Source organism: Zootoca vivipara, chromosome 3 (genome assembly GCF_963506605.1).
Source record: "Zootoca vivipara chromosome 3, rZooViv1.1, whole genome shotgun sequence".
Classification (NCBI taxonomy): Eukaryota; Metazoa; Chordata; class Lepidosauria; order Squamata; family Lacertidae; genus Zootoca; species Zootoca vivipara.
In genome coordinates this window covers 71,544,815-71,605,762 of record NC_083278.1, presented here as the reverse complement: position 1 = coordinate 71,605,762, position 60,948 = coordinate 71,544,815, and the positions used below count along the sequence as shown (strand labels likewise).

The 60,948-nt window shown below is 42.7% G+C and overlaps 1 protein-coding gene across 2 annotated transcripts; it reads left to right on the top strand.

The window, feature by feature from the left end:
* The first annotated feature begins 607 nt into the window (after nt 1-607).
* Nucleotides 608-46,675, top strand: THBS2 (thrombospondin 2). 2 transcript variants are annotated; one of them, XM_035108527.2, is made up of 22 exons: nt 610-837; nt 3,313-3,387; nt 4,827-5,383; nt 9,437-9,521; nt 13,811-14,004; nt 16,055-16,198; nt 17,970-18,066; nt 20,256-20,426; nt 20,905-21,081; nt 22,796-22,969; nt 23,877-24,004; nt 24,144-24,296; nt 26,314-26,532; nt 27,957-28,064; nt 28,557-28,716; nt 32,736-32,854; nt 35,206-35,440; nt 38,774-39,001; nt 40,513-40,784; nt 41,850-41,947; nt 43,513-43,652; nt 44,625-46,675. In XM_035108527.2, the coding sequence occupies exons 1-22, from the start codon at nt 831-833 to the stop codon at nt 44,630-44,632; spliced, it is 3,549 nt and encodes a 1,182-aa protein (XP_034964418.1). In that variant the 5' UTR covers nt 610-830; the 3' UTR covers nt 44,633-46,675. The 2 variants fall into 2 exon arrangements, with proteins under 2 accessions (XP_060128816.1, XP_034964418.1); XM_060272833.1 differs by lacking the exon at nt 3,313-3,387 and having other exon boundaries at nt 608-837.
* Nucleotides 46,676-60,948: the final 14,273 nt, after the last annotated feature.

Genomic DNA, 60,948 nt, shown 5'->3' with positions numbered 1-60,948 from the left:
GGCACTTCTTCAGCTTTGGGTGAAGAGTGGCTGGGGAAACCCAGCCAAATGAGCGGGGTATAAATAATAAAATTATTATTATTACTTTGTAACTCTCTGTTCCTCAGCATTCTTTTTTTTTTTTTTTTTTTTTGCTTCTTCTCCAAGCGGCCATCCAGAATCTGGACCCGTTTGTGCCACCAAGAAATCCAGCTGGATCATCAGATCCCTGGGTGAAAACAGAAACAAAAAAACCCCAAACACCCAAATTCCTCCCAAGTGATTAGGAATGGGAGGTGTGACCCTGCCTCTTCCTCTCGCTCCTCCCCTTCCCCAGACGAAGAGCTGCCAATTTTTTTTTTATTGGGGGGGGGGTGATTCTTGTGGTTCAGGCATAGCTGCCAAGTTATCCCTTTTTTTAAGGGATTTTCCCTTATGCTGAATAGGCTTCCTCGCGAGAAAAGGGAAAACTTGGCAGCTATGGGTTCAGGATGTGGCTGGATGTGGGATCGCTTTCCAGGTAGGCGAGCGAGCAAATTGTCCGCTCGGAATGGGGAATTATGTCATTGCCGCGGAGGGACGCCTTCCAAGAGCGTTTCCTCCGCTGGCTGATTGACAGGCCTCGCATGCGAAAGGAGCCTATATAAAGCAGGCGAGCCGAGCGCCGCTTTGAAAAGAAGCCCGGCTAAGAGGCGAAGCGGGTTTTTTGCGCGCCCCTCCCCGGCCGAGGACTTGCCCTTGCAGGGAGCTGAGTTGGCTTCGCGCTCTCGCCACGGGACTTTGGAAACCCGCCGCCTGCTTGGAGTTGCATTGGGAAGCGGCAGCTCTCAAGAGCATCGCGGGGGACTTGCATGCCAGGTAACGACACTGGGAGCAGCGGGGACAGGTTGGAGCCGGATTGTGGGTGGATGGGTGGGGGTCAACGCAGGGACGCCCTCGAGAGACCCGGGCAGCACCACCTCTAAGGAGTTAAAGGAGACTTGCTCCCTAGGGTCGTCTTAATAAAAAAAGAAAATGGGCTGGTGCCAAATCAAGGGGGAGAGATCGCAGGACCCAAGTCCCGTTGACTTCAAAGGAGATTAAGTGCAAGCATCCTATGTGTGCAGTTTTCCAACCTAGAAGGGTGCCTAGGACTGGAGCCTAAGGCTGCAATCCTAACTCCGCTTACCTGGGAGTAAGGGTCATTGAATTCAGTGGGTGGTATGCAACTAAGTTTTACTCAGAGTAGGCTCATTGAATCGAATGGACCTAACTCAAGCATGTTCGTTAATTTCAGTGGGTCTGTTCTGAGTAAATCGTAGGGGAATGTCATCCAACAGAATGGGACGATTAAGATCGCACTGGCCCCAATTCTTGCCTTTTTCAACCCCTTTGCTGGTCAACAATCTTGGGCAGTTTCTCCGATTTTTTTTCATTCTTTCCCTAATTCTTCCTTGTAAAGAAAGCTTCTTCTTCTTCTTTTTTTTGCTGGGCTCAAAAAGGGAGTAGATCTTTTGGATGAAGAAAGGGCACAATCCACCACTGGGAAGTTTTCCTGTGCAAGCCCTGCTGTCAGGAATGGCAGCTAGGAACACACACACAAAGTAAAAGCTCACAGCAGTTTGACAGGTCTGATCAATATCTAGTGCATTGTATGGTACAACCCTAGATATCTCTCTTTAGAAGGAAGTCCCACTGAGCTCAGTGAGACTTACTGCCATGTAAATAAGACTTGCAGCTGGAAAGAGGAATCATACTTCCCAAAAAATGGGCTCAAGGCTAAGATGCAGCAACTCCTTTGGGGCACTGTCATGAGGAAGTTCTCATGTACAAATCCCTGTGAGAGTGATGGGAACCGCATGAGAACTCTCATTCATTTCACTGGAGTTCAAGCAGGACAGCAGACCTTCCTAAGGGGAACCTGGCCTTTGTCTATAGCATCATTGTAGACTTTCTGTGTCTAGGGATGGCACTGATTTTCTTATGATAACTAAGGACATGGGTTGATAAGGTGACTTCAAAGTACGGTGCGATCCTTGTAGCCCGTAGCGCGTACAATCCAACCATAATTAAGCAGAGGAATTAATTATGTGCACAGCCCCACTTCTGGAAATATTCACCTTGCACAAAAAATATCCAGTTTTGGGTGTCTTCTTTGGGAAAGTGCAGCAAATAATGATGCAAGCTGTGAATGGGGGAGATTTACCCAGAAACAAATGCCACTTAGTTCAATGGGACACCTAGTGAATATACTCCGGATTGCAGCTGTAGACCTATAACTTTGGCTGGGTCATGAGTTTAAATTTGCATCCATTCAAGAAGTTTGGATGTATAGACATCATCAAGAAATGTATCGGGCAGAGGGCTAGGTCTACTCTCCTGAGTCCATTCAGACACAAGACAGATGTGTAGCCCATTCTTGTGCTTGTTGACTTCCCTAAGATTTGGGCTGCAGTTCTAACAGTGTCTACTCAGAAGCAAATGCTGCCGAATACAATGAGGTTTACTCCCAGGTAACTGGAGTTTGGAGTGCAGATTGGATTGGATATGTAGCACCACTTCATCCTGATGTAATACAATTGGTATAGAGAAGCAGGCTGTCTCTGCCTTTCCAGCAGTAAAAGAGTATGTATGTGTGAATGAGTGTGACTGAGACAGGGAGAGACTGGAATTTGCTATTGTAGCTTAATATATAAGTTAAATTACATGTGAAATGCTGCTGGAAATACCATTATCTTTCAAGAATGTAGCTCTACGGCTTGCCAAAAGTGGATTTAAGAGATGCAATAACTAGTAGACTATCTGAGAGCCCAGACGTCTCATGGAAAACTTTTGAAGACAATTCTGGTTGTATCATATATATTTCCTTGAATTTATTAGGAAGGATATTAAACACTTGAGCCTCCCCCCTCCCCCTGCACAGTGCATTTAAAGTGTGTGCTTTCACTAATGTTCTCATAATCAAGCCAGGATCAAGCACCTGGGTTCTCACACATATAGAGGCATTGTCAGAAGTAATAAATGTCCTGTTTGCAGTGCAGTATATACCAGGATTCATTAAAAATGCCCGATTGATGGGTTTGATTTTTAATCTTTGTCTACCACACAACAGTGAAAGTTTTCTGAGTGGTTTGCAAGTAAACAACACAACAGCGAAGCATAAATATAGAATGGCAATTAATTGATGAAGAACAATTTAGAAATAGGTGACATAAATAAACAATGAAATAGCATCTGACAGAACCAACATTTGCTTTCAAAGTAGTTGTTTCTGTTGTAAGCTTGTGGGAGACATGGGAAAATTTAAAAACAGACAAAAGTATCAACAATGTGCACATCTTGCTTTGTTCATAGGCATTATGCAGGACAGGAGCTGGCTGTTGTGGCTGACGATCTTGCTAGCTTTTTGGATTTCCTCAGAGGCTCAAGGTAGGTCTTTAAATATCGTAGCATTGAGGCCAAGTATTTCCAGAGTGGACAAAAGCTCTGGCAACCATAGCCTGATGCTTAAAAAGAGCTTGGCTTCTGCTCGCTCACTTGGCTTGGTCTTGAGAATAATTGCTCAATTATTTCTTTCCATCGCATGCCTGAAATATGAAACTAGCCTGCATAGATAGTATACCTTACTATAAATGCATCAAGGAAAGTGGAGGGATATGTATGTAGATCAAATTGAGGGTTGGCATCAATTGGTAAAAATAATTTGTGGTGTAAAGACCTCCTCCCCCCTTTAGAGCACCAACTACTTAGTTGGCTAAAATGTATTTATATTTTGGCTCTCCTTGTTGGAAATTAGGATTCAGCTAGCAAGCTGAAAAATGACAAAAAATGCTTTGTTTGTTTGTTTGTTTGTTGCATTGATATCCTACTATTCCCTAAGAAAATTCAGAGTAGCTTATATATGGCATCCCTAAGGCATCCAGGTTGTCACTTTGGATATTTGCAGACAGTTTGATCTGAAATTTTGTTGGACTGGATCCAGAGAAGACTTCTACATAGCCAGTGCGGTTTCCTGGCTCCCTTCCAACTACAGTGGGGTTTTCTGCACCCCCCCTTGCCCACTATTTTGTATCACATCTGCCCCCCCCCAAAAAAAATCAATCCTGAGAGTTGAGGCACATGATGGGGTCTGGGAGTCTGCAGCAATACAGATAAATTAGGAGAATTTTGGGGGGCAGTCATGTACAAGTGGAAATATATTTCAACTTGAGTAAGACATATCTGGATCTAAGCCATTCCGTTTCATGAAGGATATTTTCCACACATTTTCCAAGAAGCAGTACCAAGTAGATGGAGTCATTGAATTTGGTGTTTTGTGCCAAATGAACAGCCATTATTCACATCCCATTAGAAAGAAGTAATAGGCAAAGACACATAAGAGCCACCATTTTCAGATTGCCATAATCCCAATTGGATGGGGGCTTCAATGGTAGGACTCGTAACATTGCCTATATGTGGTCCCAGGTTCAATCTCAGATAGCAGGGCTAGGAGAGAATCTTCTACAAGTCCCTTAAGAGGACGGTCAGGCTAGGTGGACTGCCAAGTTTGACTGATCACTCATCTGCATGGACTGCTACTACTGTTTCTCTATAATGTTTGATGGTTCCCTGAGCATGCACCCACCCTAAGCGTCAGATCATTTTCTTCATCATTTAAGTCAGTGTGGCTCATTGGAAGTGTCTTGGATTTTGATCAGGGAGACTTAAGTGTCCATTTCCATTTAGCTGGCTGGCCTTGAACAAATTAACTTAAGTTTATTCCATCTGTGAAAATCTGTGACCTGCGTCATAAAGTGAGGGTTAATGAGATAACCCCATGCCTTACATTTCTTTGTTAATCATGTTCCTTCATGTTGTTGCCTTTGCAGATGACGGCCAAGAGGACGAGCCCACTTTTGACTTGCTGCAAATAAGCAACATAAACAGGAAGACAATTGGAGCAAAAGTATTTCGGGGCAACAATTCCAGTCTCCCAGCATACCGCTTCATCCGGTTTGATCACATACCTCCGGTAAACTCGGAGAAATTAAAGCAGATTATTAAACTGATACAGCGAAACGAGGGCTTCCTTCTTGTAGCCACTTTCAGGCAGGACAGGCTGTCCAGGGGCACCCTCTTGGCACTGGACGGCCCTGGCACCGGTCAACGCCAGTTTGAGATTGTTTCCAATGGCCGAGAAAATTCACTCGAACTTTCCTATTGGGTAGATGGCTTCCGGAAGAAGTATCTTTTGGAAGACGTGGACCTAGCCGATTCACTATGGAAGAACATCACCGTACAAGTAGCCGGGGAAAACTACAGTCTCTATGTTGGTTGCGACCTCATTGACAGTGTGAGCCTGGAGGAGCCTTTCTATGAAAACCTGAAAGCAGAGAAAAGTAGAATGTATGTGACAAAAGGATCTGCCAGAGAAACTCACTTTCGGGTAGGTAACCTACAACACCTGTGAGGTCAATGATGTGCAGTTCAATCCCTATGCATATCTACCCAGAGGTTGTACAGTGGTACCTTGGATTACAGACACTTCAGGTTACAGACACTTCAGGTTACAGACTAACCCAGAAATAGTACCTTGGGTTAAGAACTTTGCTTCAGGATGAGAACAGAAATTGTGCAGCAGTGGCACGGAGGTGGTGGGAGGCCCCATTAGCTAAAGTGGTACCTCAGGTTAAGAACAGTTTCAGGTTAAGAACGGACCTCCAGAACGAATTAAGTTCTTAACCTGAGGTACCAGTGTAATGAATTCAATGAGGTTTCCTCCAAGGTTGGTGTGAACAAGACTGCAGCCTTATAATGAGATCCTGACAGAGGGCTGCATACCTAGTAGCCCCACTGAGACCTTTGTCTTGGACTGTGCAATGAGAAGGGTGGCAAATTTGCGCAGCAGAGGGAGAAATCCGTGGGCACGGGAGGAATGTGGTGAAACGGTGGCTGCTCTGCCTCAGACAGCAGAATGTCTTGTGCTGGCCCCGGATCCTGTTTATGTGGATGAAAGTCCCCATGAACTTAGTGGGTCTTAGTTTGCCTTATGTATGCTTAACAATGTAAACTCTTAGACCAGAATTAGAGGGGATTCAATTGGCACTTTTGGAGAACCAGCTTCTCCCTTGACTTTGGTGCAATGACAGTGCTGATCTCTTTCTGACAGCTCTTCACACATACTTAATCTAATTGTATATGGATGCAGGAATATTTGCCCCAAGTGAGGAAGGGCTATCTCTGTTTGATTCATCTTTGCTCTGTGCCAAGGTCACAGGAGTGAAAATGGAGATGTTTTCCATAAAGGTGGGTGAGCACTATGCAACAAGTCTCTTCAGCTGTTTGTCCAGAAGCCACTCCAAGATGGGAGAAGGAGCTGTCTAAAACCCTGACACTTTTTGGCCCACTTGCTATATCCAAACCTCTGAATGTCCACCAAAAGTTGTAGATTGGCAGCATGGAGGCCATATGGGCTTCAGTCCTCTACACAGTTACCAGGGAGTAAGCTCCATTAAAGTCAGTGAGGTTTGCTCCTGGGGAGAAATTGCACTGACAGCGTCTGTTAAGATTTGCGGCTGTAACATCTACACCTCACTGGCTGTCATGTCTGGGGTAGGATGGGGGAATGACTTAATAAGATCAGCCACACAGTTTGTTAGCTACACTTATGAGGAGAGGAGGGAAACACAGGGGCTGCTGTTTTTGGCAGGAATCCATTGTTCTGCACTGCATCTTCTTCTGGCCTCAATGGCAAATGTCATGGTCAGGTAAAAATGAACCCCATACCATTCCTGAAGAAATCCTCCAAGGGTGCTCGATCTCTTGACTATTAGAATACTACCTTTGCTTTTCCTTCAACTGGATGATTCCTCACAGGATGAGCCAAAAGCTCCACTTTCTGATGGCTAAAGAATTAACTTAACCACATAGTAGAGGCTGGTGTTTGTTGGGATGGCAAGGTGACCAACACTAGGTGGAGCCAAGGACAGACGGAGCCAACAAATTCTGGTTGTGTTCCTCTCCTTTGCTTTTCCCTGATCAAGTTTTCCAAGGCCAACACTGAGGGACAGTGGGAGGAGGCTGACAGGCAGTGCCATCCTATGGCCTGGCTGCAAGGAAGGAAGCAGGCAGGCAGGCAGGTGGGGGCTGGCTGAAGGCAGACTGAAGTTGGTGGGGCAGTGGCTCCTTTGTCCTAACATGCCAACCTCCACTGCTCACCTGAATTAAGCAGAGTTCAGCTGGATGGTTTGGAGTGCTTTTACTGAAAGCTCTGTGGTGGCTCATTGGCTGCTGAACATACTGGGAATTGGTTTGCATGTGACACTAAGCCAATCCATGTGGGTTCCCGCAGCTAAAGTCATGGCTGTTGCACTCCTCCAGTTCTGCTGCTGCCGTGTTACTCAGGACTAAGCCAAAGTTTGGCATAACATTGCATCCAAATCTGGGCTCATGGTTTGTCTCACTTCAGGCAAATCATGAGTTGTAAACAAGGTTTGTTCTTCGTTTATTGCCTTTGGTTTGACTGGAGCAAAGGTGTCATCTTCTTAAGAGGATTGAGGAGGCCCGTGCCTGATGTTTTGCAATTTTTTATGTGTTGTAAGCTGCCCAGAGTGGCTGGGGAAACTCACAATTAGAACTTCTGGCAATGCATTAGCAAGAGAGCTGCTGGAATATTTTCTCCTATGCTGAGAAATTACTGTCCTGAACCTATTAGCTACAAACAATAGTATTTGCTCTAGCAATTCGGATATGTGGTCACTGTACCCCTATGCAGGGATGGAGGACCTATTCGGATTGTCCGTGCTTGAAGACTGGTGGAATCTGATGGAATCCTGAATGCTCTGGGGGATTGTGTCCAGCATAGCTTTTCTGGGTGGTGGAGCTTTTGAAGCCCTTGTAAACCTACCTTGAAAAGTTGCAAAGCACTTTGAGGGCAAAGCCACACATATTTGGTCTGACCTTGACACCACTGTTAATGCAATCTGGTGGAGGCATCTAAAGCACTGTCTTGGCTGGTTTGGGATCGGGTTCAGTTATTGAGACAGGGGAACATGGATAAGGCATTTGAGTGTTTGGCCAGTACATTCCCTTCCCAAAAGACCCTCCTTGGACCCTAAAGACACAACTGTCACCTAGTAGCAACTATCCCGGTTTTGGACAAGTTGCTGGAGAGGGTGGAGGCAGGTGTGCTTGGAGGAATGTGCTTGACCCAATTCCATTATGCTTCAGGCTTTGTTTTAGCAGTGTAGCTTTTGGCCACCTTGACTGACAAGGGGAGTACAACCCTATTGATGCTCCTCAAATCTCACAATGGCTTGTGACCATAGTATCCTCCTGAACTGACTCTGTGAGTTGGGAGGGTTTTTCAGTGGTTTCTCTGGTTTCAGATATTCCTATTAGCATTAGGGATCTATATGAAACTTTTCAAAGCAGTCATTAGAAGATTTGAGGGAAAGTGTCACCACTATGCAGATGACAGATTTCTCCTTGACAATGGCTTCAGATGAAGCTGTGAAGATGCTTGACCAATGTCTGAAGACAGCATGAGGTTGAATGAGGGCCAACAAACTAAAGCTGAATTCTGACAAGACAGAAAGCTCCCAGGTTCAGGAGTTAGGGAAATGGCCTGTTCTGTAGGGGGTTGCATTCACTCTGAAGGACCAGGTGCAAAGTCTGAGGGAACTTTGGGATTCAACTCTGACACTTGAGTTCCAGGTGATCACAGTGACAAGGAGTGCTTTCCCCCCCAGCTATGACTACTTCACCAGCTATGGCTGTTCCTGGACAGGGATTTCCTGGCCACAGGGACCCATGCTCTAGTAACCTCCTTTTTGGATTCCTGTAATCCACTGTATGTGGGGCTGCCCTTGAAGATGTTCCGAATACTGAAACTAGTGCAAAACTCTGCAGCCAGATTCTTGAGGTGTCTGTGTGAGTTCATGATACAGTTGTTCTTAAACACTTGCATTGGTTGCTAATTAGACACTGAGCCAAATTCATGTAAAAATCTCTAACTGACTTTGGACCCATCTACCTGAAAAATGCAAGGTTTAAGGTTGTCTGTGGCAGCCCTGTTATTAGACTTATATTTAAGGGAGCTTCATAGTTTGCAAGAGGGTCTCTTCAGTAAAGGCACCCTGACTTTGGACACCCCCCCCCAGCAACATGTGGCTGGCACCATAGTTTTCATTGCCAGCTAGAATCCTTTTTCTTCTGCCAGGCCTGTGGGTAATGTGATATCTGACCTGTTTTGATGACAGTATTTGATTGGTTGTTGTGCAGGGCTTTTTTTGGCTTCATTTCTCTGTTTAATTATGTGGTGATCAGCCCTGGGGTCTGTTGAAGAAGGGTGGAATATATGGTATTTAAATGACTAAAATAAATGAACAATTTATGCAGGATTAAGTTCAGTCAAGATTGAAGAAGTTCTGAAGGAGGAGGGAAGCAGACTAATGACCTTGATACAATCATTTTTTGTGCATGTGTGTCTTCTTTGCAGGGTCTCCTCCAAAATATTCATCTAGTTTTTGGAACATCAATAGAGGATGTCTTGCGCAGCAAAGGATGCCAGAGGAGCCAGTCAGGTAAGAAGAAGAAAAAGTCCCATTCTTATTGCTCACTGTAATTTGAGGGAGGGGCCACACATACCACCAGTTTTTATTGGCTCCTTCCAATAATAGGCGGAATGGAGAAACCAATTAAAATCTCTATCCGATGAGCTTCACCAACTGGGGGGGGGGACGACGACGACAACCAATCACATCTACAGATGACCTCCGTCATGGAGCTTAGGATGGGTTTAGGCCAGGCACCCCCAAACTCGGTCCTCCAGATGTTTGGGACTACAATTCCCATCATCCCTGACCGCTGGTCCTGTTAGCTAGGGATGATGGGAGTTGTAGTCCCAAAACATCTGGAGGGCCGAGTTTGGGGATGTCTGGTTTAGGCGGTCCCTAAGGTACCCTGAACCTGAATTGTTCAGGGCTTTGTATCTCCTTTGTACTATAAAGAATGATATTGCCAGGTGACTCTTTTGTATGAATGCTGATCTTTAAAGAAGCATCCTTTATCCTTGACACCCACATACAGTACAAAAGAGGATTTTAGGTCGAAACACGTCCCCAGATATGTTATTTATTACTTATTTTAAAAGGCCAAAGCTTCCCCCCCCTTTTTGCCTCTCTCTTAAGACACAAAGCCTGAGACAAGTGAATGCCAACATTGGTGATCAAATGTGAAGTATTTGGGAAGCTGCATTGAAAGGCTGTGTTCTACTTTTCAAGATGAATAAATAAAATTGCACATTAGTAGTAACATTTCCACTTGGAACCATTTTGACTTACAGAGTAAATTGTGTTTAACCAGGGGAAAATAATCAGAAAGTGGAAAGATATAAGACTCCCATCATAGGCTGGTCCCAGATGTTGCCTTTCACTTCCACAGGCTGTCTACCCTTAGTGTTTCTGCCATAGTTTGTGCCAACAAAGCTACTGCACTGACTTTAGTACAGTAATCTTAAAAACTCTCGGTTCAAAATCTGAAATTAATGATCTCAAAAGTGTCGCATGTGAGACTTACATAAATTTTCATGTGTCTACATGGCAAGAATACATCTTTTCATTGAGACGAGATGACACTCAAACAAGTAGCATTTCATGATAAATTGCTTTATTGTGCTGTGTTGCATTTTTAGGGTTTCCGGTCTACAGCCAAGATATTTAAAGTTCTTAGCTCTGGAAACAATTCATTATAAACTTTTGGAAAATGTTTACTTAACTGTTGTCACCATGTTTAGATTGATTAGCTCCATTAGCAGCAATTAATCATTTCCCTGCCCAAAGCTTTTTGCTGATTCTTTAGCTGTATTTCTATGTCTTTGTTTATTTTCAGATCTAATATGCAGTTCTGCTCTTAGAATGCTTTATAATATTATTTGCTGTCCTGGAATCATTCCTGATTTACATTAATACATCTCTGTCAGATCATGACCTTCTTCGATTATTTTTGTTACTGTGCCATTGATAGTACAAGCAAAGGAAAAGAGTGACAGATTAATGAGCAAGTTTTAAGGGCCACCCTCGAGTGGGTTCCTCCCCTTGTTGTAATACTGAAATATAGAATGACTTTGGCATGGTTTTCATGATATGGTAAGCCAAACTATGGCTTCTTGAGGCCACATGGATGTGTAGACTCCTCAAGACGAGCTCTCAGCTGCTTTGCTCCTTCCTGGCCATTTTGTTCCTCATCCCACACTGTGATGAACTAAGCCGTTCTATGGCATCCTGTGTTGTCTGAATGAGGACTTGTGGTTAAGCTCTCTCCTCACTAAGCCCAAGGTACCGTCAAGGTTTATTCTTAGCTGCAGCTCATGGGTCGCAAGGAGAGATCTAAACTATGAGCCTGGGTTTGCCCAACATGCTAAGCCAAACCTCCTTTTAGCTCAGCAAAGTGCAGGAGTAAAGAAGACCAGGGAGCAGCAATGTAGCTGTGAGCTCTTCTCTGGGAGACCACATGTTTGTGTGGTCCCGGTAATCCCTACTGCGAATGAGGCCTTTATAATACAATGGCGTTTGGTAAAAAAGTTTATGTTCTGTTCACCACCACTAAATATATGGCTGCTTTAGTGTTTCTTGAGGATACCTAAGGAACATCAGTTTTAGTGAAAATATGTGTGGTATGATGTGCAAATCAAGCCTGCATGCTTACTCAGAAGTGGGTCCCAGTCGGTGGAAGCCAATGTAGTCTCTCCTTCTGTCGGTGCAAAGATTTCTCCTTGAAAAATGGAATGTTTCCTGCCTTTCTTTCCCTTATTTTCCCCTAAATCTGTTCTAGGGGTTTCCCCTCTGGAGAAGATTTGGGGGAAGCACTGGGGGGAGGAGAATGCGGAAAGTCCTGTTGCACAAATGGAGATCCTTGCACTGCTGGGACACAGCAGTTAAATACCGCACACTAATTCCAGTAGGACGTCTTCCCTGGTACATATGCATAGTATCTACCTGATATCATAGAATGGGGATAGCCATGCTTGCCTGTGGCCTATGAAGTGTTCAATGCCCTCAACCTGTTGGGTGGTAGGAGCGCAGCTTGCTCCAATAGCATAGCAGGGGTGGATTGCCAGATGTGGTTGGATTCCAGCTCCCATAATCTCTGATCATTGGCCATGTTGCCTGGAGCTGATGGGAGTTGGAGTCCCCAGCAACATCTGGAAGTCCAGCAACATCTAGAGGTCTACAAGTTCCCGATCCCTGATTATAGGAATACAGCCTTTCTTTCTGCTTGCGATTTAGTATATAGTATGCTGTACCTGATGGTGCGCACTCCATTTACAGCCAAATTGTGCCAATTTTTTTGTAGGGTATCACTACTCGTGAGGGGGTTAGTTTGTGCAGCAAAATAAACTTTCAGCCCCCCAACTGCTCTCTGAATAATGCAGTGGCTCCCAAGCATGTGGGAAGTGACCACCTCAACAATAAAAGATGAGATCCTATAAGTCATACTGAAAGTTGCCCAAAATCATAATGAGGTATCGGAGTATCCTCTTGCATATCCACAATGAGATGCATGTCATCTGAATTTGCACTATTTTTAAAAATGTGGCTGAGACTCCAAGGGGATGACAGTAACACAGCTCCGTGCGTGCAAAGGAGATGCTTGCTACTCTTTCCCCATTCAGTGATCTGGTTTTGGCCAAGAAACATAACAACTAGGGGAGGAAGTGTCCCTGAGTTTATAGTCTGGTTTTGTTGTCGGTACATGCTCTTTTGGCATAAGCACTGTGCCAGCAGCAAGTATGCTTTGATTGACGTATATTGCTGCCTTGCAAAAGCTTCTGCTACAAATGCATCTGCTTAGAAAAAACTATGCTGCTTGTGCTTCTTCATTCCCTTCAGACACACATTTAAAATAAATTGTGCTGGGTAGGGCTGTGCTGAACCTTTACTTCCTTAATTTTGGGAGCCAGAAAGTAGTGCTTGCTTGGAGAGAATAACATTCCCTGAAAAAAGAACCTTGCAAGTAAAAGCCTATGCACATTTACTCAGAACTAAGTTGCATTTTGTTTAATAGGCCTTACTCCCAACTAAAGGTGCATAGGGTTGCAGTCTTAATTCGTCCCTTCTCATGGCTTCTTGCCACTGCTTATATCTATAGCTATTGCTTTCAATTAATCAAGCCAAAATGTTCATTTTATCAGCACTGTGTTTTTATAATTCTTTGGGATTAAAAGGTCAACAAGCATTCAACCTATTCTTGCCCCACTGCCAGAGTGATCATGAAACCTTGGGAACATGTGATACTTCTTCTCCTCCTCCTCCTCCTCCTCCTCCTCCTCCTCCTCCTCCTCCTCCTCCTCCTCCTCCTCCTCCTCCTTCTTCTTCTTCTTCTTCTTCTTCTTCATATTTGTATATCACCCTTTATCCGTAGTTCTCAGAGTGGTTCACAACATAAAATTACAATATAAAAACCACAAAATACATAATAAAAATAAGAACAAAAGCAAACCAATAAACCCCCTTCCGACAACAGATTAAAAAAGGTATTGGATGTCAATCAGCCATACTTATGCTTTTAAGTGGATAGTTTTTAACATTGCATATGTTCAGTTGCCCTGTCCTGTGTTCCTAAAAGACTTTTCCATTGCCTCTAAACCTGCAGACCTCTTTGAGAGCTGGAATCTAAACTGTGAAAAGGAATGACTATAATTGGAAGGGGCCGACATCCAACCCTTGAGTATAATTTGGCATCAAACTTGCTCCAAGGGAGATACAGTTACAATCCACCTTTAGTACCAATGTATAATTTGAGCCAAAAGTTGTAATCAGGGGAAAGCTGTTGCATATACATAATGGGTTTTATTTTACTTCCTCCCTTCCAGCTGAAGTGAACACGATTAACGAGAGCACCGAGATCCTTCACCTTCCTTCTGTCATGACAGAGTATGTTGGTGAAAACACAGAGAAAAAGGCAGAATTCTGTGATCGCTCTTGTGAAGAGCTAGGGTCTATGTTTACGGAACTCACTGGACTGCGTATTGTTGTCAACAGCTTAACAGAAAAGTTAGACAAAGTGGTAGGTATCACCTGTGTGTTCTGCTCTAGGTGTCTGGTCATTCATTTGCAGCGATTGCGCCTCAAGATTAGCAACAACAAATGAACCGTCAATAAACCAATAACTACAATAAACCCTTTGTTTGGGTATCTACCAGACATGGATAAAGAGAACACTTATACATGTTGGAAACATGCCAAAGTATTGTATGAAAATTGTCTGATAATAGTGGGGTGGTGTATTAGTTCTGATGTCACCTCAGGGGCGCCCCATGTTATAGAAGCACACACTAGGTAGAAAATTCTGAGTGCTGTGAAGGGGTGGAGTGGCTTCTGTTCTAGGTTCCAGCCACCCAGCCATGTCCTTCTGAAAGATGTTCCATTCCATTCTCTCTCCCTCAGCTTTCCATTCTCCCCCTACCCAACAATCAGTTAGCAATCTTCAGTCAGTTAGCCTGCTGTGGCTTTGGGTGTGCTGCCCAACACACGAGTTGAAAGACATTGCAAGTTGTTATATGTGTGTACCAATGTACACGGGTAGATCTCAGCCATGCAAGGAGGGACCTGCTCACGAGAAGGAGCTGTACCAGGTTGCATCTGTAGGTAGGGAGAATGTCTGTCTTCTGTTGAACAAGCAGACATCCGTGGAGCATGGCAATGATGGGCTAGACTGCTGGGCTCCGCAACCCGCTTCCATATGTTTTTTCAGCACATGGAATGATTCGCGTGAACCACATTAAGGACAGCTTTGATGCTGCTAAGACAATACTGTGTCATGGGAGACAGCTGGGTGATTCCCGCCCCCCAGTTGCCAGAGAAAGGATGAATATACAGTCTCCAGGGTTGGAGGGGGGGGGAGAGAAGGTGACAATTGAGAGGACTAGATTTGCCTCCGTGCTCAAATGGGTGTGGTTAGGTTAGTGCCAGGTGATTTGGCACCATCCAAATACGTGTGTGACACTGGCAAAACTGCCCTCTCCACCACATGCAGGGTACTGTTGCACTTGCTGGTGCAAATATTGCATTCCAGCAACTGCATTTAGGAGTCTGATTACTGGGATGCAGGGACTTGTCGGTAGGTAGCAGTGCCTTCTGGGACAACATCACAGGAGCAGATGAGGGAAGGATAAGTGACCCACCTACCCAGTCCCATGCTTACCCATCTCCTGGAAAACTATAAACCCTGGAAAGGCTCTTGGTGGCTAATCCTTAAAGTATTTGTGTGCTGCACAAACTACCACTGCCAGGGGTGGCATGTCCCATTTTGCTGCTTGAGGTGACATGGAAAGTGCCTGCTGCACTGCCCCACTGCCACTGGCAGAGAAGCGGCACCAACATCACCGTTGATATCCAGCGAGATCTAATGAAATTTCACTGAAAATCACCAAATCTCTCGTGCTCTGTGAGATCTCGCAAGATTTTGCCGAGATCTCACAGCAAATCAGCATTGATGCTGCATGCCGCTTCTCTGCCAGTGGTGAAAGCGGTAGGGCAGGTGGGGTGCCTTCAGGGGCTCCCACCTCCTGAGGTGGCTGCTTCACCCCACCTCATGAAGTCATCAGGCCAGCCCTGATCATTGCACGGGGTTAATGTATATGCAGGCGCCTTGATAAATCATATAGAAAATACACGAATGCGCCTTGTTTGTCATTGCCTGGCTTTTGTTCCATTGTCTGCTTCAGTCTGTGTTATGAATCAACTTCACATACATTTTAAATAGACCTGAAGTAGTCTAGCACATGTCTCAAGAGTGAAATCATCTTCCATTTTTAAGGAAGATGAGTGATACTGGAAGAAAATCTCTTCAGTAGAATTTATGGAGATCTGTGTAAGCGCTGCAAGCCCAGATTGTAACATTAGCTGGGACGTTAGCGCCCAGAGGAATAGTGCGCTCACTGAATTGTTTGCTTCTTTTCTGGCTCAGTTTAGCTGGGTGAAAGGAGGAATCTGTTCTGAGCAGCCTAGCTTTCTATGCTGAGGGTTAGTGAGCGTTTCACCCTTCTCTGACTATGGCGCATTGCAAAAAGGCCAACTCATTGATTGCTACTGATGCTACCTGTTTCATTGTACAGTCTGAGGTGAATGAGAAAATTGTGTCGGAACTGCTTGGCCCCAACAAAACACTCAAGAACCAGTCGGCTTGTTGGCAAGATGGCCGTGAGTTTATGAATAATTCGCATTGGGTTGTGGACAGCTGCACAAAATGTCACTGCCAGGTAAGGCATCAATGAATCATTTACTCTTCCCCACCCAATCACACGGAGTTTCTTTTCCGCTCTGCATCTGTCAGGGGAGCACCAGGGGTCATCAGAGAGCCCGGAAGGGTGGTGCCAGGGCTCCTTGAACTGCAGGAGCTCCAGGATGCTGACGACTCACAGCATCACTTGGAAGTTGGTGCGGAGCCAGGAAAGGAGGCGCAGGAGCTTGGGGATGCTGAGGGTGCAATGAGCCAGCAGGGAAGGTCTGGAGGGTCGGACCAGAGCGCTGAGGAAGGGGAGGCACCAGGGGCTAAAGCACCTGCTCAGCAGTTGAGCAGTTCAGGAGGGGAGGGGGCTGCGCCTGCCCATCTCCTCAGCAATTCAGGGGGGGGGCGCAAAGCGTAGAGAGGAGAGGAGGAGACTGAGGGTGCCAAGGTTGTTATGCTGGAGGCGGAGCCGACAAGCGGCACTTCCGGATTCTGACTCGGACTGAACGGTCATGGACATTAGTGTTCTGTCTTGTACATATGTATATAATAAAACTCTGTAAAAACCAGTTACGGAGATCGGAGCGCGTTACTCGTGAGAAAGCAACACAGCGCCATTACAGCATCCAATCAGGAGTACATTGGTACCTTGGTTCCCGAAATCAATCCATTCTGGAAGTCCGTTTGACTTCCAAAATGTTTGCAAACTAAGGTGCAGCTTCTGATTGCCCCCGGAAACAATGCCGACAGCTGAAATGGACATTCGGCTTCCAAAAAACATTAGCAAACTGGAACACTTACTTCCGGGTTTGCGACATTTGGGAGCCGATTTGTTCAGGAGCCAAGCCATTCGGGAACCAAGGTACCACTGTAATGGGCTATTTTAATAGGCATCTATCTCTTTCTGTTGGGCTTTGCACTGCCCTGTAATTTCAAATTATTGTTATTATTTATTTGGCAGGTTGCCTTTGATAAACAGTTTTGAGGGATGACCACATATTCTTGGGATTGAATCAATACATCAGTGGAGCAGACTGCCACTCCTGTAAAGGGATTTTCCCTTCCTCTCCCATAACCCCCCAGAGCAGATTTTAGAGGAATCTAAGGTGCTGCAGAGTGGCAAAGAAGGGCAATTCCCATTGTGTGGATGGAAATCTGCTCACCTCACCCCATGTTGAATTCCTTGGCCTTTAGTAGCCAGGGCCCTCCTCTCTCGCTCATGCTGCACCACTAACTAAATCTGGCATCATCAACCCTAATGGGGATGCAACTGTACAGTTTGGCCGACCTGCTGTCACTGATACAAAACTACAAGCTTTATTATTGATCGACTAGAGCAGGCATTCCCGAACTTCGGCCCTCCAGATGTTTTGGCCTACAACTCCCATGATCCCTAGCTTACAGGACCAATGGTCAGGGATGATGGGAATTGTAGTCCAAAACATCTGGAGGGCCGAAGTTTGGGGATGCCTGGACTAGAGGATGTTATAACCCATTCTTCTGTGTGGCATCTCATATTGTCAGTTGCATAAGTCTCTGATGGAAAATAGCATGGTGACATTTGCACTTTTGGATGTGCATTTTTTGCAATGGGGCAAACTTAGGTACTCAAGCATAATTCTTGCATTGAACATTTTGCATTGCAGAGGGTTGGCCTGGAGGAGCCTTGGGTCCCTTCCAACTCTGCAATTCTATGATCATATTACTTTCTCCTTCATTTGAAGAATGTTCTGCCAAATGATAGGGTATTTAGATTGACTGATAATGGTTCCATGTGTTTTTCCCCCCCTTTGCATATACAGAACTCTAAAACGATATGCAATAAAATCACATGCCCAGCTGTTCACTGTGTCAGTCCCACTTTTATTGATGGCGAGTGCTGCCCTATTTGCTCTCACTGTAAGTATGGCATGCAAGGATTGCTTATTGTTAAAAGCTTGTGTAGTAGAGAAGTCTCAGTTGAAGACCTGAGAATCAATAGGAGTATAGCATCTAGATCAAGGGAAGTAATAGTACCCAGTTCTGGGCACCACAGTTCAAGAAGGATACTGACAAGCTGGAACGTGTCCAGAAGAGGGCAACGAAAATGGTCAAAGGCCTGGAAACGATGCCTTATTAGGGAGCTGGGTATGTTTAGCCTGGAGAAGAGAAGGTTAAGGGGTGATATGATAGCCATGCTCAAATATATAAAAGGATGTCATATAGAGGAGGGAGAAAGGTTGTTTTCTGCTGCTCCAGAGAAGCGGACATGGAGCAATGGATTCAAACTTCAAGAAAGAAGATTCCACCTAAACATTAGGAAGAACTTCCTGACAGTAAGAGCTGTTTGGCAGTGGAATTTGCTGCCAAGGAGTGTGGTGGAGTCTCCTTCTTTGGAGGTCTTTAAGCAGAGGTTTGACAGGCATATGTCAAGAATGCTTTGATGGTTTTTCCTGCTCAGCAGGGGGTAGGACTGGATGGCCCTTGTGGTCTCTTCCAACTCTACGATTCTATGATTCTATGATTCTACCTCTTGCTGGGTCTTCAAAGAGCAAGGCTGCAGATGGTTCCTGCTAGACTTCCTATGTCAGTGTTGCACACTTAACTAGCTATACATTATGTGCTGTTACTGCTTGGGTGATCCCTGGATTTCTTGCCACCTGCATAATTTTCTTCATTTGATGAAAGTACTGCAGGGAATAACATATGACAGAAGGAGGAGCAGGAGAGAGGTGCAAGGTTTCTGACTTCTGGGATCATTGCCATTTTGCTAAGGCATGGATGGGGAACCTGCGACCCTCTAGTTATTGCTGCACTATAACTCCCATCAGCCTCAGCCAGCCTCAGTTTTTACAAGGGGAAGAGGTTGCTGGTTTACTCCTGTGTGAAGCTCACGCTCCATGTGAACAAACCAGTGAGAAGCCTTGAGAAACTTTCTTTCTCTCAGACAGGAGAGAGATTTTCATGTTGGGAGCAAATTTTCAAATGGGACACTTAAAGAAAAAAGATTTTATTGAAGTAAATCAAACAAAAATAACAGAAGTACAAAAAAAGCAACACAGTATATCTGGGAGAGACTTAAATTGGTACAGTACTTAAGACCATTAGGAAAGCTAAATTTCACATTGTACTGTGCAGAGGGAGTCCTTTGTTTCTGCGTTAGTTGTACAGTGGTACCTCGGTTTATGAACACAATTGGTTCCGGAAGTCTGTTCATAAACTGAAGCGTTCATAAACTGAAGCGAACTTTCCCATTGAAAGTAATGGAAAGTGGATTAATCCGTTCCAGACGGGTCCACGGAGTACTCAGCCTGAAGCGTACTTAACCCAAAGCATTGGTGTAATTGGTTCCGGAAGTCTGTTCATAAACTGAAGCGAACTTTCCCATTGAAAGTAATGGAAAGTGGATTAATCCGTTCCAGATGGGTCCGCGGCGTTCGTAAACCGACAATTCATAAACCGAGGTGTTCATAAACCGAGGTTCCACTGTATCTAAGATAAAATCCCACCAAACCACATAGAATTTTTGCAGGGTCCACCAAGCCTTTGGCAACATGTAATTTATGAGTTATTTTTCCCGGTTAATACTAAAATCTACATATTAATATACCAAAGTGAATGTCACAAGTCCTGTAAGGTTTTCCATTTGGGGGCAACTGAAGTTTTGGTAGCCACGTTAAGAGGTCCTGAGAGTTGAAACCTTTCAAATTGTTTGCCCCACAGATTTAGTAAACAAAGTGTCAGCGAGGCTGGAATGTGATGTTTGAGTATTTTGGTCCTTTCTTGATTTGAATACCTGTGAGCAGTCCCAACACAGAACGCAATTAGAGCACATAGCTTTAGAGACCAAATGGACAATGTGCTTTGATAGTGATGTGTAAGACAAACAATGCCAACAATTATAATGTGTAGCTGTTGGGTTGCGCAGTGCTTCAGTTTGTATATGGGCTTAAGCTTTGAAGAGCTAACCCAACAAATGCACTGGCTCACCTGTTTGCTTGTTTTGGCTTATGTTTTTTTGGCTCCCTAATATACCTGCAAATTCCAGCAGGCTTTTTACCTGTGAACCAGACAATTCAGGGTACCTCTATGATTCTTCTGATTTGCAGCTGACGACAGTGAAGAAGGCTGGTCACCCTGGTCTGAGTGGACAGAATGCTCTGTCACTTGTGGATCTGGAACCCAGCAGCGAGGAAGGTCATGCGATGTCACCAGCAATACTTGCCGAGGGCCCTCCATTCAAACAAGAACCTGTTCCCTCGGGAAATGCGACAATCGCAGTGAGTGCTTGTAATGTCAAGCTTTTATCTTTGTAACTTCTCCTTTGCTTCTCAAACAAACAAATGCAACTAACCTGGAAACAATCTTGTACGCAAAAGAAAGCATGAAAGAGCTCATGTGACTTTTTAAAAGATTCATCAGATGTTAAGATGTGACCTGAACTACTCCCCTTACCCACAAGGCAAAGAGGTAGATAATAGATAATTGACAGGTGTGGACAACTGCTCTTTGTTGTCCACACAGGACTATCCAGCTAAGGTTAGTACATGGGGGCAGCAAACATATGGCCCCTTTGACACTGATAGACATGGCTGAAAGTTGGTGTGGACTGTCAGATAATCACAGCTGCTTTTGGTATTTGTACTGCAGACACAGGTTTCCTTACACTGCTAGGCATTAAAGGGGGATTTCCATTAGAGCCTTTGAGAATTTTGGGACAGGGCCTTGAACTGTGATTCTTTTTCTCTCCTTGATCAGTACGGCAAGATGGCGGCTGGAGCCACTGGTCCCCTTGGTCTTCCTGTTCTGTGACCTGTGGGGTAGGCAACATAACTCGCATACGTCTCTGCAATTCCCCCATCCCACAGATGGGTGGGAAAGGCTGCAAAGGAAGCGGAAGGGAAACGAAAGAATGTGAAGGAGTCCCATGTCCGAGTAAGTGTTTTGGTTTGAATTTTCATCCTCTGATAAGGCTGCAGTCTAGATGTCAAGATTACTCAAGCTGAAAGAACCTCTCCTATACATTTGGGATCAGCAACTGGGGCTCTGTAAGACTGAATCCACATCCATCTGGCCCTTCAGATAAAGTGATAAAAAGTATGCATGGCATAAAGGAATCTATGGCAGTAGAACTTTCCAGTACACTATTTTAGAGGGTCTGCCTTGAACGGGTAACCTTTTGCTCACTTTTCAAAGTACCCCTTCTGGAAAGCTGGTTGCTGTGCAAGGCAATAAATAGATTATGTGACAGGTGATTTGGTGGCATCACTCATCTGACCTCTGGTCTACCAGGAGGTAGAGGGGGAAAGCATGAGTTGGCATGGTGGAAATGCACCAGTGTGGACACCAGATCAACTCACTCTACTTACTGCCTCCCACTCCTGGAGAGGCAGCGATGCAGAAGTCACATGATTGATGGTGTCCCACCATGTGGTCCACCGTTGAATAGATTCATAGCATTCTACTAGACTTAGGCTGCAATTCCGTGCACATTAACAAGACAGTAAGTCCCTTTGAAATCAACGGAACTCCACTATTTGCTCAGAGGTTTCCTAGCTCAGCAAATAGAAGGGTTTATATTGGATAGTGTAGGTGTTCTATAATGAAAGCCTGACATTATTCTCATTATTTGAGTTTAACAACATCTACATGAAAAGCATGTTCTAGCAGGAGAGTGAAGTCTACAGTTCCTTAGTTAACCAGTAATGAAATTCAAGTAGAACCTCAGTCTCTGTCTTGAAATTTGCCTCTTCCTATTATCTTTACTTCAATGAATATGGGCTGGAACTGCTATAGCCTGAGCATGTGCAATGTTTTCAAAAACTGATATCTACCTTTCAACTACTAGTTGCTTCTATTTGTTGATTATTCTTCCTGATTTGTTTGCCTAAAGTTTGCAGGGAGGTTAGACAATGTCAGCTTTATAGTGAGCATTCATTCTGATTAGGGGGCTATATAACATCTTCCAGATATTTCCTCCATCAATTTCTCTCTGCAAAATGTATTGGGTTTTTTTTTTTGGTGTGTGTGTGGGGGGGGGGTTGGGGTTGCATGTGAGGGTAAAGCAGATTTGTTGTGCAAGAGCATCAACTCTACTTTGATTGTGCAACCTGAATTTGCCAAGGTGCATCTTAATCCCACTTGCAAAATCACATTCAGAGTCTTTTCTATGAAAACGGCATAATTCAGATTTGTTGCTTGTATTTGTATATATGCATGGGCAAAGTCATGTGGAGAGAAAGCTGGGATAGATTACTATGTGAGCAAAAATATGCATTCTTGCACTGCATTTTCCTTCTGGACTGCCAGTTGTCTTATTGGATTCAGGGGTCTGAAGTGGCTGCCGTCTACAACCCTTTTGTTCTATTTACCCCATTGAACTGAATGGGGTACTTCTGAGTAGGAGGATTGTGGATTATGGCCAAAATAGAGTTTGCAATTTGAGCAGATTTGCAATTTGAGCAGATTCTTTTCAGGTTCCTTGACTAGACCAGAAATAAAATTTGTATTCATTGTACTGGTGAAGTGGCCAGGTGAAATAACCTCTTGACATCACTGAATGACACCACTCTGTGTGGTCAGTGTTTTGCTTTCTTGACTGTACTGTGTCTGCCCATGCTAATTTTTCCTGTTGTCTGTCCTACTCCAGTCAATGGTCGATGGAGCCCTTGGTCTCCTTGGTCTGCGTGCACTGTTACCTGTGGCGGAGGGATTCGTGAAAGATCTCGACTCTGCAACAGCCCAGAGCCTCAGTATGGCGGAAAGGCATGCATGGGAGATGTCATACAGCATGATATGTGCAACAAACAGGATTGTCCAATAGGTAAGTGTGGCATTGATGGATAGTTAGCTGTGTTCTAAACAAAGATACCCAGGTATACTTCATGCCTCATATGGGATCTGGTACTCCAAACCATTCTGCTAGAGCAGATTTTTGGAGCAGCAACTGCACAGTGGCAGAACATAGGATTTGTATGCAGCAGACTTTGGGCTGGGTTCAACTAATGGGTCCTGCTTGTAGAAGCCCACACAAGGACTTTTGCCAGCACAATGGGGCTTCCCCCCCCCTCCACTCCCAGCGATTGGCTTGGGATGTGTGTGTTAGAAGACCGCCAAGAACAGTGCATGGGGGAAGGAGAAGAGAGATTGCTCCTTTAGCACAAGCACTTATACTTGCCTGACAGAACAATTTCCTTAATGCTATATTGAATTCCTTCTCTAAGATTCAGTCACTCCAGTTAAAAGGGTCTTGACTGAGAGTGCCAAGAAAGGCACCTGCCTGAAACTGGAGAGTGGCTTCCAGTCTGGAGTAGACATATTGAGTTAGGCAGTTTCAGACATACTCCATCCTTACTGCTGTGCCTTCATATACAACTTGTCCTTGTGGCATCCTCTATCTGGGACTGATATAAAATATATTTGTAGTAAATTTTAATACAGTTGCCTCAAAGTGGGTGAGGAGATTTCATAAAGAAATGATGTACAGTGGTACCTCAACTTACGAAGACGAAATCTTCGGTTGTCGAAGTGCCCGTTCTGTGCATGCGCCGACCGCGTGCGTGTGGTGAAAAAACTTCCAGGGTTGTCGACTTCAGAAGTCGAAACCTTCGGAAGTTGAATCGTTCGGATGTCGAGGTACCATTGTAAAGCTGTTTTTCATCCTCTGTATTCAGATAAGGAGATTGACTTAGTACTGACACAATTAATGCTCTTTCCCCTTGCTTTGGCAGATGGATGTTTGTCAAACCCTTGCTTTCCTGGAGCTGAATGCAACAGCTTCCCGGATGGTTCTTGGTCCTGTGGTGCATGTCCTGCTGGTTACCTTGGAAACGGAACAGTCTGTGAAGACCTTGATGAGGTAGACACAGTTTTGGTTCATATAGAAATGCCATTTTGACCCCACCCAATGGAAACACTTAGCCAACTTTGTTGGAGGTTCCTCAGTGATATAACTCAATACTTCTCTCTGGTTGTGTGTGTGTCTTTCTTTTTTGCAGTGTGCAGTAGTGCCAGACGTTTGCTTTAAGTTAATTCAGAACCACCGTTGTGTAAACACCAATCCTGGATTCCATTGCTTGCCATGCCCTCCTCGCTACAAAGGAAGTCAGCCTTATGGGGTGGGCCTAGAGGCTGCCAAGAAAGAAAAACAAGTAAGTGCTGTTGAAAGAAGGCCAGCGGCCAGTAACGGGATGGAAAATGTGATCCATCTGCTATAAAAGTATGGCGCAAAGAGGGTGATGATGTATCAGTCCTAAAGACTTCATTGTCTTGCAGCATCTCGAAATGAGCAAGAGTGCAGCTTGCATGTTTATAATGCACCCCTTAGATTGGAAACCTGACATTCAAAACTTTTTAAGAAATTGATCTCAAAAGTCATTTCTTTATGTTTTTTAAAAAAAGATTAGGGCCAATTTAAAAGGGCCAAGAAGGTGTAACAGTGCATAAGAGGAGAGGCATTGATTCTACTTAGCGCAGGATGTAATGATGGCTGCTAACTTGGATGACTTTAAAATGGGATTAGAGGAATCTATGGAAAGGCTACTAGTTGTGATAGCTATACATTATCCCCAGTAAGAAAGGCAATATGCCTCTCTGACTGAACACAAATGGGGAGAGTGCTCTGGTGCTCATGTTCTGCTTCTGGGCTTCCAATGCACCTCTTGTGAGAACAAAATATTGGAGCAGATGGGTCTTTGGTCTGATCCAGAAATCGTGTTCTTATGTTAGTCCTTCAGCCACAGGTTCTTCACTAACATATTCTTAATGCATTGCACTTGAGAACCAGCACATTAATATAAGGGATTGTTTGACACACCCTGTAGGAAACAGGTCACTTTGGGGAGATCTTTATTCAGTGAACGTGAAAAAATGCAACTAAATTAGATTTGATAAAAAGACATTCCCCACCCTCATTTTAAAATAGTTTCATTGGGTTTTACTCAGTCTCTTCATAGTTCTCCGTGTTCTGGCTGACACGGTTTGTGAAGTCTAAATGTGAAACATCCGTTAATGTTAAACTACTCTAGCAAAGCTGTCAATCAAAACAATAGCAATACAGAAGTACCAGTCAGGACTTGTGGAAAAGAAATCACAGTCCATTACGCTGTCTCTCTATGCAGAAACAAAAGCAAAAACCCAAAGGCAGCTAAATAGCTAGTTTGGTGATACATCCTGAAGCTGCTGCAAAGGAAATGGGTGGGGTTGATTTACGTTAGTTAATGACATCCAGAATCAGCAGATGTAAGAGAAATTTGTGAAGTAATGTAAAATTCTGCTTAAGGCGACGCTTTAGTTAAATAAAGCATTATTCATAATTACCGCATTGACAAACGTGTGCAGCTAATTAGCCCAGTCAGTAAGGAAATGTTCCTTGAGGCTCTGCCCAGGATTTTAATAAAAGGTTGTTAAATCTGGGCCCAGCTAAAGGATGTGTGGCTCAAAGCTCAACAATATTATCGGAAACTAAAACTGCTGTTTATCTACATTAATCAGATGTTTTGTGTCATTTGAGGGTAGTGCTTGACTATCGGTACTGAAAACTGTTTAAAATGAGGCATTTGAAAAACAGACATTTTTGGCTAACTTAGTTGAATTCAAATTTGGCTTTGAGTGGTTTTTCCAGCACTATGTAGAACTGAGTAGGTCTTGCCATCCAAAGCATTTCTTCTCTTGTGTTGTTATCACAATTCTCACCCACAGATACTGTTGTGGTCAGAGCCATTCCAGGCAGGTTTTCCTGGTCCCAGCCACCACGTATTGTCCTGTTCCTAAAGTCACCTGTACTGCAGAAAGCGTTCTGCAAATTCTTTTCAAGTATTGGAACTTGCTATGATGAGGATGACATCAAAGCAAATATATAATAAACAAGCGCATGTCCCTGTAGCTCAGACTGAGAGGGCATCGCTCCTTCCGGCGCAAGAGTTAAGGAGAGCACCGCGACGCAGGTCAAGGGGGAGGCGTTTTGGGGTGCCCCGACTACTTTGCTGGCGTAAGAACAGACGTACGCCATTGCCAGATTCTGATTCGGAATGTGAGGTCATATTTTAAGCTGTCTCTGCACTGTAAATACTTTGCATAATAAAAGTCTTTAAAGACCAACTGGACTCAAGCGGAGTTACTCTAGAGTAGCCACGACAACCCTCTGACAATTATGCTTTGCTTTTTCAGGTATGTGAACCTGCCAATCCTTGCAAAGACAAGACACACAACTGTCACAGGTCAGCAGAGTGCATCTACCTTGGGCATTTCAGTGACCCCATGTACAAGTGTGAATGTAGGACAGGCTATGCTGGTGATGGATTCATTTGCGGCGAAGATTCTGACCTGGATGGATGGCCCAATCATAACTTGGTCTGTGCTGCCAACTCAACTTATCACTGCATAAAAGTAAGTAAGAAGCAATGGAAACAACATAAATGTCTCAATGAAGGGCAGTTAATGAAGGGCTAGTCTAGTGATAGCCTCCAGTGACCATCACTTCCTGGACCATTTGTTAGGCCACTGTTGATGATATAAAGACTGTTGAAATAAATATTTCCAAGACTGGTAGGTCTCTCAATTTAGAGAATCTGCCCATTTTGAGCTTCTAGTCTACAAAAATTATATACCTCTTAATAACCACCAAAAAGATATGACTGGATAGACATGTCAGAGTCGGAGACATTCCATTGAAATGGCTGAATGCACAATTCTTCTTCTTCTTCTTCTTCTTCTTCTTCTTCTTCTTCTTCTTCTTCTTCTTCTTCTTCTTCTTCTTCCTCTTCCTCTTCCTCCTCTTCTTCTTCTTCTTCTTCTTCTTCTTCTTCTTCTTCTTCTTCTTCTTCCTCTTCATTTAATTAAATTTATATACTGCCCCATACCCGGAGGCCTCAGGGCGACTCATTGCTTCATGCAAGGGCAGTGGTTCTGTCACCTTGGTACACCATCCTTTCATCACAAAATATGGGTTAGACAGGTTACTGATAACATACCCTCTCAACAAGTTAACCAAATAAACTAGTGAACAGCAGAAGAATAAGTGCTGAAGACAACCTTTATCAAACCGAGTCAAAAACAATGAAGCAGTATGAAGTATATCACACCCCAACACAGCAAGTGAATTGAAACAAACCAGAATTTTGTGCCTTACTGCGAGAAATGCTTGTAACTTGAAGCTGAATGTGACTTTATAAGACTGTGGGATGGAGCTAGTAATGGATCTCTCTTTTCCTGCTTTTCCACGAACAGAGAGGGAGTATTAAATGTTCCTTGAGCATACAATTGAGATGTCAAATTCTTTCAGCCCTGGCTAATGTCTGCTCATTTGTTAATGTGACCAACTCAGCATATATGGTTCATTCTTTCTTTCTTTTTGGTTCCTGTCACCAGGATGTACTTCATTTGATTCAAGAAGAATCAAGAGCTGCTTTCATTAAAAGACAAAAACCAAAACTCAAACATGCGGAATTCATTTAGGGGAGGTTCTTCCGCAAAAGCCAAACCCATTATTTTTGTAGTACATATGTTGATTTAATAAAGGTTAAATGCTTTCCTTTAAAGCAATCTAGCAAAAATATAAGGTGGTAACCATCATCGGATATCATTCCACTTTAGCAATATAATCCAACACAAACCAAAGGCTGCCTAAAAGTGTGTGAAAATTAATTGAATACATATGCATGTTGACTTTAGGAAAGACTTCAAAATTCCCATTTTGAATTCGCTCAGTGCTGTATCTGGAGGGGCATACAAACATTTAGTCAGAGTTTGGCATTATTATCAACTTGTGAAATTAGAAGTGTGTGCCAATCTGGGGTTGTCTGTTTTCACAGGATAACTGTCCTCTTCTGCCTAATTCTGGACAAGAAGACTTCGATAAGGATGGAAAGGGAGATGCTTGTGATGAGGATGATGACAACGACGGTGTTGAGGATGATAAAGTAAGCTTGTTTTCATTAGCATCTTCTCCTTTCAGAAGAAATCAATATGGACACCATTAAGAAGTTGTTGGTATATTTGCTGCATTCTCATTTCTCTACGTCTGTTGTCAGATATCAGAATTTAAACTGTACCATTTGGGATACCACTATTACTTACAGATGTCACTGATCATTACATGCTCCATATTACAGACCAACAGAATGGCACATTCTATGGAAGTTTTACAGCTGTTTTGTTGGCTCGTAGTATTCATATGGGGAAAGGTTGAAAGACACTGACTCTAGCAGAGTGTGTGAGAGAGTGATAGTCTTACATATGCCTCATTTGATGCTAATTTACTATTATTAGCAGTATTTACAGGAAACCTTTGGGAACCCCAATAGGTATATGCTGTTTGATTTACAGAAAGGGAAAAGGTTGATTGGAAATGTAATGGCCTTTGAGCTATGCTTACACATCTTCTCTTCAATCCTTTTTCTCCTTTTTTTTAGGACAACTGCCCCCTTATTTTTAATCCTCGTCAATTTGATTATGACAAGGATGAAGTTGGGGACCGCTGCGATAATTGCCCCTACGTGCACAATCCTGCTCAGATTGACACTGATAATAATGGAGAGGGCGATTCATGTGCGGTGGATATTGATGGCGATGGTAAATTCTTATTCATTCTCATATATTTAGTTTCTGTTCAGCATGGGAGAAACAGGCTCAAAATAAGCTATTGCTCTCGCCCTTGTGAACAACTCTATCAAATCAATCCACACATTGAAGGCAAAGGATAGGGTTGCCACATTTTCAAGAGCAAAAAAGAGGACGCTATGACGACTCTCATTTAAAATACCCCTCCTATATATAGGCTGGAGAAGCTGTGATATATTGCTGGGGGGGGGGGGCGGAGAAGAGAAGAGGAAAGCAAGCATTTTCAACCACCAGTCATGTCTTTGTCTCATCCAGAAAGTATTGCCAGAGACATTTTGGCAAATTAAAAAAATCCACCCAGACAGAAATTTTACCCCTGAAAGAAGTCGTGTCCTGGGAAAAAAGGACACATCATAACCATAGCAGAAGTTAGATACATTTATATGTCATTGATTTCCATATGATACAACCAACCCAGGTATGTCATTTATGTCCACTGTTTCCAAACTCTCATTATGCAATCTTAAGAGTTGCTGTCACAATAATAAGTGAATGCTTGGGAAGTGGAACAGACAACACATCTAATGACATTGGCTTCCATGGGCAGAAGGAGGGGGCAATTTTTGCCAACTTCACTTCCCCCCTTACTATTTTTTTGTGGGGGTGGGGCACATAATCCTCTTCCCACTTCAGTCCATGGGAGACTCCACTAAATCAAAGAGCCTTTTATGAATGGAAGGACTCCTTTCATGAAGAGAAGGGCACCATTAGATGACAACGTATTGTATACTTTTTCAAGTATAATGCGCTTTTTCAGGATGCAGGTGATAAAGGGCATTTATGGGCTCCTTGGGCCACATTGATATCAACCCTGATCCAGCTCTAGCCACATGCAAACAAGCGGTTAATGTGTGACTAATGACACAAGAATGTGAATTCGGATTTGGACTTGCATCCTCATTTAGTGCTGATTTGGATGCATGGCTGGGTAGGCAACTGTTTCTGAGGGCCAGGTTCCCTTAGGGGTAATCTAATATCAGGTGTCTTATGCCAGTGGCCAGTGTCACTAGAGCCAAAAAGGGGAGAGAACATGCCTTTCCCTCTCTCTTTCTGCCACCTGCTCTCTTTTCTGACACTTGTTCTCTTTCTGTAATCCTCCTTACTCAGTGGGTTGTTGGGGACAGATCATTCTCATAAGAGGTCTGAACTGATTGCTTGCAGAAGGCTGCTTGCAAATGCCACTCCCGAGGCATTTGATTTATGCTCATAGTTTTTAGTCCAGAAGTGCTACATGCACATAAACCTCGTGAGACTAAATCAATAGCTTGCAACTGAAAAACGATGGCCTGAAAAAGATGGCCTGTTCATTTCCGGATCCTTGCAAAGAGCACTGACAAGTGCCACCCATTGCTATGTCTGAATATTTCACCACATGTATGAAAGTCTCCTAAGACACGATTGCCAATTTTATACACTTTGAAGATGCAAGAAGTTCAGTGGGAGATTTAAGCTTGTGCTTAAATAATGTTCATAACAAGAAATGGGATATAAAAGTGGGGCTATGCCCTTCTTTTTGTGTCACTTATTTGTATTAAACCAGGTTATCTAGAGACTATTTCTTTCTATTCCAACAGATTTTATATTGCTTTTTTATACTACATATATTCTACACATATCTATATAATTATGTATATATAAACACACACACACACACACACACACACACACACACACACAAACACACAGAGAGAGAGAAAAGGTAAAGTGGAACTCCAAAATGCAAAACATCATTAAAATGATAACATCTTATTGGCAAATAGTCCTTAGAATATACTAAACTCAAACCCATTTAACCATAAAACCAGCCAGCTGATCATATAACCTCAAAGGAAAAATGTGAAAGGAACATTTTACATAATCATATAAAAGCATGCAGATTAATTTGTTTATTTAAGAAATTTTTATAAACTTCTTAATCAAAATAAATCTTAGTGGTGTACCTTAAACACATGGTTTGGTGGGGTTTACTGGGCAAATAATTTCATGGTCAAGGCTTTGCCATGTGCTCAAACCAATTCTGGAACAGAATGGACTATTTGCACAGTCTCTCTGACAAGTCTTTAATGATCTTATAGTGGGAGAGGTACTCTTTAAGAACCCACGTCCCATTTTTAAGAATATAACATTCACTTGATATAATAATTTCAGAAGTAATGAAAATTATGGGCCAGCAATACCCATATTCTTTCTAATTATTTATGCTGTCAAATATGCTCGCATGAAGAGCTGCACTTGAAGTGCCAGCCAAATCAAATGTCTTCACCCAACGTGTTTGCCAAAACGCCTTGGGAGAAAAAAAGGGAAATTTCTTTTGGATGCTAGAATAATAAGGATCCCAAGTTACATTTTTGGCTCAGGAAGGGGGAAAAAACCAACAGTGACATTTCAGGTTATTAAACTGGCAAACCTGACCTGAACAGTAGCCCAGTACCGAAAAAACCTACCAACCCAAATATCTTTGGTGTTTTTGGAATGCCTCTAGGCTTGAGGTTTTTGGCATGACTTGGAAGCAGAAGCTTCAGTGTCCTTAGAGGGACGTTGCTGCTGCATTTCCTGGCAGATGAATCCCAGTTTTCAGCACTGGAGAAAGAAACCTGTTAAGCCTCAGATTTGATTCAATAAATGTGTAAAGTGTTGAAAGTGTTGGATGTGTGTATCAGTAGATCTCTAAAACCCTTGAAGGTTTTCCATAGTATGGAGTTTCCATTAACACTTGTGGTTATTTATTTAGACATATCTAAATATCCAAGGCAGCTTACAATCAAAATATATATCATTGCAAAAAGTAAAATAAAAATATATATAAACCAGTATTCCTGGAAAGGGTTGTCTTCTCGTCTCCTGCAAATATTGTAAGAATCAGCAAAAACTTTTATTACTAAAAAATAAATGAAATCTGAAATCTAAAACAAAACTGCATAAACCTCAAGTCAGCTCAGGGGATACATTTCATAGTAAATTTTATAATATTGATTTAGGACATTTGTTGACCGCCTAATCAACAGATTCCTCTGGACTGTTTACAGAGAGTTCAAACAATAAAAAATATACTAGGGGACTGCACAAACCACAAGTTTTTGGATCAGACCTCAATTTGCTGCTTCAGGAAACTGTCTGCCTTGGTCCAAGTTGTTTCATAAGCTGCCCCTCAGAGTATTGCTCTCTCCCAATGACTATTGTCTATATAGCTGTCCCTTTTTCATATAGGTGAATGGAATTTGCAGGCATCCTAGCTCCTTTAGGCGATATAATGCTTCCCAAATTACAGGAAAATGGGCCTAGAGTGTTTTTTTTTACTCATGGAAATATAACTTTTTTAAAACTTTGGGGTAGAATTGGATAAAATCTGAAAAGCTGGACTGCCTTATCTTGAAAGGTCTGGATGAATTGACTACCTTCAATTGAGAATGGAAGCTGATAGGTCATCAATCAATTTGTCACAAAACAGGGTGGTTTTGTTCTTACCTTCTCACCGTCACCAGAAAATGTGTCAGGCAAATCTTGTATGTGACCAAGAGTTGGGCAGAGAGGGGTCACCACAGAGTGAATTAGGGAAAGATCCATCCTAAAAGTATTTCACCAACCATGGGACCGACCAGCTAGTACAACCCTACAGACTTTATAGTACTATATTTGTAGCCTTGTAGGAAAGGGGTTACAATTTAGGGAAGGCACACAGCAAGACAAGCACACCCCATTTAACAAGCAAAGGACAAAGCAGTAGTGCTATCAGTTCAAGATATAATGTGTGCCACCTAGCATGGAGAGACCAGACTTAAATACAAAAGCTCACTGGGTGACCATGGTCCCATCATTGTCTCTTGGATGCACTTAGTTTCCAGTGAGAATAAAATGGGGGAAATTCCCATTCGTGGTTGTACTAGTTTCTTGGAAACCAGTGCGTGTTGCTTTATGCAAGTGGAATCTGAACATAACAGTTTTATTTGCGTTGCTTTTTTTCATCCTGGCAGATGTTTTCAATGAACGCGATAACTGCCCATATGTCTACAACACAGACCAGAGAGACACAGATGGAGACGGAGTTGGTGATCATTGTGATAACTGCCCGCTGGTGCACAATCCTGACCAGGTAGGTAGCACATACATGGGGGGACTGAATGGGTGTGATGGACCTCTGCTTTCACCCTTGTAGAGGTACCACTACACTATACTGTGTACTATTGACAAAGGCTGCCTTTTGCCTGCTTTGAAGGATATTTCAGCAAGGCTTGTTATTCCTTGCTCCCCTTTTCAAGATCTAAATCCATACCTGGCTGGATTTAGGGGTAAAGAAGGTTTTCGTTATTGCAGAAATACTCAGTGTTCCAATTATCTGCCTATGGGGGTAGATTGTTTCAACATGCAGGAAAGCAAAAATAAAGGAGAGCTTTTGTTCGTGAATAGTCTTCCATTCCTCTTCCTAACAGGGAGTCTTCTAGTTTGTGTGCAGGTTCATACATGCATCCAGCAATGTGCCCTGTCACACTTGTATGTGTGACATCAAAAATCCAACACCACATGTGGATATTCCACTCCCAACCTGCAATATTGTCCAATGGAGGCAGCTCACACATTCAGTTCCAAGTCATCCACCACCAGAATCCTGTGCATGTCAACTCAGAAAATCTGACTCCCAGTTTCACCCCAGGAACATCTCCTGCTATTTTCTCAATTAAAGGTAAAAAAAAAGGTAAAGGACCCCTGGATGGTTAAGTCGAGTCAAACTTGACTATGGGGTATGGTGCTCATCTTGCTTCAGGCTGAGGGAGCAGGCGTCTGTCCACAGACAGCTTTCTGGGTCATGTGGCCAGCATGACTAAACTGCTTCTGGTGCAACGGAACACTGGGACGGAAGCCAGAGCACACGGAAACACCATTTACCTTTCTGCCGCAGCAGTACCTATTTATCTACTTGCACTGGTATGCTTTCAAGCTGCTTGGTCAGCAGGAGCTGGGACAGAGCAACGGGAACTCACCCCGTTGCGCGGATTTGAACTGCCAACCTTCTAATCAGCAAGCCCAAGAGGCTCAGTGGTTTAGACCACAGCATCACCTGTTTCCCTTTCGCAATTAAGCCCCAATATATACAAGAGATCGCCCCTTTCTTATTGTCGCTAGTTTCTCGCCAGGTTGGTTCTGATGAAGAAGAAGGTGAGGAGCACATAAGATTTATGAGTGAAACAAACTGTGTGCCTGTGGGAGAGATTGTGTATATGTATGTGCTTTTATATTTGGCCCACCAGGCACTTTAAAATGGGTAACACAACTCCCAGACCACAATGGGCTTTCCAGCTCTGCATTTCAGAAATGCTACATTCTAGACTTACTTGTAATTCTATTCAGGAAGTGGGAGGGAAAACCACCCAGTTTACGTAGAATTAATATGGTTCTGTTCAGTCACAGGGCACATGTTTATATTAAAGGCAAATGTTGGTGGCAAACTGCATGGTTTGAGGTAAATTGAATGCCCAGGTTATTTTAAAAAAGAAAGAGCGCAGCTTTTCAAGTTTTCAAAGCTTTGACACAAAAGCTTTGCCTTTGATTTGGATGAATGGTCTGGAATTTCTAATTGCGCAAAGTTATTGCCGTTGGCTTCTCGGGGCATATATGTACATAAAAACCCTGAAAGCAGCTGAGGTCAATAGCAGTCACTCATAACATAAGAATGCTGCCGAGGCAAGAGAAGTTTCTCACGAGAGCAGCGCCACTTTTCTCATCTGCAAAACCTTCCAAAGGGGCCTAAGGCTAGAACTGAGATCTGTTGAGGACGTCAAAGGTCTTCCTATGTGTTGGCACCAATTTCATTCATTAAAATGCCTGCTATGCATTTTCATCTTGCACTCTTCTGAACAGATACTTTTGGGGGCAGATGCCAAATGCTTACAGTATGAAAACAGATGCAAGAGAGAGAGAGAAGACCAGGGTTCTGGAAGAATTGGGAAACTGTATGAGTTAAAGATCAGTTAGAAAACATCTCATCAAGCATACCACCACCTATCCTGATAATCCACTTCTTCAGCTTAGCCAGCCTCTGTTCTACGCAAGAAATCACTTAGAAACCATGCTTCCCAAACTTCTGATAAAAGACACATTTCCTCCTTCCATTAAAATTGGAGGGATGCTATGGGCTTGCATCTGTTTGCTTTTAGGGCTATAGCTGGGATAGAAATACAACAGATAAATAAAAGTAAGTAATTAAGTGTATTGGCTTAAGAGTCAGTAGATTTAAATGAGGAATTTGAAATAAGAACCATGATGCAGAATCTATTTTGCAACTTTGGGATATCTCAGTATGTTTATAGAATATTACTTTTCAGATTACCTTCAGTATACATTAACATTTCTGAAGGGAACCACTAACAGTGTGATCATGTGGTTCCCGCACCTTTTTTGGTTCACTGTTGCAAAAATTCAAATCTTGTTTCCTGTCAACCCCTTTAGACTGATGTGGACAATGACCTGGTTGGTGATCAGTGTGACAACAATCAAGACATCGATGAAGATGGCCACCAGAATAACAAAGACAATTGCCCGTACATTTCCAATGCCAATCAGGCTGACCATGACAAAGATGGTAAAGGGGACGCTTGTGATTCCGATGATGACAACGACGGCATCCCAGACGACCGGGACAACTGCCGACTCACATTCAACCCTGACCAGAAGGATTCCGATGGTAAGACTTTAAAGCACTTTAAAGACATATACTGTGGCATATCCTTTTGTGGACCACAGTCACCTTCCGGCATATGATGGTGTGTTCCAGGGATGGAGAACCTATTCCCCTCCAGATGCTGCTAGACTACAACTCACATCACCTCTACCATGCTGGCTGAGGTTGTTGGGAATTGGAAGCCGACAACATCTAGAGGGCCAGAAGTCCACCTTCCCTGCTGCAGTCCATGAAAGCTTATGCCATGGTAGATTTGTTAGTGCCATAGACTTAGGGGTTTCTTGAATGAAGACTAAAGGTGGACCTCTCAATGCAAGCTGAGCCCAGCAGTAGATCGTGTGGTGCCCTTGACCTCTCTCTGGCTGAATTGTTGCTGTGTACTGGGACTGAGAGCAGGACAGGGGAGGTGGTGGCGAGGTTGGCCTAGTGTAAACATGCCAGCATGACTGCCAGGTTGGCTCAACCAGTGTATTTGCACAGTGTATTTGCCTTGCTCTCTCTCCTTTTAATGGTGTACTTCTTTTAAGCGCATTGGCCTTAGCAAGTTGATTTTGTAGGTGATCAAGCAGGAGGGCCATGGGATGCTCAGAGCATCCCTTTGTAGCAGAATCTGACAATAATGAAAACCATCTGTACAGGTTGTTTATGAGACATCTTCATAAAATATTTTTTGAGAGGCTAAGAAAGAAAACTGGGATCCATAACTTCTGCAAATAATTATAGCTTGAACAGAGTACGGAAGTGAGATGATTAATAAAAGTAACATTATTATTATTATTATTATTATTATTATTATTATTATTATTTATTGTTGTTGTTATTAGCCACCCATCTAACTGAGTTGCCCCAGCCACTCTGGGCAGCTCCCAACAAAATCTTAAAAACATAATAAAACAACAACCATTGAAAACTTCCCTGAACAGGGCTGCCTTCAGATGTCTTCTAAAAGTCAAATAGTTATGCAAGAATATGTTCAGCATCACTTAGCTCATCAAAGGTACACCCAAATGCATTCTTTTGCTGAAATCTTCATGAGGGTATTCTGCCTGGAGTAATCTTACTAAATAGTTTTAAATGGCCTCGGTCCAGTATACCTGAAGGAGCGTCTCCACCCCATCGTTCTGCCCAGACACTGAGGTCCAGTACTGAGGACCTTCTGGCGGTTCCCTTGTTGCGAGAAGCCAAGTTGCAGGGAACCAGGCAGAGGGCCTTCTCGGTGGTGGCGCCCACCCTGTGGAACGCCCTCCCATCAGATGTCAAAGAGAAAAACAGCTACCAGATTTTTAGAAGACATCTGAATGCAGCCATGTTTAGGGAGGCTTTTAATGTTTAATAGATTATTTTATTTCATTTTTCTGTTGGAAGCCGCCCAGAGTGGCTGGGGAAACCCAGCCAGATGGGCAGGGTATAAAAAATAAATTATATATTATAAGCCAATCCATAAGCCAGCTGCCTCAAGGTCATCCAGTGACCTCAGAGCTGAGTGGTCAATTTGAATCTGGCTCTTCCTGTTCCTTAGCAGACAATACACAGCACTGGCTCTCAGGTTAACACCACAGCAGATCCTGCCTGCTTACGTATTCTGCCCAGTTATGCCTCTAATCACAGAGAGCAGGTGGAGCTTAGATTTCTCACCCGTTAGCTGTTTTATGACGGATACCCCACAGTGTCATTTTAATCTAGGGTCAAGAAATAAGGCAGAATTCTACTGTGTCCTGAACAACCATCTTCCAGAGAGCAGACCTCCAAGGAGCCTGTGGTCATGGCTGGTGGGGCAGATGCTTTCTAAACTTTTTGATGAAAAAACAGCCTTGTCAGCAATCGGCACCACAGGGAACTTAAGAAACATATGTGGTGAAAAATTAAAACCTCATTTGGACAAAGAAATTGCTTCTTTGATGTTGGCAAGAGAATAAAACTGGGAACACACACTTCTCCCCTTACGTGTAAAGATAAACACGTTCAGGAGCATACAGCTGGTCAGAATTTGGAGTTCAACTTGGCAACCCGCCAGCCAGTCAGTCCGTGGAATGTGAAGCCATTTTCTCACAGAGATGAACTACAAAAAGCATCTGAGATGCTTGACTCTGTATTTTTTTTTTTAAAAAAACATTTTTGGCAGTTCCATAACAAAGTCTGTCCTTGAAGATTAGAATAGAAGATTGGAGTAGAGAGACAGTGTTCTAATGAAACATGTCTGCAAAACATGTGGCATGAGTCTCTATTGATAAGAGAAATGAATGCAGACAACAATAACTGAATCTGCATAAACACAATTGGCTGAGATTCTCATCATTCCTCCCCATACCACACACACAAAAATAACCCACCAAGTTTAGCGTCCTCATGATTGGAGAGAAACACAGGAATTGTATTTCCTTATCAAAGTTTGGGGAAAATGTCGTAGAATGTGTGTGCGCCTTTAAAAAGGACTTGTGGAAAAAGAACTTGCATGTTGCCTGTGAACACAGAAAACATATTTGTGACATTTCAGTTTTGACGTTTATTTGAATGTCTATTGTTCTTCAACCCAAATAGCTCTTTAACCCAAACCAGGATAAATATTACATTCTAGGACACACAGCTTGCAAAGTATTTACCACATTGCCAACAGCAGGGCTTCCTTGTAACAGATTTGGTGGTTGCAGTCTCTGTTCACTTGAGTGGCTCTGTCTTAAATACCACATTAATCACTCAAGATTTCATTATAGCCACATTCCAAGTTTTAGGGGGGGGAGATTATTTATCCCATAGTTTATCACTGCTCTCCGTCTCCCTCCCTCTTTCACACAGTCTCTCATAAATAAAGAGTAGCCAAGAGCTGTTTTAGTATGATTTACTGTAATGCCTTCTTCACTCATTTGCTACAGATGTGACAAAAATGCATGGTCACAATCTTAAGTATTCATGACAGAACATTGCTGAAGGCATCTGATGACATGGAGATAATATGGAATTTTAAAATTCCAAAGCTCCTTTTTAATATTGTGGTTCTCCTGGCTTGTTAGGTTTTACAGTATGCCACTCGTTTGTTTTTGTCAGCAACTGATTTTCCAGATGGCCTGGGCCCATTCCCAGATTTGCATAGTCCTGCTTGCACTGCAGATCCTATCTTGCACAGAAGGTTGGAGCAGTCGCTCACCAAGGTCCCTTGCAACTCACCCCATTCCCCTGGAGAGGAAGATGGTAGCCCCTCTTCTCTTAAATTTGATTCTATTTTCTAGAGAAGGTGGCATGGCTGCTTCCTTCCTTCCTGTAGAACATGGCTTCTTCCTACAGAACGAGAGATGTGTGGATATAACATGAAAACTATTCAATGCTTTGTGTGCATTTTAGGTGATGGCCGAGGTGACATCTGCAAGGATGACTTTGACAATGACAAAGTCCCAGATATTTTTGATGTTTGTCCTGAAAATGATGCCATTAGTGAAACTGATTTCAGAAAGTTCCAGATGGTCCCACTGGATCCTAAAGGAACAACTCAGATTGACCCAAATTGGGTTATTCGACATCAGGGCAAAGAACTGGTACAGACGGCAAACTCAGATCCTGGCATAGCTGTAGGTGAGTATGATTCAAATTAATCAGTTGATTAATTGATGATATGAACAGAATTACACCAAGAGGACAAAGTTTAGTGTTTCACAAGGGCTTCCATGAACCCAGTAGATTTTTGGACTTTGTTTTCTTGAAACAGACCCCCATGGCATATTATAAACTGCTTTTGAAAAATATCTGCCTTGTGTGATGTTGGAGCTGTAGGTTAAACAGTGCAAATTCAGAACCTGACAGAATGCATGGGATTAGCCACATGGTTCTCTGAATTGTGCACAACTATTAGCTCCCTGGAAAAGACCCTGATGCTGGGAACGATTGAGGACACTAGGAGAAGGGGACGACAGAGGATGAGATGGTTGGACATTGTTGTTGAAGCTACGAACATGAGTTTGACCAAACTGCGGGAGGCAGTGGAAGACAGGAGTGCCTGGCGTGCTCTGGTCCATGGGGTCACGAAGAGTCGGACACGACTAAACGACTAAACCACAACAACAATTAGCTAGAAATTAGATGGTCCGAGCTGCTGATCAAAAGAAGCTGAAATATTTGAGGCAGTTTATATGTTCAGTTTAAGAATCTCTTTCTAAACTTCACATTCTGAAATGAATTTGGAAAAGTTGGAAGCACAGATAACCTCTGAGGAATGTTTGGCAATAATAAAAAGCTGCCTAATAACAAGTCAGCATTCATAGATGATTTACATTGGAATTATATATATATATATAGAGAGAGAGAGAGAGAGAGAGAGAGAGAGAGAGAGACCGGATGGAATGTATTTATCTTTCTGCATTGGGCTGTGGGACACAACCCATTAATATTGCTCTTGCATATGGTATACAAGCATTTCAAAAGCATTCTGTAATTGTCATTTTTTTCTTTTCAAATATTTTGAAGTTTTCTTTTTCATGGCTGTATAACTGAACTGAAAAATGTGAAGGTCCTTCCTATATCAAGGTCCATGTGTGCATCAATATACATGCCTATTTAAAAATGATTTCATTATAAAGCAAGTGTGAAGTAACAGAAAGGGTAGTAATTGGTAAAGCCTAGAGACAATATGATTAGAAAATGATTACAAAATGATTAGAAAATGATAATATGATTAGAAAAAGAAGGGATGAACCAAATCAAATTGCATCCTAATAGAAAGTTTGAAAGCATGTCAAAGTGCAAGTAGATAAATAGGTAAACGGCGTTTCCGTGCGCTGCTCTGGTTTGCCAGAAGCGGCTTTGTCATGCTGGCCACATGACCTGGAAGCTGTACGCCGGCTCCCTCGGCCAATAACGCGAGATAAGCGCGCAACCCCAGAGTCGGTCACGACTGGACCTAATGGTCAGGGGTCCCTTTACCTTTTAGAAAGTAATGGCAAATGCCTGAGACTAAATTGACAATCCAGGAAGACGGACTAAGTAGGACCATTCACTGCAAGGTCGTTGGTCGTTGTTTCTGCCCAAATTCTCAACAAGCTGCAATCCCTTTGGGAACTGAACACCTACCATTTTCTACCCTCCTCCAGGTTATGATGAGTTCAGTTCTGTTGACTTCAGTGGTACCTTCTATGTCAACACAGACCGGGATGATGACTATGCTGGGTTTGTCTTTGGCTACCAGTCCAGCAGTCGCTTCTATGTCCTGATGTGGAAACAAATTTCTCAGACATATTGGGAGGACAAGCCCACCAGAGCTTATGGTTACTCAGGGGTATCACTTAAAGTAGTGAACTCCACAACTGGCACTGGCGAACATTTGAGAAATGCCCTTTGGCATACAGGAAACACACCTGGACAGGTAAGAGATGTAGGAGTCACATTCAGCTAAGTGTTCATAGAATTGTCCCCTTCCCATATACCATCTTGACATAGCATTGGAAACCATTGTTTTGGCCCTATCTTTCATTATAATGATCAACCAATGGCCAAGTTTTTATATTATTTCTTTTTCTTTGGATACTGTCTTGGGAACTTTTGGCTGTGATTAAGCCTGCCCCACCCAAGAAGCCTCCACCTCCAGGTTTGACTTCAATAGAGACCCTGTGTCCAGTTATTCCCCCCCTTATTAGTGAATTGCTGTCCCTTGCTCTTTGCAGGAGAAAGTACAGTCCTACCTTGGATCCCAAATGCCTTGCAAGTCTAATGTTTTGGGTCCTGAACACTGCAAACCTGGAAATGTTTTTTGGAACCTGAACGTCCAATGTGGCTTCCGCTGCTTCTTATTGGCTGCAGGAGCTTCCTGCAGTCAATCGAAAGCTGTGCTTTGGTTTCCAAATGTTTTGGAAGCCGAACGGACTTCTGGAATGGATTCTGTTCGACTTCCGAGGTGTACTGTGCTTGGGAATACTTTTGCCAAATGGTTCTTTTTATAGATCCAACCCGGAGCAGCCCCGGGATCCCTTTGTATAGGTATCCCTTGTAAAGGGTGCACTGTCTTTCTATACCAGGCATCCCCAAACTCGGCCCTCCAGATGTTTTGGGACTACAATTCCCATCATCCCTGACCACTGGTCCTGTTAGCTAGGGATGATGGGAGCTGTAGTCCCAAAACATCTGGAGGGCCGAGTTTGGGGATGCCTGGTATAGAAAGACAGTGCACCCTTTACAGCTACCCAAAATATGCAAGACTCCCTCTGCTCCCTGTCTAATCACAACAGCATTTAGCTGGGAAAGCTGCAGAATGAACATCTCATTTTGACTGACCAAACTGGAGGGTGGGACATAGAAACTATGGCAGCGCATTTAAAATGTGGGTTGCGGTTTCTGTCTAAAAGGTAGAGTTAATAGGAGTTGGATGTGCCCCACTTGTTAATGGGGATCACTAACTGAGGTGTGCGTTGTTTTTTTAAAACTTCTTCCACAGGTGCGTACCTTGTGGCATGACCCCAAGAATATCGGCTGGAAAGATTACACTGCTTACAGGTGGCATTTGGTCCACAGGCCCAAGACGGGATTAATAAAGTATGACATTTCTTGTAATACACTGTATTGCTTTTCCATCTGATCATAAATGAGGTTTTATTTAGTGGTTTGTAACCAAATTCCAGTCCTGTCACTTCATTCATGGCAGACTTTCTGCATTGGAAGATTTGAGAGGGTTTCCCAGCTTTCCACCCCATCAGATGTGTTCAATTTCCTCTGAATGGCTCCTACAAACACAGCCATTATTAGATAAAAAATAATACCTCCAAAATTTTTGGACTGTTTTAGGTAGGTCGACTGGTCTAGCCCAATACAGCTGTTGTTGTTCTGGATGAATATGTAGCCAAACAGCACACCAGCCTACTTTCTGGATTTAGCTATATTGTTTGAAGATATAAGAGGAGATTTCTCAACTGGTTATAAGATATAACTTATTGGGCATATAACCGCATAAGGATACAGCAGAAACTCAACTTCTCCAGGTTATAGCTGGATCATCATTCACACACAGCCTGATGCAAGGCTTCCATCTGTTCTTGGCACCGCTGAACAGTTGCTAATCCAGAACCTTTAAACTTGTAACATTTGTTAATTCATGTAGGTTTCGCACTCTAATTGGACTCTTAAGAATAACTGAGCATTTTTCAGAAGTCTGATGCACACCAGATGCGTTCTGATGTGCATCCAATCTCCATGAGTCACACAACAGCACCCACAATACACAAGTATGGACAACCAGTTCCCAAGAAAATTTGTCATCCCTATGACCTTTTGGAGTTAGTGAAACTTAAGTTAATCGTGGCTGACTTTTAATGTGGCTTAAGCATGGTAACATTCTCTGGGTTGGTGTTAAAGTCTGTCGTAGTGTAACCATTCTCTGGCAGGAATATATATATATGTATGTATATGTGAGTTTCTCTCACATTAAATTAGCCCCTCTTTGACAGCTATATTTTCCCATGCTCTCACATCTAGAAAGCAGTGCCGCAAACAAATCCTAATAATTATGTTCTCAACAAAACCTAGGGCTTTGAAATAGAATACGTACACCACTTATTTCATTGCACAAGCCAACCATTAACTGTCTGAGGTTAGAGGGAATGTTTCTTTCTGAAAACAGGCTAATGTATTATGGAATATTTAGCAATTCCAGCTGAAATGCACAATAACATCTGCTGTCAGAGGACATACAGTGACCTAAAGACTATGGAGTTGTTTCTTCAACTTATGTGCATGACAATCTGATGATGATGATGATGATGATGATGATGATGATGATGATGATGATGATGATGATGATGGAGGCCACTGAGCAGCTTCCAACAGAATATGCATCTTACTCCTCCTCAGTGTAGATTCACCTCATTGGACTTGGCTGGCCTAAATCAGAACTGGGAAATCTTTTTCAGATGTGTCCATAAAACTACTTTTGTGAGGCGTGTTTGAGCAGGTTGTGTGAAAAAGGTAGAAGTTGTATACTCTAGAAACCTGATTGTAAATCTGATGCCACTTTGTTTTTCTTATAAGAGCTTTTACCTCAGCTAGAAAGATAGTGTATCATTTCAAGAACTGTGTCTAATCTAGACTTTGTTCCCCTTTCAAAGGGTTTTAGTGTACGAAGGGAAGCAGGTCATGGCAGACTCTGGACCAATCTATGACAAAACCTATGCTGGTGGGCGATTAGGTCTTTTTGTCTTTTCACAAGAGATGGTATACTTCTCTGACCTCAAGTATGAATGCAAAGGTAAGTTAATGCATTCATCATTGTAATGGTAATCACTACTTTAGTGTTTGCGGTGTGTGTGTGTGTGCAATTGTCTAGAGGGACCATGGACCTGATCCAGCAGGGTATTACGTTTTTATGACTCACTCAAGCTTGCAGGTCATCCGATTTTGCAGGATCAAGTGCTTGCCATGTATTTGTGAAGCAACCCTCTGAGTGCCTTAGATTCCTTTTATTAAACAATATTATATATATGTATCTACATTATGGATGAAAATGAATTCAGTGGGACAGCCTTCTTAATAGCAAACACGGGTATAGCAATTAATAGCAATTGTGTGTATCCAGCTTCAGGCTAGAGCAAGCGTAATCAGTGCATTTTCCTACTCATATTGAAATACTGCCCCTTAATGAGGCCAAACTTAGATTCACAAAATGTTTAGGGGTATGCGTACACCTGCGCCCCCACCCCCGAAAAAAAGCACTGAGCATAATTAATTGTCATAATCGGAGCCAGATTCCATGCAATCGGCAACCTGACTTGCCTGTGCCACTCCTCATATGTGAGGTTCCCCCCGCCCCCGCGAAGATGATCTATCACATAAGGCTGATCTAGGTATCCTCAACCTTTTCAGACCCAGGACCCAATTTCTGAATTATTTACCATATATTTGCATGGTGGTAGTGCTCTTGCTGTTGTTGTTTTAATTAAATTTTTATTCCATTTTCTTTTTCAATTATTACAAACATCACATACCTATCTATAATATTCATATTACATTCCCTCTTCCCACCCCTCCTGGGCTTCCCCCAACTTCCACTTCTGATTTATTTCCCCCTATTACACACTGCTGTTTCAAAAAGAATACACTGTATTCTCAAAATAAGTTTTAAATGTCCAAACACAAGTAACTCTCTCCCCCTCCCCCATGTTTACTGCAATACAATCCAAATGTGGGAATCGTACTTAGCAATTGCTTCTTTCTGTTGCAGATGTCTGAGGTAAAGCTGCTGCAAAACCAGCAAAGTACTGTAGATGCTGTTCAACTAGACACCTCTGTTCATCCTGGTACTCCAAATCCCTCACTTATTTTCCAACTCTGGCATGTTCCTCTGACCTTGTGCCTCCCTGCAGCCAGGAGAGATCCCTCCAATTCTACACCCCGGTGCCTTCTAAGAGCTTGGACTGACAGGGCCTAAATGTGACCATCAAACCCACCACGGAAGCAAAAATAGATGGACGTATAGAGTGAAAACTTGGCAGACATATTTGTTCACTCATTTGTTTAGGGTTGTTGGCTGTTGTTTTTTTAAATGACGTTTACATATAAAGTGTAATTTCTTAATGTATTTATATGGATATAGCTATGGAAGAATGTGAGGGGTGGTATTCTTACATCAAGAGGGAGGAAGTGGCTGTAAGTATGACCACTTCTTCAGGCCACATTACTTGCTCAGATCAGGGCTGGGCCTTGGTGACACAAAATCTGGGAGATATAGTTCAGCAAACCTGAGAAGGACCAAACCCTAAATATCCTACTCATTTAAGAAGCCATGGAAAACTAAGGCAATGGCCGCACAATGTGAATGTCAGCCAAAGCTTGTAGGTGCTCCTTTTTATAAAATGGGTTCAACTACTTGATGACCCCTTTTCCATATGAATTCACCCTTTGCCTCAAAGACACACTCAGCATATCATTGTATACCATGCAGTGTACTATGAAAAGTTTTATGGGAGGATGCCTGCTGCTTGGCCACTGTGTTTAGATACATTTTACCCATGAGTGCTCATTGGGAGCCATAGCGATGCATCCTAATAGTCACAGTCAGAGCAGACATTCTGCTCTAATAGATGGACACGGCTAATTCATTGTAGTGGGTCAACTCTGAGTAAAACTTAGTTGCTTATAACCCAGAGGGTGGGAAAGTAGAAAATGTGGCTGTCATATAAAGTGTATAATCAGCCCCTTGAATTTTGTCTAGGAAGGTAAGCAGTGGTGAGAACTTAAATGTGCACTAATTGACCTATGAACAGCAGCGTGCCTAAGGTGTCCCATGAAAATAGTTCCTGGCCAGGTGAAACATTTTTCCTGACGCTGTCGCAGCAAGCACTTTGAAACCCCAAACTTTGATCCGGGTTTCTGATAAGGTGGCAATGCTACCATTAACAAAATCTGGTTACATATTATGGTTCCAGTTATAAGGACGCCTGTGCTATTTATTTATTGCTATGTGCAGCTACGTTCTCCAGTAATTTATTTGAAAGCATGTCATACTGTCATAGAGCACATTAGCCATGGAAGAACTCGCAGAAGAGGTGACTACATAATGCCTTTAATGGTCCAACCAGTGAATATATAAGACACTCTATCTCAGGACACAATTGAGAAATGTGCTAAGAGGAAGGCACTCTTGGCAAATCCACACCGTGATCAACTAACTCCTGCCTGGAAACCAATGCCCCCCCCCCTTGTGGAAGGACGTGTGGATCCAGAATTGGCCTCCACAGTCACTTACGTACCCATTGTTAAAACGGTGTTTATGGAAGACAATCTTACTTGGCCAAAGAGAGATATAAGTTATATATGTAATTATATGTCACAATAATCTTAAATTGCTCTGAATTGCCAAATAATTAAGTAGCCATCGAGACCTTCTAAGTGGAACCTTGATATTTACTATTGCCCACCATTTTTGTATTTTTTTTAAAACGTATGTCTCCTGTATATAGGACTTGTAAAGAAAAGAATGCTGAAGGTATGTCAGCCTTTATCCTAACCAGATACAACTGTTATTCCATTATACAATAGTATGCACATATTTAACACTCTTTTTTGTTATTTTAAGTGGAATGAACTTTGCCCATGAGGTAAACTTGCTGGTGTGGTTTTGATTGAAGAGAGCGCATGCGCTCATAAGGGCTGTGCATGTGCAGCTGTGTAAAATAATCTAGAAACCTGCCAATCAGCTGTTGGGCTGGAGTCAGGAAGGGGCAGAATCCATTCGCTGTCACAAACAGCTGCCATGTGGGAATCCACATTAAAGCCCTGGCTGCTTGGTGAGGCTGAGGAATCGCGTGCAAGATTTTGCACCCAGCCAGGGATAGACATTTGGATATCTCAAGAAGGACTGTGGGAAAAGAATTCAGCCACATATGAGGACTTCCAGTCACACAGTTGTCAAAGCATCTTCATGGATGCAAAAGGATGCAATTCAAGCTCAGGGCTACATTAGCACCTCAGCTGCTGCTCTCACAGCCAGGCTTGTGCTTGGGATAACAATCTCCTGCCTTTGAGAATACAGTGAGCAAATGTCAGCTGTTTTCAAACAAATTTCTAAATAGATTTTGATGTTATATACCTTTATCAAGTATCCAGTGTTTCTGGCTTTATTGCACATTCTTAGTTTTGCCATATTAACAACCTTTTTAAAGGCCTCTTCATGAGATTTTTTTAAGGCTTGTTCAGAGGTGTTTTTTGTTTGTTTTGCAATTCCTATTTTTAGTATTTCTAAAAGTGTAGCCCCAAGTCCCAGAGAGAAGTGAGGGAAATTTCATTCATGTAATAATGCTTATATATCCTTCAAATAAAAAGAAGACATCAGTGATGGGACTAAGATGTTAATATTTCGATTGTACCATATTTGCCTATACTATGTAAATTATTTATGACTGTTTCCTTTTTCCTTTGTATGTGTGAGTGTGAGTGGTGTGTGTGTGTGTGTGTGTGTGTGTGTGAGAGAGAGAGAGAGAGAGAGAGAGAGAGAGAGAGAGAGAGAGGTGGTGGGGAGGGGAGAAAGAATATATGTGGATAAGCACAAGATGCCAACAAGACTTAACATTCTGTTTTGCCAAAGACTGTAAATAACTATTTATTTGTTTGCACGGATAGAATTTCACCATTTAATGTCCCTCAGTTATTCAAATCTTCATTTTTATACATTTTATTAATAGACAATAAACTGTAAAAAGGTTTTATTCAAAGTGTTCTCTTTACTTTTACATAGCTTAATATATATATATACCACAACCAACCAAACCCAAGAAACCCCTCTTTTGGAATTCATTGCTGAAACCAAACATATGATCTTAAGCAGCCCGAACTGGTAGGAATGGAATTCACTTTGATCCTATTATATCTCCAGCAAGGACTGACCAATGCCACAATTATCCTCCCGTGGAACCCCATTCATTTGGAAGCAACTGGAGACATTCGTGGTGGACAGTATTTCCTTTATTTATTTTTCAGTGCTCAGAAGATTAAGAGCTTTAGTTGTTTTTATCAGCATCTGCAAAATGGGTGGATTTCTTCTCTAGGCTCATCTTTTCTGAACAGATGCTCAGAAGCTGGCATGGGTGCCATAAAGCTGCCCTTTATGGCACAGGCATTGCTGACGCTAGCTGGGCTGTGGTAAGGTTCAGGCTGTCTGGGTGTACTGGCAGAACTAGGATAGCGCTTTTGCTGGTGTGTTCCCATACCGGTAGTCTGACCCTGGTAAGCAGCAGCGACACTGGCATCAGAATGGCAGCTACACACACACACACAGTTCTCTCCTTCTCTCTATGACTAATGTTTGTTGTTCACAATATGAAAACTGCTCTCAGTTATGCACATTTATCAGAATCCATTTAGCCAGACCTAGAATCAGAGAATTGTAGAGCTGGAAGGGGACCCTGCCATGCAGGGATAGGAAGCTGTCCCTAAATGGGGATCGAACCTGCGACCTTTTGGTTTTCAGCACCATGTTCCAACCAACCGTGCTAACCTCATGATCCACTACAGCAGGCATCCCCAAACTCAGCCCTCCAGCTGTTTGGGGACTACAACTCCCACCATCCCTAGCTAACAGGACCAGTGGTCAGGGATGATGGGAATTGTAGTCCCAAAACAACTGGAGGGCCAAGTTTGGGGATGACTGCACTACAGTATACTCCATGCACTATCGGAAACTAATCTCAGCCCGACACAGAAAAATTTTATGCTTTCGAAACGTATATTGGTTAGCCAGGAGTTGGCTGCCACCCTGCAAAAATCCACAAATCCAGATAAAGCAAAACAATTTCTCCATTAGCATAGGATAGGAAGATGCATGATTCTTGCCCCACTAAGCTGAATTGAGCTACACCAAAGACTAAAGTGGCTGCCTGGGCCTCACTGGGCTTGGCCTCCCAGCGATCTCTGCACAGGATTCATTGTACCACAAAGCAAGTTGTTTTCTTTCAGAAACTTTGTTTCTGACTCTACCATAGAACCAAAACTGCCATGGACCTGATCCTGAAAAGACTCAGCAGCCAATAGTACAGCTGGTTCTACCTGCACAGTCACTAGGAGAGCACAAATGGCTAACAGGTAGTCTCCCACCTGTCCTGTTCTAGAGCCAGTCTTGTTCAGCTTCAACAATAAAAATGAAAGCCCTGTTACTCTAGACTGATCATCTGAAAGGAGCTAGAAGTGGTCACATGTCCAGCTATCTGCTTCTTTTAATGAATGAGTGTTCTACTATGAGCAATCTTCTAACCATTGGAACTCGCTCTGCAGATGTTCCAGATGTGACCAAGAATAGCAATGCTCAACAGCTGAAACAGCACTGTTACCTAAAACCTAAACAGACAATACTTAAGTATGTTGTGTTTGAGAATATATTTGTTAAAATATATTACAATGCTAAAAATCTTGGCACACAGAGAGGGAGCCTGAAAAAATCAGGACAACGTGTAGACCTGTCACCATTGGAAATCATTAATATGCTTTTCTTTGCTGTGCTCTTAATTGTCCCTCATGACATTAGAGAACTCCAAATGCACAGTTTATGACAAAGCGGATAGGAACTGATAATGCAAGCATAGTGTTCTTAAAGTACAACATTCTGAATACAGTAATCCTGTTTCTTGGCACTGCAAAAGTTATTACTATTGGAAATGCTTGCCAAATTGGTTAGTGTACAAATGTTTGGCCCACATAATTTTGGATATATGACAAGTATTAGTCATTATCACATACTCTCAGATTGTAGAGTACTAACCGCCATCATTCTTAATGGTCATTTGGGACAACAAATTCAGTGTAGCGTAATCCTTGTTAAAAATTTTGAAACTTTGGATAGCGCTAACACAGAATTATAGAAGAAACAACTTTCTCAGAGCACCTTTGCCAATACACAATTATTACATATATATTTTTGAAGGTCACTGTTCGGAAACTTGAGTGATGGAATTCCCCCCCCCCCACACACACACATCCATTTTCATTTCACTGTATGAAAGTTTACATTATGAAACAAATGCAGAGGAGCTAGCCAAATTGGCGTACAGTATAAAAAGAGGCTTGTCAACTCATAGTTTGTCTACGAGACATTGTCAATATAGTGGTACCTCTACTTACGAATAACTCTACTTACGAATGTTTCTACTTACGAATGGAGCTCCGTCCGCCATCTTGGATGCAGTTTAGATAGGATTTTTTCTACTTACAAATTTTTAGATAGGGTTGCTTCGACTTACGATTTTTTTCTCCCAATGCATTCCTATGGGATTCAACTTACAAATTTTTTCTACTTACGAATGTGCGTTCGGAACACATTAAATTCGTAAGTAGAGGTACCACTGTATATCAAACAAAAAGAGAAAGGTTGAGTTAACCATTTTTACCAGCTTCAAGTATCACAAGAAACCTTTGTAGTAGGTTGCTGTTACCATTTTCATTTTATATTCATGGGGAGCTGAGATTGCATCAATTAAGAGTCACATATGTCGCTCCACTACCTGAATCTGGATTGGGCAATAAACATGTAAACATTACAGTTTTGCCTCGTGGATTCTTGACGTATGAGTTACTGTGAGCTCCATTCAGGATGGGATAAAGTTCAGCTCCTCCCATGCACCCTTTTCTATTTGGTTTGTACATGGGCAGCATACATGTCAGGAAGAAAAGATTTACAGTGGCACCTCGAGTTACAAACGCCTCAGGTTACAAATGCTTCAGGTTACAAACTCCGCTAACCTGGAAGAGTTACCTTGAGTTGAGAACTTTCTGGAGCGGCTCCTTGTTTGTGGAATGCTCTCCCTTGGCACCTAAAGATATGTAAAGATATGCCAGGTGAAAACGTAACTTGTAAATGTGTTTCTTTTGGGGGGGGTATTGTTTATGGTTTCATTATTATATTATGCAGTGCTTTTTCCCCTAAAAAATGTTTAGGGGTACTCTCATTTTCCTACTCATATTGAAATACTGCCCCTCAATGAGGCCAAACTTAGATTCACATAATGTTTAGGGGTATGTTATAAATCACCCTGTGTTTTTTTGGATGAAGGGCAGTATATAAATTTAAATAAAAACTATTGTTTCACACCCAGCCTGCCACCACTTCCAAGCACTAGGCTAGCACCTGGATCACTTTGCCCAATTCAGATGAAACAGAGTGATTGAACTGGGAATTTTCCAGGTTCTACCCCCTCAGCTCCTAAAACCCAGAAGTTAATACAGTGGTACCTCGGTTTTCAAGTGTCTCAGAAGCTGAACGTTTTGGTTTTCAAATGCCGAAAACCCAGAGGAAACTGCTTCTGCTTTTGAACATGCCTTGGAAGTCAAACAGCTTCCTCTGCGTTTCCCCCCAATTTTCTCCACTGACTTTGCAGCCAAGCCTTTGTGCCTCAGTTGTCGAACGTTTCAGAAGTTGAACTGTCTTCCAGAATGGATTATGTTCGACAACCGAGGTTCCACTGCACTGATGAAGCAGGGAGGATATTAGCAGGCATGTACTTTGCAAACTGGTTTGGTAGAAGAGTAGTTTCAGTCCATAGCAATGGGTAGCACCAAATGGTGGAACAGATCTGGCAACAGGACATTAGCAATCTGGTTTCCTATTTCTGAGTGACCACCTTGCAGGTGTCCCCTTGTCTTCAGTAGAAAAGGACAGAAATGTTGAAGTTCTTCGAGGACTTAAGTCTCACCCACAGGAAGCAACAAAGGCTCTGTTGCCAGGAGAAGTACAGTAGCCCATCACATTCCTGCTTGCCTTGGTTCCCACTCCATCTGTCAAGACAGGAGTCCTGCAAGCTGCCATATGGGCCCCTTCACACCTGGTGGCCTTATTTCAGAATTAGCTTCAAACCAGAGCTCCCTTTAATACTTTAAAAGCACACTGTAATTCAAAAGCAAACCCACAGGGGGAAAAAACCCCGATTGCAGCATATAACCAAATGTAGCACATATTCCTTCTCAACAATAAATGCAACCACTGAGGAACATTCCGGAGAAATTCTAGGAAAACAGGCAGGTCTTCAATAGAAAAACTGACGGTTTTATAAGAGCAGAGATGTGAAGCCACCAGGAGGAACGAGCACATGCATACCTTCCACAGATGAATTGTATATGCACATACACACAGCAGCCTATATCCCAATAAATATTCTTTCCAGTTTCCAAAGTGGAATTTTAAAACAGCCAACAGAAGGCTGCAAACAATGTGTGTCCTGTTACTAACTCCATTATTTCCCACAGAGATGGACTAGCGGTTCTTCTTAGGCATGCAAAAGGACTGCCCACCATTATTACGATACAAGCTGAAAATAGCGGGCCAATATTTCAGGAGTGGTATTCAGTCAGTGCTTGAAATACCCTGTTTCTCATATTTTAAGACATACCCATAAAATAAGCCATAGCAGGATTTTTAAGCATTCAAGGAATATAAGCCATACCCTGAAAATAAGACATAGTGATAGGCGCAGCAGCAATGCCAGCCGCGGCAGGAGGAGGAAAAAAATAAGACATCCCTTGAAAATAAGCCATAATGTGTTTTTTTGAGGAAAAAATAAATATAAGACGTGTCTTATAATATGAGAAACACGGTAACATGCTATACCTGGGCTGAAGATTAGCTCCAGCTATTTAATTCAAAGCATTGGCTGCTTTAATGGTTTATACATATTTTTCCTTAACGGAATAGAAATACAACAATTTTTTGTAAAGATTATTGTTGGCGGCATTCACACATTCCAGGGCCTGGCACACAAATGCCTTCAATGGACTCTGATACTGTTCATTCTTGTATCTTAAACTCTGCTCTGCCACTGGCTTTTTGCATCCATTTCAGGTGCCCCAAAGTTGATAAAATAACAGGTCAAATGTAAGTTAACTTTTCAGTTTCGTGATATCAAGGACTGAACTTGCTTTGGGTTTTGTTTCGGATTTTTCATCTGCATCCTTGCCCAAAAAGCATGTTGTGCTTGAACTGAGATGATGGAAACACATGCTTGGCACAGATAATAATAATAATAATAATAATAATAATAATAATAATAATAATAGAAAATGTTGTTTGTTTGCCTTAGGAAATTCTGCTAAAATGTAAATTATAGAACACTTCAAAATTGCCAATCATTTTTTTTATTGAACAGCTGTGCTTTTTCCTTTTGTGAGAGCTTTTTAAAATAATTGCTGAGCACTTTTTCAATTATTCTCAAAGCCAAGCCATGGGGGAAAAAAAATCTGCTATGGGCTTATAAAACAAAATTTCCAATATCAGATATCATTGACTTGATCAAGCAAGTCTTCCACATGTCAAATACTTTATTTGAGTCAGTTGGACTCCTGTGTGGAACTCCATAGAAGTTATTTAAGACAAGTTGAGTGTGGATATCTGACATTTGATCCATATAGAATGGATTTCTAGGCCAAATGGACACTTGTGTGGCCCAGCGGCAAGTGTGCTCCCTTCTGAAGTAAAAGACATTTAGTTCAAGCCCAGCTTCTTCAAGGACTCACCATGGTCATGACAAGATCTGGGAACACAAGCTATGCACACAAAATGGCGACACTTTGGGGGATTAATTCTGTGCTCATTTAGTTGAAAGGCAAAAGGTGTTTTTTAAATGAAAGCATGCCTACTGAAATGTTGATATAAGTTAGAATGGGGAAAAACATTTATTTTGCTTAAGGGGGGAAAACTTTGCGGAAGCACTAGGACTAATTTGAAGTGAGAATTTACTGAGGCCAATGAAGAAAGAAGGGACTAGTAAGCAGAACACAAAACCTGCAATCATTTAATTTTGCAAACTTATACAAACTTGCTCAGAGAACATTTGAGGTATTTACATAGAACAACTCCTGTTCTTTTTCATCCTTTCCCTCATCCCTTCTCTCTGTAGTGATTCTGGGAAGGTATGAAGCATGTTTACTCCCAAAGTGTCCTTCTCTGAAAATGAAATATGTCTTCTTGCAGTGCCTTTTCCCCCAGATCGTTTTTCAGGTTTTAGGTTCCAGCTTTTTCCACCTGAGTCTGTTTCTTTTTGTGGTCTAAGTTTGCTTTGAGTAGTTGTGTAGTTTATTCGGCCTGCTGAAAATATTACTGTTTTGATGCTGCTGTTTTGTACGAAACAACTTTGTCTTTTTTTGTATGTTATAAACTATTAAGCCCAACTAAAATATCCAACTGGGCCTCTCTTACCATCTATTTCAGGCACCCCCAAACTTCGGCCCTCCAGATGTTTTGGACTACAATTCCCATCTTCCCCGACCACTGGTCCTGTTAGCTAGGGATCATGGGAGTTGTAGGCCAAAACATCTGGAGGGCCACAGTTTGGGGATGCCTGATCTAGTTGCATCCTCAAGCATCACAGGATCCCAACTCAGAAGAAAAGTATGTTCTGATTATGGACAGATATATATAGGCACAAAATGTCCCTATTTTCCAGGGACAGTCCTGGATTTACAGAAGCTGTCCTGGTTTCTGATTTGATCCCGGAATGTCCCACTCCCTCCATTCCTTAGGATGTCCCTATTTTCATTGGAGTATACTTGCACACAAAAGCTCGTAGCAATGACAAACTTAGTTGGTCTCTAAGGTGCTACTGGAAGGATTTTTTTATTATTATGCTCTACCAAGTGAGCTATTTGAGCAGGTAGGAAGTTGCCTTGTACCAGGTCAGACTCCATCCACTCCAGTGTTGTCTACTCTGACTGGCAGCAGCTTTCTGGAGTCTCTTTCACCTACTACCTTCCTTCCTTCACCTACTACCTTCCTTCCTTCCTTCCTTCCTTCCTTCCTTCCTTCCTTCCTTCCTTCCTTCCTTCCTTCCTTCCTTCCCTCCTTCTTAAAAATTCAAGATACTGTACAGTGGAACCTCCGGTTACAAACTTAATTCGTTCCAGAGGTCCATTCTTAAGCCGAAACCATTCTTAACATGAGGCGCGCTTTCGCTAATGGGACCTCCTACTGCCGCCGCGCCACCAATGTGTGACTTCCACTTGCATCCCGGGGCAAAGTTCTCTACCAGGAGCATCTACTTCCAGGTTAACGGAGCTCATTACCCGAAGCATTTGTAAGGAGGATGTTACATAACCAGAAGTTCCACTGCGCTGGGGATTGAACCTTCTGCCTCTCCCCAGTCCGTTCATGTACAATCTGACTAAAGTTCTAGAGAGCCTCACTGCTAGCCCATTCTATAAGCTTTCAAATAAATATATAAATGGTAAGAATGTGTCATCTCAAGTAAGGAGAATAAATGACTATGAGATCTAGGATGGCTCCTTAGAGGATTTATATAATTCTTGTGGCCTTGGCTGGTACCTGGCTCCCCATCTCACTGGCAACACCTTCTGCGCTAGAATCTCATCTATTATCTGCTTCTTCTCTCCACTGCTGTTTCTCTGATCTCAGTGGCCCCTCCCCAAATGACGTTTTCCATTTTAAAAGGGCCTTCGAGCAAGCTTACATGTATAATTCAGCCACATGAAAACCCTTGACCGCCTGAAAAAGGGGAAAGGGGAGGAAAAGGTTGCTAAAGATCAATTTAGCTGTTACTGGAAAATTCTTCTGTTAAGGAAAACGTAATTATAAAATGGATCGTTTACAGCTTACTTTAAAATATTTGTGACAGATTTATTTTTTACTCATTTTGTCACCTTCAAGCTATGAAACTCTGCCCACAAACATCCCTGTCAAAATTGTTGAGATAACCACAGAGGGTCCCAAATGTGCAGAGAACCTCAGAGAAAGGGAGTGATGTGCCAAAGAAACGAACCTCATTGCTTCCGCTTCTATAGCCCTGCAGGCATGTGGTCAAGGATGAGGAGAAGGGCATTCTTAATTAGTGTGGATCGGAATACATGCTGCAGAACATAAATTAATAGGTTTTCAGTTACACTGCGGGACCAGGAAGAGAAGATGTGGAACAACTTGCACAGACATAAAACAGATTCTCTCCCTCTCCCTCTGTCTCTGTCTCTCTCCCTGGGTCCCTTAGGATGTGGCTGGGCAGATGGATAGATACATATGCACAGAAAGCCTCTGTAATACAAGGGAAAGAGTGAAAAGGAAAGTGTGTTATGTAAGAGTAACATAAAGCTATTCTAATGAAAAGGCCAGCATATGCATGCAAATTAACCAGACTATAGCATACTTGATTTAATTGTATTTGGAGGCAAAGAAGCAAAATAGAAGTTTTGGGATTGGCACTCAGTGTTTACATAGAAACACTTTCCTTTTGAAAAAGGAAAGAAATGGAGACTGTTTCAGATGGAGAACAGCACTAATTAAATGTACCACAACTATGTTTCCAATTAAATCATTTGGCACAAATGCGATTCGCCATCATTTTTGTGTCTGTGTGCTTGAAGGAAACTCGGCAGAATAGTGGAGCGATGCAACTGTAGCGATGTTTACATTCCAAGAAAGATCAGGATCTTCCTTGCTCGGAATGCCGATTCAGTTTTTCTTCTGCATTATCTCCCACACTGACAATATTAATATGCGAAAGAAGAATCTTGGGGGGAGGAGGGAGAGGGAGAGATTTCAGATGTGCCTTAATTTTCAAAATGGAAACATATATGAGAGATTCTCAGGCTGAAAATCAAAAAGGTGCTCTTGTTGCTTGCAAATGTTAGCACATATGCATTCACTCCTTTTTGGCAGCTTCTACTACTAAAGCACTGGCCACTTATAATTGTGAATTTAAAATGTAGTAAACTGAAGAAGTGGCTGAACTTATGGAACTGTCACATATTAAGGCAGGCTGTCTAAAGGATGTAACTCAGCAGCCTCTCATAGCCCTGTTACCTGGAGATGCAGTTGTCAGCTATGCCTGAGACTTCAAAACATGTACACTACTGCTTGATCTATGGCTTCTTCCCTAAGAGTCCTTCCCCCTCAAAGGGGAATTGTTCTCCGCATGGGACTTGAGCTTTTCTCTTGGAGTTGGACATAGCTGAATATCAATAGCCAAATACCTAATGTGAATTCTGCTGAAGGCAATAGGTTTCCCCTGAAACTTCTTGTAAAATGTTAGCCTTTTAGCTGAGGTTTAGGAAGAGATCAGGTGCTTCAGAATCTTCTGGCCATTATGGAAACGCGTGCGATTGAAAACAGCTCCAAGAAGATGACAAAAGACCATTTCGTTCTCACCCAAGGCAAAATAGAAGGCAAATAATGAGAACCAGAATAAAAGAATAAACAATCCACTTTGTCAGTATTTGGAGTGGATAAGGTTCTAATCCAATATGTTTAAAGGAGATTGTTTAAAGAATTGGCCATAGGCATATTTCTAAATACGGAGAATGGAAAAATAGACATTATTAAAAGCTCTTCATTGTGCAGAGTTCCAACCGGCAAGATTGTGCTCACCAGGCAGAAACATCACCCCCTAACTGTTGGAGTCAACAATTTCTGCAGTGAATTAGCTGTGAATTAATTAACAGATGATCCGAATTCACATCCTGAGCCCTCGAGGCAGCCAAACACTTTGCATAACCACAGAATGAACAGATATGGAACGTCTTCAACCACAGCTACACCAAAATGGCTCTTCAGGGTTATAGCCTGTGTTGAGGCAGGTCGGACATGACAAGGGGCTTTTGGGTTTTTTAATCCTTAGAATATATGCAAAGCAACAACGAGAGTCCACAATGAAGGTGAGTTATCTGTGTTCCTCCTCTTCTGTCCAATGAGAAAAATCAATTCCACCTTGTAGATTCAGAAGGAGGGATGAGACCAGAGCGGACTGCCCATGCAGTGAATGTGGGATCATGCCAATGGGCTCTTCAGGCCCCACCACCAATGACAATATCTGAAAATTAGAACTCATGCTCATTTTGCAGCTCAGTCACAGACTCTCCTTTACATATGCTGTGCTGAACAGCTGGATTGTAGGAGTAGGACCAGAAAAAACTGTGCATCATCAGTCTTTCTGTGCATATATCAATGGAGTATGGCAAACCACACACCCACACACCCACACCCTATTGGCTCAGGTAGGACAAACTATCATTTGGACTCTTTCCTCTCAAAACAGTTGCCAGAAGGCACCATCGTGCCTCCATTTTGTTCTGACTAGCCTTTGGAGTTCTCAGCTTTGAGTGCCTGTCACTACCTCCAACCCACTTCTCCAGCAGTCCTTGCCTAGCAAAGCCTTGCCATGGCTGGGTAAAGGCCCGTTCTGCCTCTTCTTGCATTTACCATGACAACAACGAATACACCTTCTATCCCCTTGTTTCTCTGGCTGCATATTCACCATACATGTAAAGCACATTCAAAGTGCATTGCTTTCCTCAAAGAACCATGCCTTACGCCTCACAGAACTACGATTCCTTGGGGAACTGGTTGTCAAACAGCAGGATATAATTTGGAATATGGACACACGCACACACAGAGCGTCATTTGAGCTTTCTGTAAACACCTCCAAACCTCGCTATGCCTGATGCAAAAAGTCAGGGCGAATACTGCCTGTTCTGGACTGGAGCAGGGGCTCGTTTTTCTTCATGGCACACAAAGGTGAAGACTGTGGAAGAAGGCAAATGGCACCCTCTCCGGAACATTTTGTGGCACTCTCAGAAATCCTTCTTTCTCACTGAAAGATGATTTTCCTCCCAGCTGTATCTTTCGATTAAATCCATTAGTTTGGCTGGGCTGAGAAGCCAGGAAAACATATCAGGCTTTGAAAGTTTAAATCCAGGACTCAGTGTGAAATATTTTATAGTAATGGTGAGAAGAGGTGTGTTGCCAAATTCAGACTGGGCCATGGATGTGTGGTACTCGGAACGTGCAGTTGACTGTTATTTATTGTGTATTAGAGGGTGCAACGTGTGGGGTATTTTGGCATCCCCTCTCTTCTGCTTTGCCGATTGTCTTATTTACTTGGATATGCTGAAGCGGGATATTTTTTTTCTGCACTTGTTTTAGGTTCTTGTTACAGTGCTGCCTCCAGGCCCTTGATGGTGACGAAGCACCATAAAAAAAGTCAAAGTAGTGGACTTGTATCATTCCAATATCCCCTGAGGATCTCCTCATTGTTGTGGTGTGCTTTCTGCCACTCTCTAATGCTCTTCCAGGATCTGTAATTCATGTCAGCTTGGAAATGGATTTCATTCTCATTTCCTCTGCTTTCTAATGCCAGAGAGAACAAGCCAGACCCCTTCTTGGGTGTTATACCCATCCAACATGAAAAAGGAAGAAAAGAAAATATCACAGTATACATTTCACTGATCAGCCCCACCCCCACCCCCAACATTGAACTGAAAGTAATTATAGTGTCTCTGGGAGCTGCTGCTTGGTGTCACTAGTTCTTACAATGTTAGGGCCCCCTATCAAGAATTCAGGTTGTATGCTGATAATCCTTAATTGGAGTCATGTGGAATAAGCACCAGATATACCCCCATCCCAGATTGAGGGTACAGTGGTATCTCAGGTTACAAACTTAATTCATTCTGTAGATCCGTTCTTAACCCGAAACTGTTCTTAACCTGAGGTGTGCTTTTGCTAATGGGGCCTCTTGATGCTGCTGCACCACCAGCGCATGATTTCCGTTCTTATCCTGGGGCAAAGTTCCCAACCCGAGGTACTACTTCCGGGTGAGCAGAGTTTGTAACCCAAAGTGTTTGTAACCCGAAGCGTTTGTAACCCGAGGTACCACTGTACACTTCTTGCAGCTGCTATTATTACCTCAGTTTAAGCCAGGCATCCCCAAACTGCGGCCCTCCAGATGTTTTGGCCTACAACTCCCATGATCCCTAGCTAACAGGACCAGTGGTCAGGGATGATGGGAATTGTAGTCCAAAACATCTGGAGGGCCAAAGTTTGGGGATCCCTGGTTTAAGCTCACATGTAGTGCAGCATCACTATTCTCAATCATGCTTATGCTGTAGTCAGGCTAACTGCTGTGGGTTGCTAGCTATGGAGCCAGATCACTCCTGAGCTGCCTGGCAAAATTCATGTTGGGACCTGATGACGTAGAATGCCTTCCTTGTAGCTTAATCTGCTTAAGTCCCAGAGAAAAACAGAGGCGATATCAAACATCATCTGTTCATTATTCTTTTTAGCCTACCCTTCCTCCAAGGAGCTCAGGGTGTCATAGTTTGTGTCCCCTCCCTCCATTTCTCACGACGACCTTAGACTGAGAGATAGAGAATGGCAGTGGGCTGTAGGTGCCAAGAGTTGCTTTTACTTTATCTGTAAGATGCCCATCTGGGGAAAAGGCAAAGGTATAATAATAATAATAATAATTGCATATTGTGGAATGATATTTAATTTGCAGTTCTCTCACCTTTCACTCTGTCATGCACACACAATAATGCCTAACCATTCTTACTTGGAAATAAATCCCATTGCTTCCATGAGGTTTACTTTCATGTATGCTTACTAAGGCTTGTTGTGGCCTTTCATAGAATCATAGAATTCCAACTTGCTGCAATGCATTTTGCCCAATGTGGGGCTCAAACCCACGGCCCTGAGATTCAGAGTCTCATGCTCTACCAACTGAGCTACTCTTACTTCTGTCGTTGTTGCCTTGTTGGCTTCAAAGTCCCATGTCACCTGCTGCGTTAACCTCATAGCCCTCTAATGTGCCCTGAATATCCCCAAACATTTCCATTTCAAACACGCCTGGCAATTCTAGTCAAGGGATAAGGAGAGCAAGCAGGTGAGCCTGCAGGATAATAACCAGCCTCTCATTTCCTAATAATCTTAGAGATGCAGACAAGAATATGGCAATAAACTGCTCTCCTCCACGTTTCAGCTGAAATTGGCATTGTGGAACATTTAAGGACGGCAGAAGCTTTCTGAAAGAAAATGTTCTTAAATTATTATTAGACATTAAATAAACACTTCTCTTTCCACACATGGAGGAACTAGTGGAGAAGAAATTCCATGCCAAAGAATGCAACTATGTAACTGATTTAATTTTCCTCACTTAGTTTTTCATTTTTTTAAAAAAAGTGAAGCACAGTTCCCAGAATCATTCAAGAGTCACACATTCTTTTCTTTTCTTCTTCTAAAAGATGTTTCCTGTATCTGAGGGACCCAGACCAAGAGAGAGGAGGGTTGAGGTTGC

What these genes read in the sequence shown, in the direction of transcription:
- THBS2 (XM_035108527.2), top strand. An exon ending in GATTTCCTCAGAGGCTCAAG is followed by an intron (nt 3,388 to 4,826) that starts GTAGGTCTTTAA and finishes TTGCCTTTGCAG; the next exon opens with ATGACGGCCAAGAGGACGAG. An exon ending in TGAAGGAGTCCCATGTCCGA is followed by an intron (nt 21,082 to 22,795) that starts GTAAGTGTTTTG and finishes GTCCTACTCCAG; the next exon opens with TCAATGGTCGATGGAGCCCT.